This window comes from Esox lucius, chromosome 24, assembly GCF_011004845.1.
Source record: "Esox lucius isolate fEsoLuc1 chromosome 24, fEsoLuc1.pri, whole genome shotgun sequence".
In the NCBI taxonomy this organism is placed as follows: Eukaryota; Metazoa; Chordata; class Actinopteri; order Esociformes; family Esocidae; genus Esox; species Esox lucius.
In genome coordinates this window covers 18201241-18273329 of record NC_047592.1, presented here as the reverse complement: position 1 = coordinate 18273329, position 72089 = coordinate 18201241, and the positions used below count along the sequence as shown (strand labels likewise).

The 72089-nt window shown below is 39.8% G+C and overlaps 2 protein-coding genes across 10 annotated transcripts; one reads left to right on the top strand and one right to left on the bottom strand.

The window, feature by feature from the left end:
* Positions 1-14251: 14251 nt before the first annotated feature.
* LOC105006822 (C-type lectin domain family 6 member A-like) lies at positions 14252-26604 on the bottom strand. Of its 5 annotated transcripts, XM_029117524.1 has the most exons (9): positions 26505-26604; positions 25763-25825; positions 25075-25182; positions 22637-22768; positions 21848-21880; positions 20495-20668; positions 16703-16830; positions 15606-15724; positions 14252-14953 (listed from the first exon to the last, which is right to left on the bottom strand). In XM_029117524.1, exons 1-9 carry the CDS (start codon positions 26581-26583, stop codon positions 14776-14778), a joined length of 1014 nt encoding a protein of 337 aa, XP_028973357.1. In that variant the 5' UTR covers positions 26584-26604; the 3' UTR covers positions 14252-14775. The 5 variants fall into 5 exon arrangements, with proteins under 5 accessions (XP_028973357.1, XP_028973358.1, XP_028973360.1 ...); XM_029117525.1 differs by lacking the exon at positions 25763-25825; XM_029117527.1 differs by lacking the exons at positions 25763-25825; positions 26505-26604 and adding an exon at positions 25536-25703.
* A 17498-nt stretch (positions 26605-44102) lies between these two features.
* LOC105006821 (C-type lectin domain family 4 member E-like) lies at positions 44103-68980 on the top strand. Of its 5 annotated transcripts, none has more exons than XM_020043062.2 (8): positions 44103-44336; positions 48350-48451; positions 62928-63047; positions 63198-63230; positions 66715-66798; positions 67485-67627; positions 67965-68089; positions 68405-68980. In XM_020043062.2, the coding sequence occupies exons 1-8, from the start codon at positions 44264-44266 to the stop codon at positions 68595-68597; spliced, it is 873 nt and encodes a 290-aa protein (XP_019898621.2). In that variant the 5' UTR covers positions 44103-44263; the 3' UTR covers positions 68598-68980.
* Positions 68981-72089: the final 3109 nt, after the last annotated feature.

Below are 72089 nucleotides of genomic sequence, written 5' to 3'. Positions count from 1 at the left end.
AATTCAACACCTTTTGCGGGTTGAATCAATGTTAGAGTTTGATGGGAAAAACCAGAATTAGCATTTTACCTTTGGAAAGGGTTTCTAACATTGCTTTCTACTTCAATCTACTTATCTGGACTCCCCAAAAAGATTAAAATAGCTGCTGCTCATTCAGAATGCTGCTGCTTGAATGTTAACCAGGACCAAGAGAACAGAGCACATCACTGCGGTTATTATCATTGCACTGGCTTCCAGTCAGTTACAGAATAGTTTTTATAGTGGTGCTTTTAGTATATAAATCATTGATAGGTTTAGGCCTTACAGCCTTGTCTGTTAAAATGTGTGGTGTCCCACATACTGTAGCAGGTGCAATAAAACATTTTAAATTTGACATTAGCTTTAGTAATAATTTCTAAAGTATGGATATCTGCATATGTGTTGCCTCTACACAAGGGTGGCAATTACAGTGATCTTGACACCTACAGACCAATTTCTAGTCTTCCCTGTTTATCTAAGATTCTGGAGAAGTTGGTAAATATGCAGCTCCGTTGCTACCTTACTGCGAAACGTATCTTGAATATATATCAGTCTGGGTTCAGACCAGGGCGTAGAACTATTACAGCAACCACATTTGTAGTGAATACTGTCATCAATGCTTTGCCAATTTTAAGATCTGTAAGCAGATGATAATAGTATCTATGCTACTGCTTGGACTATTGATCTAGCAGTGTCAAGGTTGCAGTCTGAATTTATAGCGGTTCAGGCCGCCCTTACAAATCCAGGTCCAAGACGACCACTGCCTTGCTAAAGAAGCTGAGGGTAAAGGTGACTGGCCAAGCATGTCTCCAGATCTAAACCCTATTGAGCATCTGTGGGGCATCCTCAAACGGAAGGTGGAGGAGCGCAATGTCTCTAACATCCACCAGCTCTGTGATGTTGTCAGTGGAGTGGAAGAGGACTCCAGTGGCAACCTGTGAAGCTCTGGTAAACTCCATGCCCAAGAGGGTTAAGGCAGTGCTGGTAAATAATGATGGCCACACAAAATATTGACACTTTGGGCCTAATTTGGACATTTTCACCTAGGGGTGTACTCACTTTTGTTGCCAGCGGTTTAGACATTAATGGCTGTGTGTTGAGTTATTTTGAGGGGACAGCAAATGTACACTGTTATGCAAGCTGTACACTCACTACTTTACATAGTAGCAAAGTGTAATTTCCTCAGTGTTGTCACATGAAAAAGATATAATCAAATATTTGCACAAATGTGTGGGGTGTACTCGCTTCTGTAATAATAACAGAAATCACCGAAATGACCCTGATCAATAGTTTACATACCATTGAATGTTTGGCCTTGTTACAGATATACAAGGCGACAGACAGGTGAAAAGAGCAATTAAAGGTGATTTCCCACACATGTGGCTTTTTAAATTGCAATTAGTGTTTGTGTATAAATAGTTCATGAGTTTGTTAGCTCTCACATGGATGCATTGAGCAGGCTAGATACTGAGCCATGGGGAGCAGAAAAGAACTGTCAAAATACCTGCGCAACAAGGTAATGGAACTTTATGAAGATTGAAAAGGATATAAAAAGTTATCCAAAGCCTTGCAAATGCCAATCAGTACTCAATCACTTATTAAGAAGTGGGAAATTTGGGAACCTCTTGATACCAGGCCAAGGTAGACCAAGAAAGAGTTCTGTCTAAACTGCCAGAAGAATTGTTCGGTCTCCTGACCTTAGTATCATCGAGCCGCTCTTGGGAGATCTCAAACGTGCAGTTCATGCAAGACGACCAAAGACTTTGTATGACCTGGAAGCATTTCAGGTCATGGGCAGCTATACCACCTGCAATAATGTGGGACCTCTTAGACAACTATTACAAAATACTGCACATTGTCATTGATGCTAAAGGAGACAACACACAGTATTAAGAACTATTAAGGTTATGCAGACTTTTGAACAAAGGTCAGTAAAGAAAAGAAAAAAAAAGAAAAGTCTTGGTTGCCATGTTTTGTTTTATGATTGTGTCATTCTGTAAGAACCTAAAGTTGAAGGTGAATCCCATAAGAAATAAAAAACGTTTTGCCTGGTCATACATGTTTTCTTTAAAAATGCTACATACATTACCAAGGTTATGCAAACTTTTGAGCACAACTGTACTTTAACACTAGAACCGCCAAATGCCTATGCCAATTGGCGTTTGAGTTTGTGATTAAAATAAAACTACCATTTTGAAAGCTACACCCTCCCCTTCCATGACTTTTCCTAAATAGGCATATATTACATTGTTCTGTTGTCGGAATTCTAAACTGACGAACAGAAAAGTATTTAGAGAGTATTTACCTGTTTTTCCCCCCGTTTTCTGACTTAATCTGCCAACAGCCCACGGCATTTAGCCTTGGTACCCAAATGGTACCCAGGCGCTAATCACCCCTGGTTGAATACATGATGTCAATGGATGAATGCGTGATACTCCCAGATAAATACTATTCATTTCGGACCTCTTTTTTATTGAATTCTTTTTTAGTGTTTTTTTTTTTGTATGACCTTCAATACAAACACATTCTTGTATATTTTGAAACTCATTAACCATTTAAAACAAACAAATTCTGTATTTCATTAGGCAGTTCTAGTGTTAACATGCCTGCATGGAGTTGTTAGTATACTGTTGGAAAAGGGATGTTTCTCTAAGCCTCAGGCAGTAAGCAGACATTTTTATCCACCCCAAACTTTACACACATGCACTCCCACACAGACAAACACACACGGAAACACACACAAACCTTTTGCTGCTCAGGAAATGTAGGTATGTGTGAAAACCACAGTCAGCTTCGGTTAACTATCTTTAGAGGTTTGGTGGTTGACTTGTTATTAGTCAGAAATGGGTTTCTGAAGAATCCTCACTCCCCTTCTAAATATCAACCTCTTACAACTCATATTATTTCAGATGCAATCAATCAGTTAAACAAATTAACATCCTAATTATGTTAAAAACATTGGTCAGGAAACAATTATAAGAAAACTATGCTATACTCACCAGTAACCTGTATGTGGACTGGTTCACTGTACTGGGTGTAGTAGACAGGGTCTCCTCTTCCAGCTCTACACCTGTACTATCCTCCATCAGAGACACTGACCTGTCTGAGTGTGTAGGAGGATCCAGAGGTTGTAGCTACTGGTTCAGAGTCTTGTCTGTGTCTGTACCAGTAAAACCTCCGTCCAGAAGGTCAGTGTCACACTGTCTCCTGTCAATATGTCCTGTTGGTCTGAACTCATTGTGACCTTGGCTGATTATCTGTTGGAATTAAATAGGTTTGAGTTGAACTTCAGTACCAGTTATTGATGGAATAAAATTAGTGAACCCATCTGTGTCAGTGATGGAGAAGTAATGACCTACCAAGTACAATCCAGATTAGTACTTTAAAGCTCATTTACCTTTGATTGTGGTATAATTTAGTTTTCAGTAATTCAAGGAAAAAAAAATTGTATTATATTTATATGGTGAATTTAAGTTCAGATTCGGTGTTACTCATTCAGGAATGTCAAAATCCACTGGTAAAGGCGCATGTCGAAGGTGTTTGACATTCCTGATCACCAATGTTCACCACTTCAAAAGATTTGTCAGAAGTGTTTCTTTGACAATTTTTTCTACTTTGAGTCAAGTTTGTTGTTTTCAAAGTTTCCCATTTGAAATTGTTCCTTTGCTCAATGTTTTTTGTCTGCATATTCTTTCATCTTGTTTTTGTATTCATCATGGTGCTTTCTGATACACAATTTCTCATTTCCTTCCTTCTCCACGTTTGGTAACTTTGTGCGTATGTCCCTTCCAAAGATAAGGTAGGCTGGCGTTTCACCAGATGTTCTGTGAGGAGTTGTTCTATATGACATGAGAATCTTTTGCAATTCCTCTTTCCAGTTCTTTCAATCACAGTTGGTTGCACGGACAGCCTTCTTCAGGTATCTGTGGAAACACTCAATCTTCCCATTACTTTTGGGGTAGTAAGGTGATGCTCTGATGTGTTTGATTCCACAGGTTTTGAAGAAATCCTCGAAAAGATTGGCCACAAATTGTCTACCATTATCAGACAACCTCTAGGGGGTATCCAAATCTTGCAAAGATTTTCAACAGCTCCCTCATCCCTACTTGTGAGTGTATTTCTGTTATCACTACTGCTTCTGGATAAGAATAATAATAATCAATGACTGTCAGTATGTGTTGATTTCCTATTGGACCAACTAGATTTATTCCGAGCTTTGTCCATGGTCTTGGAGGTAACACCAGTGGTTGTAGTGGTTGATCTTCATGTAGAGTGTAACGACAGTTGTGGAGTGCAGGATAGGAACCAGGCGCAGGCATGTCTCACATTCATGGGTTTATTGAAAAATGAAAGCAAACCGAACAACGAACGGAAAACTATAACTATTAACTGATAGAAATAAAAGTGCGCGACACCGCGTCTTACACATCCAACATTCAACACAGTTAAAATAATGTAACTACTCACCAAAAAAAACTCAGTGACATGAAATAATGATCCACACAACACACACAAAGGGAGCGAACTAAATAGACAGATAACGAGACTAACACAAGACAGCTGGGAGTGAAGCACCGGTGTTAGACATCAACCTAATTAACTATGGTATGGACAAGACAACATCACACCAGGACCACAAGAGGGCAGGACAACATGATAAACAACCTGCCCTACACATTACATAGAGGTTGATTCAGTACACATGCATTGCAATATCTGACCATTCGATGTCCATATTTGGCCAATAAAACGTGTTTCCCAAGAATTGTTTTGTTCTCACTACTCCTTGATGAGTTTCATGTGCTATGTTCATTGCTTGTTTAATTTTACCTTTTTGTAACACCGTCCTGTGCGCTCTCAGGATCAATCCATTGTGTGTAGATAATTCATACGCACATTTTTGTATGGTTGCATTTCCTCTTATATCTGTGTTGGCCATTGTCCTGTTTGAACAATTTGGAAAAGTTGTCACAGCGTGTCTTCCTCTTGAGTCTCTTTTTGGATGGCATCAAGTGTCATGGCTGGTACATCATGTGTGAAAGTACCTTCTCCATGTACGTGTCGACATTTTCGTTGTCTTCTGTTACCGCCAAAGGCAATCTAGAGAGTGAGTCTGCAACATAACACTTTCCTGCAATGTGTTCAGTGGTGTATTCAAAAGGGGGCAGTCTCATTCCCACTCTCTGAATTCGTGGTAGTAGCATCGTTGCCTTTTCTGGATTGAACATATAGTTCAAAGGTTTGTGATCTGTCTGCAATATAAACTTGCCTCCCCAAAGGTATGTTCTGAAGTGTTCTACGGCTCAGACACATCCCAAAACTTCACGTTCAGTTTGAGAATAGCGCCTCTCTGTGGCAGTCAGTGAGCGACTTGCATAAGCAATCGGCTTGTTTTGTCCATTGGACTGTTTATGTAACGGTACAGCTCCTAATCCTATATGACTAGCACCATATAGCACTGCAGTTTGAGCATACATACATACATCTTCTTCCGTTTCATCCGGGGCCGGGTCGCGGGGGCAGCAGTCTAAGCAGAGATGCCCAGACTTCCCTCTCCCCAGACACTTCCTCCAGCTCTTCCGGGGGGAAACCGAGGTGTTCCCAGGCCAGACGGGAGACATAGTCCCTCCAGCGTGTCCTAGGTCTTCCCCGGGGTCTCCTCCCGGTGGGACGGGACCGGAACACCTTCCCAGGAAGGCGTTCCGGAGGCATCCGAAACAGATGCCCAAGCCACCTCAGCTGACCCCTCTCGATGTGGAGGAGCAGCGGCTCTACTCTGAGCTCCTCCCGGGTGACCGAGCTTCTCACCCTATCTCTAAGGGATCGCCCAGCCCCCCTGATGAGAAAGCTCATTTTGGCCGCCTGTATCCGGGATCTTGTCCTTTTGGTCATTACCCAAAGTTCATGACCATAGGTGAGAGTAGGAACATAGATTGACCAGTAAATCGAGAGCTTCGCCTTGCGGCTCAGCTCTTTCTTCACCACGACAGACCAATACATCGACTGCATTACTGCAGAAGCTGCACCGATCCGTCTGTCAATCTCCCGTTCCATCCTTCCCTCAATCGTGAACAAGACCCTAGATACTTAAACTCCTCCACTTGAGGCAGGCACTCTCCACCAACCTGAAGAGGGCAAGCCACCCTTTTCCGACTGAGGACCCCACCGCTTCACACTCGGCTGCAAACTGTCCCAGTGCATGCTGAAGGTCCTGGTTAGAAGGGGCCAACACGACAACATCATCCGCAAAGAGCAGAGACGAAATCGTGTGGTCCCCAAACCTGACACCCTCCGGCCCCTGGCTGCGCCTAGAAATTCTGTCCATAAAAATTATGAACATACAAAGGGCAGCCCTGCCGGAGTCCAACATGCACTGGGAACCAGTCTGACTTACCACAAAACACATGTGGATTGTTTGGGCAAACTCCCATGAACCCTCCAACACCCCGTAGAGGGTATAGAGCTGGTCCAGTGTTCCACGGCCTGGACGAAAACCACACTGTTCCTCCTGAATCCGAGGTTCTACTATAGGCAGTATTCTCCTCTCCAGAACCCTGGCATAGACTTTCCCGGGGAGGCTGAGAAGTGTGATCACCCTATAGTTGGAACACACCCTCCGGTCCCCCTTCTTAAAAAGAGGGACCACAAACCCGGTCTGCCATCCCAGAGGCACTGTCCCCGACCGCCACGCGATGTTGTATAGGCGTGTCAGCCAAGACAGCCCCACAACATCCAGAGACTTGAGGTACTCAGGGCGGATCTCATCCACCCCCGGTGCCTTGCCACCGAGGAGTTTCTTGACTACCTCTGTGACTTCAGCCCGGGTTATGGACGAGTCCACCTCTGAGCCCTCATCCTCTGCTTCCTCAATGGAAGATGTGACGGCGACTTGAGGAGATCCTCGAAGTATTCCTTCTACCGCCTGACGACATCCCCAGTTGAGGTCAACAGCTGCCCACCTCTACTGTAAGCAGCGTTGGTAGGGCACTGTTTCCCTCTCCTGAGGCGCTGGACGGTTTGCCAGAATCTCTTCGAGGCCAGCCGGCCTAGGTTGTCTTGGTGCCACGTGCACTGATGGACACCTTTATGCTTGAACATGGTGTTTGTTATGGACAAACTGTGACTAGCACAGAAATCCAATAACTGAACACCACTCGGGTTCAGATCAGGGGGGGCCGTTCCTCCCAATCACGCCCCTCCAGGGGTCACTGTCGTTCCCCACGTGGGCGTTGAAGTCCCCCAGTAGAACGATAGAGTCCCCAGTCGGAGCAAACAAAAATAAACAATAATCAGAATCAGAAAGGGTTTTATTGCCACGTAAGTTTAACAACAAACAAGAAATTTGTTCTGGCCATTGATTCAATAATCAATACAATACAAAAGGAACAAGGTAAGTAAAAACAAATAAGAACAGTGAACTGAGCATAAAAATAGTCGACTGTGAAAGAAAATTAACAAAGATATATATGTAAGGTGCAACATTTTGACTAGTTGAGAGCTGTTTTTGTATGTGGGGAGGCGATGTAGATTTGTCCTGTTGTGGGTTATTTAAGTATGTGGGGAGGGGTTAAAGATTTGTCCTGTTGTGGGTTATTTATGTATGTGGGGATGGGTTAAAGATTTGTCCTGTTGTGGGTAATTTATGTATGTGGGGAGGGATCTTCCTGGGAAGGTGTTCCGTTCCCGTCCCACCGGGAGGAGACCCCGGGGAAGACCTATGACACGCTGGAGGGACTGTCTCCCGGCTGGCCTGGGAACGCCTCGGTGTCCCCCCGGAAGAGCTGGAGGAAGTGTCTGGGGAGAGGGAAGTCTGGGCATCCCTGCTTAGACTGCTGCCCCCGCGACCCGGCCCCGGATAAGCGGAAGATGATGGTAGGTTTATTTATGTATGTGGGGAGGGGTTATAGATTTGTCCAGTTGAGGGTTGTGCTTGTATGTGGGAGAGGGTTATAGGTTTGTCCTTGTGAAATGGTAATGTGTGGGATGGTAATAATTCAAAATACCAATTATAGGAAGAATATCAGAATTGGACTGCCTTTTTAAACAAAGCTTAAAGGAAATGACCTAGATACATTTTTGAGTGACCTGATGCTCAACTTGAGTTGTTCTTGAAGGCCCATGGAGCCTTTTCACAACAAGCCATTATTCAACCCTGTCACAGCCTGGAATTAGCCTTGATAGCATTGTCCAAATTCCTGAATTAAAACAGTGTCCCAATTAACAAAAGCTGTTCCAGGCTGGGACAGAGTTGAATAATGGATTGTGTGGAAAATGTAACAATTCAAGGCAGTGTGTTTGCCGGAAAGTGATTATTCACATTAGATTAAGAGTAGAAAGCTTGGAATTAAACAATGACACGATTCACCTATTCCTCAAAATGGACACCCCTCCTCACCAAGAACCGCCAAATGTATTATATAATGTATTATACCAGTTACTTTATCAAAAGGTCCCTGATCAATTCCCTGAGATGATATGGTATTACATCTGTGCTCTTGAGCAAGGCACTTTACCCTAAGTGCTCCTTTAAGTCTCTAGGTAAGCGTGTCGGCAAATTGACTGCTTAAAAAAAGGTAAATAAAGGATCCCTCACATAGTTGTCAGGATTTACAAAGTTAAACCCACTTGCCCAACAACAGCTTGCCGGTTTCAAGGAAGGAGTTGACTTTGCCTCCAGTAAATGTGAAATGGTAATAATTTAAAAGACCAATTAGAGGAAACATTTCGTAATTGGGCTGCCTTTGTAAACAAGGCTTTGTTTCCACCCTTTTTTGTGGTCAGAAATGAATACATTCTTGAAATATTCTGTAATTTCATGTAATTTTATTTGTGAAAAATGTCACGCCCTCATACTTTGACTCGTCCAACTAAGCCAAGAAGCCTAAATGCACACCAGACTGTTGGGGCTGTGTGTTCCTATGGTGTCATTTTAGATCCACTATGTTAAGATCCAGCCCTAACTGGACATGCCCCTATTGTCTTTGCATATCAATACAACAGACCACAGGGTCGTGCATATAGGCACTTTGTTTGTGCTCAGATGCTCTAGCAATTAGCACGTCTCTCATACGAGTCCCAATAAGCAGTCATTTTGGGAGGTGGATAATGCCTTACTAAGTCACAAAACTTCTTACTGGCCCCCTAAAATACCATCAAAAATAATACAGAATCTTAATAGAGACAGGTTTTTTCCTAGGATTTAGCTGTAAATTTGACTGGTAAGAGAAGATGACCTTACTCCATTCCTCTACGGTCCAATCCTTATGGTCTTTTGCAAACTTCAGCCTTGCTCTTCTTTGCTTCTCATTGATGAAGGGCTTTTTTATAGCTTTGCACGACTTCAGCCCTGCCCCTATAATAGCCTGTTTCAAACCATCCTCACCGTGCCAATCTTTTTGTAGGTCATCCTATGGTTGTTGAGTGACATGCGAATGAGTTGACGGTCATTTTGCTCAGTGGACAGTCGTTTGCACCCTCTGGCAGTCTGTAGCTTTGTTGTCCCCAATGGCTGTTGCTTGACTTTGTTCTTATGAACCGCCGTCTTTGAAATGTTCAGGTCGGAAGCAACCTGACGCTTAATGTATCCCTCTGCCAGTAAAGCCAGAATTTAACCCTTCTTTTCTTCACTCAAACCTTTTCTTTTCAAATCTTTTGTCATGCTGAATATAAAAAAAAAATTGAATTACCTCTAGGGTACTACTTGCACTCTCTTTGCTATCCAGCTGATCCTATTGCAAGAGGATAGTGATGACTACAGCAGTGGTTTTTATACTTTTCCTTATTAAATTAGATTTGGTTCAGGAAACCTAATCAGTACCTCATTAAGTAAAATGAGGTGTGCCTTTGTTGGAATTTAACAGACACTGGAATGGAATGGCTGCCATACATGTAGAGATGCCGATTCAAGAAAAATTAGGAGTGGTCTCTTAATATTTTCCAGAGCTGTATATATGTATATGTGTGTATGTATAGAACTTCCACTGTTTGTGTTGATGTCCATTGATCTTTTGCATACCTGTTTCACACTTAATCTTACTTAGAAATATTTTTATACTCAGCTATTTTTAATTGATTTTATTTTGGTGCTTTTAGAGCTAGGCTATAATTCAGAATATTATTTTATTGTCTCACTCAAGTGAGGGAAAAACGAAAGGATCAAATCAATGTCCAATGCTTGGGCTTGTATTACCCTTTGAGTGATACCTAATGAAATTCTGACCCTTGAACATCAAACATTCTCGTTCTAAGACAGTGAACATTTTGGTCGAAAACTTGTTCAGGGGTCTCTTGAGAAGGGTTATGCTAGTACTTGGCGATGGACAATGTTTTAAGCGTCAACCATATTGTCTTTGGAGTCCAGCAGTATCAAATTGCTCTTCTGAACACCTTGAGGGACACAATGAAGAGGATCTTCGAAAGACATTCAGACATTATGGAGGAGTTCCAAGAGGAAGAACTGGCAACGCTGAACAATTTTCAGGATGCTTTCTTCATGATGGCCACTACATATATGCGGTCAATCAAGGGTCAATCAAGGGTTATTGCAATCAAAAACAAAGGTTTTTACTACATACCCCAAATTAATTTTTTGTATGATCAACACCAATCCACAGAGCTGCAACAAAGATGGGTTTTGTATGACAATATTGATGGGAGCCTTTTCAAATCCCACCCACTGTTTTCAGTAAAACCTTCTGCTTTGCAGGTGATTTTGTACACTGATGACATAGATATATGCAATCCCCTGGGGTCACATGATTCTGTATATGAATTACTGATGGTTTATTATACTTCAGGAAACATAGATCCAAAGCTTGCCTCTCATAGGTCTCATAGGTCAAAGCTTGCCTCTCTCTGGGCCCTTTGTTGAGGCATATGTGCATGCAGTTTTTTTTAAACAGTGGTAATCTAAATTGTACTTCAAAACTATATGTAAGTCACTTGAGAACCATTATCAGCTTTTTGAATGTGACAGATGTCTGATTTTGGGGACAAAAAGTAATAGACATGATCTTAATTAAAATTGTTATACACTTGAAGTCGAAAGGTTACATACACATCAGCCAAATACAACATTTAAACTCAGTTGTTCACAATTCCTGACATTTAATCCTATTTAAAATCCCTATTTTTGGTCAGTTAGGGTCACCTCTAATTTAATAAAATGAAATGTCAGAATAATAGTATAGAGAATTATTTATTTTAGCATGTATTTCTTTCATCACACTCACAGTGGGGAAGAAGTATACATAAACTTAGTATTTAGTTGTATTGCCTTTAAATTGTTTACCTTGGGTTATATGTTTCAGGCAGCCTTCCACAAGCTTCCCACAGTAAGTTTGGTGAATTATCACCCATTCCTCTTGACAAAACTGGCGTAACTGAGTTAGATTTCTAGGCCTCCTTGCTGACACCTGCTTTTTCAGTTCTGCTCACAAGATTTAACTTCCTGACTGATAACTTGAGATGTTGCTTCAATATATCTGCATACGTTTCCTTCCTCAAGATGCCATCTAGTTTGTGAAGTGCACCATTCCCTCCTGCAGCCAATGACCCCAACAACATTATGCTGCCACCCCCGTGCTTCATGGTTGGGTTGATGTCCTTTGGCTTGCAAGCCTCCCCCTTTTTCATCTAAACACAACAATGGTCATTATGGTCAAACAGTTAAATTTTTGTTTCATCAGACCAGAGGACATTTCTCCAAATCGTACATTCTTTGTCCCAATGTGCATTTGCAAACTGTAGACAGGCTTTTTTTTGGTCGATATAAGACCTGATTTACAGTGGATATCGATACTTTTGTACCTGTTTCCTTCCGTATCTTTTCAATCTTCAGAGGTTCTGGGATTGATTTGTTTTAAAGGCCTTGAAATAAATCTACAGGTACACCTCCAATTGACTCAAATGATGTAAATTAGCCTATCAGAAGCTTCAAATGCCAAGCTGTTTAAAGTCACAGTCAACTTAGTGTGCTTACACTTCTGACCCACTGGAATTGTGATATATTGAATTATAAGTAAAATAATTTGTCTGTGAACAATTGTTAGAAATATTACTTATGTCATGCACAAAGTAGATGTCCTAACCAACTGGCCAAAACTATAGTTTGTTAACATAAAATCTGTGGAGTGGTTGAAAAATTAGTTTTAATGATTTGTACACCCATAAGCATGGTATAAATATCACAACGGCCACGACAGCCATGGCCATGGTCGATGCCCCTCACTCTGGCCGTGATGCCCTAAAAATAACTGTACGTCCTATGGTGACCATTGCCTTTGTGCCCCTGCTACTGTTGAAAACTTGCGGCCATCAGTTGTTTTTTTTGTTCATAAGTTTGGGTGTAAAGTTTGTCTTATACCAATCTTAGAAGTCACATCATATTTCGCACCGACTGACGATCTCCCAATGGACAACCAATCACTATCACGATCTGATGATTTTGATGGCAACTGAGAACAACCACAAGAATGGACTACATGCAGGTATGCAAGCTAGCTAGTTATTGATTGATAGATAGCTGACTTATTTTTTGCTTAACTGAATCAAACCTCTATGTTTTGAAAGGGGCATTCATGAGCAACTAGGAAGAAGAAAACTTTGGAGAAGTAATGTTATGTTTGACATCACTCAACCTGGCAGCGTTTGTGGTGGAAGATTAAAAAACAAAAATTACTTGCTTTACAAAATAACAAATAAGGCACTATATTTGTTTATTTAGGTCGTAATAATTAGCGTAAGTGACTGTGATGTTAAAGGATACTTTGCGGTTTACTTTTTTGTAACAGGTAATGTTAAACATCTGGCTAGCTAGCCTTAACTGTCAATACCATCGCCTGTTTGTTGTCGCCATGTGAACACTCACAAATAAAAATGGGAACTTTCCCAATTCCCAGCTGCCTGAATGCACCAATACCACTTAACCTTCACGTAATTTGACAGCTATTTATGATATTTTGATAGTTAAAAACTGTTTAGCTACACCTGCCTGCCTGCCTGGTTCGTGCTTATTAGTATAACCTAAACTAATTAGACAGTTTTTTATCTGGCATTCTAACACTGTACCTTTGGCCTTTCTACAACAATTCCATGATTAAAGAGTATGCAGGACTTAATTCATAAATGTGATCTAACAAAGGTAAAGGGGAAGAATTTACCATTTATTCTGTTTATATTGCTTGTAATTGGGATGAAATAAACATCTGTTGATAATTTAACATTAAATAGTTTTATTGTGTTTAATTAAAAAAAAGTCCACCAGACCCACGACTCTGGCTGAATAACAAAAATATGAACACCACACAAGACTGACCATACTGACCTGTATACCCAGCATCAGGAGACTGACCAAACTACTGACCTGTATACCCAGCATCAGGAGGCTGACCATACTGACCTGTATACCCAGCATCAGTCCCTGACAGAAACGATCAAAACTATAGTGATAAACATGACCAACGAGAAACGACACATTTCCAAAGACAACTGGAAGGAGGTTGACTGGACAAATGTCCAGTTGTCTGGTGTTTACAGATCCAGATTAATATCTACCACCAGGTTATGGGATACCTAGTCTGGTCTGGCAATTTTTCATGCACCTATGTAAATCCAGAAATTTCACGTGTTGTCATGGGTGATTCACTACGACAACCGTGATACAAGACCAGATACAAGATCCATTATGCCCTTGGTCAGGAGCTGCTCCAAAAGAAAATGAACATGGTGGTGAAAGTCAGAAGGAACAAGACGGAGTTGCCTCCTGCATACCAAGGACAGGAATAATTTGTCCACTAAATTTGCCTTCACCAATATTCAAACACTGTTCTACTTCTACAGATGACAACACTGTGCAGGGATGCCGATTTGAGAATCAGGGAGGACAAGAAGCCCAACGTTTTCCTGGATTACAACAGGAACAAAGGGGAGTTAAAAACCTTCGTACGGTATGTTACTTTTACGTTTAAAGTTTCATGTACGTTTTTTTCTATTACCTGATTGTTTTAGCTGCCCCATAAAAATAAGACATGTTATTTGGTGAAATGCTTATTGAATTTGCGAACAATATGGAGTCAATTGTATTCATTTAAATATGTAAATATGTTTCTGATGTGGTAAATTAAAACAATGCTTTGATGCAATTTTTCACGTTACTATGCAAGACATGAGTTATCACTTGCATGTATTCATTATTTTATTTACTGACTGTTGCACAGGTTAGGAAGTGAAGGAATTAACAGGACAATTCAAATTTTTTATTTAGAAAAATGTATTGAAACATTTTATCCCATTGTTAGTTAGCTATAACAAAACTAGTTAAATTCATTGAAATTAGGTTCATTACATGCTAAACCATCAATAGAAATAATATGACAGAGAAAATTGATTAACTTAATAAATCAAACAATATATAATAAATGTTCTATTATCAAGATCAGATCCCCAATATTATGAAAACGTATCCATCTTTCCATATAAGTACAATATGTAACATCCAGCTGGATATGTTGAGAAAGTACAATATCGAAAATCAAAACACTGGTCAAAACAAGTTTAAATGTACCAATTAACTAATGGATTAACATCCAAATTTGGGCACACATGTCTAGTCCTGGACTAAAAGCACTTAATATAGATTATCTCTACTAACTGTGCTTCTTCCAGGACTAGGTCTTATCTGTGCCTGTGAAAGTGTCACTACATACTACCAAATGCCTTTTGCTGGTTATAATGTAATATACTCTCCATTTAGAATGATTATCTGGCTGCACGACTCTCACAGATTCTCTTAGATGGTTTATCACATGCAATGTCAAACCAACATCTGATTCGATCAGAACAGCCCAGACCCATTTGGGCACAGTCTTCACCTGGAGGCACGTCATTTGGTTCTGGAAATACACTGTAATTCAATGGAATGTTTAGGTCCCAGTACCTGGAACAGAGAGGAGATAAACCATTACTCCATACTGTATGTAACCACAGAAGGAAACATTGGTTATGAAACTATATTCTTTAACTAATTATTCTATTGTTGTGAGAATGTGTTTGTAATTGAGTCAAAGGTTATAACTGCACTTTGATTGACTAAATGTGTTTGTGTGTGTGTGTGTGACTAAACCATGAGAACCTGAAGAAAATTTGCCAGTCAAGGACTATACCTTTATCAGGCTTCGGGGTTATTGGTAAGATGTTAAGTTTCGTGGTTTAGGGTATAATGTCAGGATTTTGTGCAAGGGTTTTAATTAACTTGTTACACCTTGAATACCATCAAACAAACTGATTAATTGTTGATTAATTTATTAGCAGTAAATTGATGATCTAAATTCAACATGTCTGGTATTACAGTATGTAAGCCAGAGAAAAAACTGCTTGACAGCAACCTCTCCCGGGGGAGACAATGACATATCCCGGAGGAGACAGCGACCTCTCCTGGGGGAGACAATGACATATCCCGGAGGAGACAGCGACCTCTCCCGGAGGAGACAGCAACTTCTCCCGGGGGACAAGTGCGATACTATATTTGACTGTGTGTGTGTGTGTATATATATATATATAGTACCAATAATCCTTAAACATGTCCTTACTTGATGTTGTCATTAAGGGTTGTATTGTCCATCCAGACCCAAACTCCCTCCACCTTCATATCTGTCATTCCAATCCAGTAATTACTGCCAGTGTTTCCCACTTTCTTTCTAATGAACTCCTATGGAGGAGAGACAAAGATGATGTAGAGGGAAACACCAGTAGGACGACTTTAACATTTTAGAACCATGTAACTAAATCTACAGGTGGATATTTAACTCAAACATATGTAGGATGCATGTACATTATCTTACTGTTCATTACTGCATACCAGATGGTACACTACCTTACTGATCATTATTCTTTACCTCATGGTACATTATCATACTGATCATTATTTCATACCTCATGGTGTATTTTCTTACTACTTGTTACTCCATACCTCATGGTCAGCGCTTGACATTAACCTTTTTGCTCACCAGCCACTGTGGCTAGTGGTTTTCCAAAGTTATTAGCCACTCAACATTTTCACTAGCCACCATTTTGTTGTTGGGGAATGACATTTTATTTTATTACTTTAAAAATACATCAGTAATTTTAGGCTACTAGAAGTCACATGAAAAATAAAAAAATGGTTTTGCGGATTAGATGTAGTTTGAGGTAATTAAGTTAAAATATAATATTTTGACTTGATTGGGTGTAAAAGAAAACTAGGATCTACTTGCTTTCCCGACATTACTCATCCCCCGTAATCTGGACCCGTGTGGTCCTGCATGCAAGGTTGCCTGTTTTACCATGCCAACACTCAGAGGTGGTGCGAGATTTTGGGATGGCTGTTGCCTATACACAGGAAAAACCCTGTGAATAGATATACAGAATGCCACCCGCCAAAGTGGCTAGTAAGTGTGACTGCGCTACACGCCACAGCCAAATTCTACCCGCATTTGGCGTGTGGGTGCCAATGTCAAGCCCTGCTTATGGTACATTATCTTATTGATCATTATTCTATACCTCATGGTCCATTATCTTACTGATCATTATTCCATACCTCATGGTGTATTATCTTACTTTTCATTCCTAGTTACCCATTGGTAAATAATTTTACTGTTCATTACTTCATACATTATGATACATTATCTTACTGTTCACTACTCCTTACCTGCTCTTGCTGACTCTCTATGATGACCAGGTGTCCTCCTTCACGGATGCAGGCATATTGACTCTGTTCCCAGGTCAGTTTGTCTTCAGGGAAATAGTACGATGATCCATTGAAGAACTCCAAATGAGCTAGAAGAAAGAGAGGGAAGAAATTGAATTCAATGTTTTAAATTATTTAGTAGATTATAATCCATGGACATGTCTTCTAGGTTTTGATTCAGCTTTCATTATGGGAAATAATGTCTGACATTTTGGAGTGGACATTTTTCCACTGACCTTGAAGTGGAAAGTACAAACTATTGAACATTTACATTTAATTATATAACAAAAGGAGGATATAATTCTGTCACATCTGTATATCTCCTGGTGTTTATTTGGTCAGGGAGGGATTTGGGTTGAATGCTGGGAACCAGGTTACTGAGGATGACCAGGATATCCCTCCCAAACCCACTCCCTTATCCTGGAATAGATGATGCCATAAAATAAATATTTCTATAAACAGCATTTCAACAAAAGGAATTTGTGGTGTATAAATGCTCAATACAAATGATCAATAATCACTTCTCAGTAGTATGTGTGTGTGTGTGTATTAAGCTTATTTTACTTATACAAATGTGCAAATATTGTTTATATTGAAACCATAGGCCAACATGTAACCTTGAAACCGTCCATATTTTAAATTTATTTTTGACCACATTTTGTTTGTATGGCAAAGCTTTACAAACTCAAAATATAATGGGCAGGGTGTTTAGCAAGTTGGCTAATCTGTAATGTCTACAATCTTCATATAATGAAGAATGTGCAGAGAGGACTCCAGCAGTAAAAAAACTAAAACTACACTGAGAGCCAGTATCTGTGCAAACTGCAAGTAAACTACATAAGGTCAATGTAAAATAAAAGATGGCCATACTCATCATACTCAGCAGCTACAAATAATATTGTAGTGGAACCAAAAGATCATGAGCCAAATGATGGTGTACTGTGCATCTGGCAGAAGCCAGGCTTTGAGTGATGATCTGTCACACTTCATGATGTCAACATCACCGGTTACAACTTAATGTACACCCTGCAGGAGAGAGATGAGATCTCCAGCAACACGATGTTCCCACAGAATCTGAGGACTGTCATGCAGTATTGGATGTCTGATAAATGTTGCATCAGAGTAATTCATTGCTTTTAATGTATTTAGGGGGCCAAGCAACACAGTTGCTGGAACCCTCTTATGTTTGTACGTTTTATTATTACTATTATAATTATTATTATTCTCCAGGGCCATTTTCAGAGGTCCATACCTCGGTCCCCTCTGGCTCAAAACGCTCCAAACTTTGCCTGATCGGACCTTGGCCATCATGGTACCCATACTCCTCATGGTGGCACTGTAGCACTCAGTTGAAAATGGAAAAAGTGAAGCTCAGATCTCATGAACCGAATGTCGTAGAGACATGCAACCAAGTTCCAGATATACCCCTTCTCATGCTGACCAAAAAAGTCTCGGGGTCTTTTAAATTTGCCCCTTGGATTTTCCTTCATTTTGAATTTGGTGAAAAACACGTTAACGACATCTCCTCCGAAACCGCTGAACAGATTTGCACGCCGTTTGGTGTGAAGGACCTTTGAACCATTCTCTTTAAAAGTTATATAAGGAAAGTTGATATCTCAAATAGTACATCCGAAATCAGCTAATCAAATTGAGCTGGGCGGGTCTATGACCTTGGACGTCCATTAATCCCAAATGGATTATATAAACAGCTATGAAACGAAACATAATAGTACATGTGTCTCTCAAGAATGGACAGAAAAAGTCTCATACCTCTTGGGGGCGCTATAAACATCACCGATGTTTCTCACGATTTTGCTGTTAATAAAAACACACTTAAACAACATCTCCTCCAAAACCACTGAACACATTTGGTTGACAATTGGTATAAAGGACCACTGGACCATTGTTTTTAAAAGTTATATAAAAAAAAGTTGATATCTCAAACAATATGGCCTCCATTTTGACTTCTGTGAAAAACTCGTTAACAACATCTCCTCCGGGACAGCTGAACGGATTTGCATGCCGTTTGGTGTGAAGGACCTTTAAACCATTATCTTTAAATGTTATATAAGGAAAGTTGATTTCTCAAACAATATGGCCCGAAATCAGCGAATGAAATTGAGCTGGGCGGGTCTATGACTTTAGACGTCCATTAAACCCAAATGGAACATCAAACAGCTACAAAACGAATCATACTCGTAAATATGTCTGCTAGGAATGGACAGGAAAACCGATACAGAAATACCGCTTGGGGGCGCTATAAACATAGCCGATGTTTCTCACGATTTTGCTGTTGATCAAAACACACTTAAACGACATTTCCTCCAGCTGAATGGATTTGGATGACAATTGGTGTAAAGGACGACTGGACCATTGTCTTGTTGTCTTAATAAATTATATTATTGTAAATTTTTCTGGTGGATTTTCAAAATATGCATCGGTGTGTGCTATTTCGGTTATTATAGATCACAACCCGGTGAGACTATTCAGTCTGTCAGGCAGCCCTGTGGTGTAGTGGGAGCATCCCGGTCCTTTAATGTTGTGACACCAGTTCGATTCCCTTCTCAGTCGTTCAAAATTCTGTATCTCATAAATGCTTTTCCACTAGGTGCTTTTCAGCCTTCACACAACAATACATATGTGAAATACCATGATTTTCATTTATTTGCAAGAATAATTGTATTACGTGACACTTTTATGCTGTTATTGTTTTCCAAAGAATGGAACCAGCCATGGAGTGATTGGAGTCAATGATTTTGTTATAAGTAGGATGTATAGCTAGCCATCTATAATAATCTTTGTATTACAGTACACTTTAGTTCCGTTACAAATGTTTTGTTGCCAACTTTATCGCAGCAAAATTGTAACTTATTGTAAAATTTACATTTGGAGAGGATAGAGAGCTGTAGGGGCCACCTGTAGCCCCTGTGGTGTAGTGGGGAAATCCCTGTTCTGCAATATTCTGACCATGGTTCATTTCCCCTCTGAGATGTTCCAAATATTGTATTTCAGATATGTATATCCACTCTGTACATTTCACCCTTCACACAACAATATATATCCCCTATGTAATACCATGATTCTCATTTGTTTAGGAGAAGAATCGTTTTACGTGACCCTTAAATACTGTTATTGTTTTCCAAAGACACAAATCAGCCATGAAGTGATTGGAGTCACTGTTTTCGTTATAAGTAGGATGTATAGCTATTAGCTATATAGTCTTTGTGCAAGACTACTCTTTAGTTCCGTTAATAAATGTTATTTTGTCCACGCTATTTCAACAAAAATGTAATGGCTGAGGTAAAAGTAGCATTCTGCTGTTTAAATAGTGTAATGATTAAAGACGGTCTGCAACATAGAAAACCAGGAATTGAAACCTGCCAGCCACTACAATATTCATCCCTCCTAATCGCCTGAACTAGGACTGCCTGGTTCCTTTTCTGGTTTCAAGGTCTTTTTGTTTTGTTTTGATTTCCTCTCCTTTGATTTGACATCCTGACTACTAGCGGCATTGGGCATTTTTAAATTGCTAAACATTTCTCTAGTGAGAGCATGCAGTGAGATGCTTCCTGTGCCCCGCTTGGCCCCCTGAAACGCTGCTCGCAGCTTTAATTTATAACTGTGTTTGGACAATAAACTATTGAATATATTAATGCAATTTATAATAATTGTGAGTGGTTCTTATTACTGACTATGGTTTATTGTTTTCATTCCTTTCACTGGTTTTCATTCCTTTACCACAGAGTTACTCACCAATGTTTTGACAGAAGACCCATTCACCATCTGCGTCGAAGCTACTGGTTGTGGCACACCACAGTTTACCATCGCCCCGTCCATCACTGGTGCACGAGTCATACGTGTCCCCGTTGAATACGAAGGGGAACTTGCATGTCTCTCCTATAGATTTTTCACCGGTCACAGCCATATCTGTCACAACAACACAGGCACCACAACACAGGCTTTCAGAGGCAACATAACCAATGGCTCATCTCCATTTTCTTTGGGTCATTTTGCAGAGCATTTTATCTAGTGAGACAGTTATATTGCATTCTTAAGATGGAATAACCAAGGGAAATTATTTCTCACTCCAATATGAGGTTTTGTTCTCTTCAGAGAACCAAAAGTAGGTTAATTTCAAGCAAAGCTCCTTACATCATAGCTGTTTTTAATTGCTTATTGAATTAACCTTTTTGCATTGAGGATTGCTTGTTTGTACATTTTGATAAATTGTACGGTAATAGACTATCATAGATTTCATTTCTTATAAATGGATTCACATACTTTTACCACAGATATTGTCTTGGAATAATTCTTAATGTAGTTGTGGTAGGCTTAGTTCAACACACAGAACATCAATACCTAATAACTGCTGAATCCCAAAATATGCAGTCCTTCAATTTAAGCAAATTACCCCATAACGTAATGTGTGCCCACTTGTGAAAAAATAAAAACGTTAATATCTCCCTTACATCCTTTGCCATGACACTCCAAATTCATTTCTAAGGCTTCCTGTGTTCTTTGATTAGTTGAGTCAGCTGTAGCAAATTCATGAATGTTTCTCACTAGGAAGTACCAGGAGACAGGTCCCGATTGCATTAAGGATGAACAGAACAAAATACACAAGGTCCTTAAGAAAACCTTATCCAGACCTCACATGACCTCAGACTGGGATGAAGATTCATCTTTCTGCACGACAGCAACCCACAGCAAATTCAATGCTGGAGAGGCTTCGGAATAAGTCTGTCGAATGTCATTGAATGGCCCAACCAAACCCAGACTGTGAACAACTTTGAGGAGATCTGAAGACTGCAGTTCACCGATTGTTTTCAAACTAAGCTAACTGAGATAGGGAGGATCTACAATAAAGAATGGGCAAAACTTCCCAAATCCATGTGCCCTCTTTCCTGCAGGAAGAAACATACCATACAGAGATTGCTGACACAACATCCTAATCATGTTTTGGAAAAATAAAAAATCTAACTGAAAACAATTCTACTATTTTCTTTACCTACTATTTTCTTTACCTATTACTTTATAAACAACTGTACAGTAGAGACCAGCATTTTTTGAAAGGTGCAATGATCTCTGGATAATGGATATTCTTACCGCATATATTGTTCTTCATCCTGTTGGAAGCATCTAAAGTAAATAATTTAGAAGAATAGAAGAGAGTTATTTTTTCCTTGTGTTTCACAATGTGGAAAAGTCCTTAAACATACTGTACTGTCTTTGATGTTTAACAGCTATATCCTTAATATACACTGAACAAAATTATAAATGCAAAATTTTAGTTTTTGCCCCATTTATCATGAGCTGAACTCAAAGTTCTAAGACTTTCTCTATGTACACACAGTTCTAATAATATTTCTCTCAAATATTGTTCACAAATCTGTCTAAATCTGTGTTAGTGAGCACTTCTTCTTTGCCGAGATAATCCATCCACCTCACAGGTGTGGCATATCAAGATGCTGATTAGACAGCATGATTATTGCACCAGTGTGCCTTAGGCTGGCCACAATAAAAGACCACTCTAGCTTGTAAACTATTTTTTGATATTTTAAACATTAGTGAAGATGATGGAAGAGAGGAAAGAGCTTTTCCAATTTGCTAATACAAAATTATGCACTTTCTTCAGGCCAACAGAAATTCTGCTTTATAAAATGTGCTTTTTATACAAAACACTGTTGTGAAACCCTGTCATTCAACTATTACTACATATCTATTATGGCCATTTTCTGATATTGCAAGGCAAAATATATTTGTGTAGCCCCTTTAATTTTCAGCAGTGTTCCAGGGACTATGACACAGTAGATACAGTAAGTAGTCAGGCCAGCACAGCACATATCAACACTGTATTAATGTGAACTCAGAACAGTAATGTGATTCTATACTCACAGAACACTACCCAAGCAATTCCCAGGCCCATCAGTACAGCCCAGAGACATGCTAGGGTTAACACAGTAACTCTCCAACACCTCAACTGAGGAGCGGCAACATTTGACGCCACTCTGGGAAAGGTATCACTTTCTGAAAAACAAAAAGCCAGATAGAGGTTGAATGAAGGGGAAATAATGTTACATCTAGTTGCCTTGATTAAAAACAGCATATACCAGTGAAACTGTGGGTTTTCTTGGTGACCTGCTTTCACTGTTTTCAAAATTGCTGTCTAACCTTCAAATGTAGACAATGTATTTATTGTATAATTTATTTACAACATTTAGTGTATTTTCAAACATTTTAAAACGTGGAAGATATGGTAATATGTGTATATTTGTGACCAGCTTTGCTGGGGACTGTAACATCCTGCTAGGATATGTGTATTATGTTCCTTAATAATAATAAGTTTGCAAACATTTCTAAAAACGTGTTTTGCTTAATGTTGATGGAGTTATTAATATCAGAACAAGGCTGTGACAGCTAAATATTTTAAAAAATGAAGGGTTCTGAAAACATCACGAATGCAGAGAATTAGCAATGTCAATAAATCTGCGAGGTTGCAGCTGGGAGGTAGTGAATTTTTTTAGGACATCTCCCCAACAGTTATGCTTAAAAATACAATTTATGAAGGTAAAACAGCGACATAAGTTTTAGTTGTAAAAATGGTTGCACAATTGTAAGAAAATATTTGTAAACTTGGAATTACTTTTGTAGTTGGAAAAAGTTTTGCAGTCTTGTAAAAAACATTTGCAAACTTATAATTACTTTTGTAATTGTATACAAATTTGCATAATTGTAGCTAACTTGATATTTGGAATCATGCAAATCATTAATAACACTTGCCAATGTAAAATACGGACGCTCAGAGTTTTGTAACAAAAGTGTAGCTAGAACTGTGACAAAATGATTTTTATTTGTACATCACAATCTGCAGTAGTATGTTTCACAGCATTAGTAAGTGGATATACCCATGAGAACTGTGATTGGCAGGCCATATCACAAAAAAAATAATAATACCTTATTTCTAACTATAAAAAACGTATGTCACTGTTTTACCTCTATACGTTTTGATCCTAATAAAATAGCAAAATGACCTGGTAAAGGGAGCTCATACCTTACCAGTGACCAGAATAGATACTTTTTTATTCTTCCTTTATATGTAATTGATCTTGGAAGCAAATTTTCGCCAAATTTAGAGGTGACAGCCAACCATATACCATTAGAATGAGATACCCCAAGCAAGCTATCCTAACAGCTGGAAAATAATTATACATTTGAATGCTGACATTATGAATAAATCAATAAATGAATCAATCACAAATATTATGACATCTGTTCTACCTGCTATTGCACACCCAAAAACCAGAAGGAAATGACTTGCACATTCCGTGTAAGAATTGTTTCCTGAACAATAAAAAGGACATTACAAAACAGACTTCAGTCAGCAGTGGTTAAGTAACTGGAGGTTTTCTGAGTGATGTTTCTTGGGGGCTGTAGCTGGATGACTCTTTGGTTTCCTCTCCTTTAGGCTGGCAACTTCCTCTCCATTAGGCTGACTAGAGACACATGTCTAACAGCCACATCAGTTTTGCTTAGAAAATGTATTGACAAAGAGTGAAATTAAAAACTAGTATACATAATGTCAACCCTTGGTGAAAACTAGCTTTGCATCTAAAGTTTGCATACAATCACACTTGAAATGAATACAAATGTAATAAAATAAAATGTGCCCAAAGCATTATAAGTGGCAAAGTGTGAAGTTTGTTTGTAATTCAAGCCTTCACATTGGAGTGGTGCTGCATTCTTTGTATGTGTGCTCCTTAAACGCTAAAGAGCAATCTCCCCTCCAGTATTTATGATAGATCCAGCAGTGCTTTTTTGTTCTGTGTCTCAAAACTCTTTCAGCCTGTTTTCTTTTTTGGGTCTCACTCTTATAATTTCTTTTAGACATTTGCACATTTTGAACAGGCTAGGATACTGCAGTTAGACTGATCACACCCGCAAGTAATGTAAATTGCGCATGCCCATGCTACTAGCTAGGGTAGACACCAAACATTGCACCAGGCTGACAATCAATTACTTGATTACAATCCCAAATGGACAGTTGCCCGCCAGTAAGCAACAGCAAACCCCCAAATTCTATTAAAAAAAAGAAGATATCACCAAGGCCCCTAATTGGATGGAAGAAACAAAAGAATGTGAAGCCTAGAGTCAGCTGAACAATATTGGGCCGGGGCATCAGACGTTTGTGATCACTATACATTAACTTAACCTAAATGCCTGGTTCCCCATGCCAGCTTGGGCACCCGCTACAGCCCCGATAAGTCTGTGTTTTATTGTACAATGAAGCTTGAAAAAGAAAATATATAAAACAATAATGAGAAAGATAGACTCACTTTTGGCTCGATCATCTTGGTTTTGGTGCCAAGTTACTACACTTTCATTGCAGTAGACACTTTCATCAGACATCATCATTTCTTCAAGTGCTCTCTTGTAATGCAGACCTAAAGAGGAAGGAGTCTTCAGCATCACAGTTTTCACACATGTCCTTTCCTTAATAATAATAATAACTTTATATGTATAGCGCTTTTCTAGTTCAATTACAGTCCTTTACACACAATAACAATATAAATACATTATAATAATAATACATAAATATATAAAAAACATATTATAAAAAAAAAGGAAGTAAAAAGAATATGGAGAATATGGAGCAAGTGGGGATACCCATGAGAACTGTGATTACCTTTTTTTTCATACCTTATTTCTAACTATAAAAAAAGTATGTCGCTGTTTTATCTTTATACGTTTTGATCCTAATAAAATAGCAAAATGACCTGGTAAAGGGAGCTCATACCTTACCAGTGACCAGAATAGATAATTTTTCATTCTTCCTTTTTATGTAATTGATCTTGGAAGCAAATTTTTACCAAATTTAGAGGTGACAGCCAACCATATACCATTTGAATGAGATACCCCAAGCAAGCTATCCTAACAGCTGGAAAATAATTATACATTTGAATGCTGACATTATGAATAAATCAATAAATGAATCAATCACAAATATTATGACATCTGTTCTACCTGCTATTGCACACCCAAAAACCAGAAGGAAATGACTTGCACATTCCGTGTAAGAATTGTTTCCTGAACAATAAAAAGGACATTACAAAACAGACTTCAGTCAGCAGTGGTTAAGTAACTGGAGGTTTTCTGAGTGATGTTTCTTGGGGGCTGTAGCTGGATGACTCTTTGGTTTCCTCTCCTTTAGGCTGGCAACTTCCTCTCCATTAGGCTGACTAGAGACACATGTCTAACAGCCACATCAGTTTTGCTTAGAAAAAGTATTGACAAAGAGTGAAATTAAAAACTAGTATACATAATGTCAACCCTTGGTGAAAACTAGCTTTGCATCTAAAGTTTGCATACAATCACACTTGAAAGGAATACAAATGTAATAAAATAAAATGTGCCTAAAGCATTATAAGTGGCAAAGTGTGAAGTTTGTTTGTAATTCAAGCCTTCACATTGGAGTGATGCTGCATTCTTTGTATGCAAACCCCCAAATTCTATTAAAAAAAAGAAGATATCACCAGGGCCCCTAATTGGATGAAAGAAACAAAAGAATGTGAAGCCTAGAGTCAGCTGAACAATATTGGGCCGGGGCATCAGACGTTTGAGATCACTATACATTAACTTAACCTAAATGCCTGGTTCCCCATGCCAGCTTGGGCACCCGCTACAGCCCCGATAAGTCTGTGTTTTATTGTACAATGATGCTTGAAAAAGAAAATATATAAAACAATAATGAGAAAGATAGACTCACTTTTGGCTCGATCATCTTGGTTTTGGTGCCAAGTTACTACATTTTCCTTGTAGTAGACACTTTCATCAGACATCATCATTGCTTCAAGTGCTCTCTTGTAATGCAGACCAAAAGAGGAAGGTGTCTTCAGCATCACAGTTTTCACACATGTCCTTTCCTTAATAATAATAATAACTTTATATGTATAGCGCTTTTCTAGTTCAATTACAGTCCTTTACACACAATAACAATATAAATACATTATAATAATAATACATAAATATATAAAAAACATATTATAAAAAATAAATAAAGGAAGTCAAAAGAATAAGCAAAATATAAACTCACAATGATAAAATATTATTGAAAGCCATCTTATGAAATCAGTTTTTAGGTAAGATTTAAAAGAATGCACAGATGTAGCATCTCAGACATTCTGTGATAGGCTGTTCCAGAGTCTAGGGGCCCTTATAGAAAAGACCCAATCGCCTTTAGATTTCAGTCTAGACTCTGGAACAGCCAGAGGTGCTTTTTCAGCTGATCTGAGAGGCCCTAACAGTGCAGTATGTGTTTAGCATGTCACTATTGTAATCCGGTGCCAGACCATGTAGTGTCTTAAAAGTGACAAGCGGAATTTTCACATCTACTCATAAATTCAACCAATGCAGAGCTGCCAACACTGGGGTTATATGAGACCTTGATTTAGTCCTTGTAAGAAGTCTGGGTAGCTGATTTCAATACAACTACAATGTGTTTGAGCAAAATGAGGAGGTGGCTGAAGAACTTGATTTCCTTAGGCTTGCTAAAGTACCAGTGGTCAACATAGCAAATGGTTTAAGGGGAAGGCTCAATGATATCTTTTTCTCTCTGTTAATGGTTTGTGTTAACCATATTCCAAACTCATGTCAGGTTTTGTAACATTTTCCTTTTTAATGGTAGTGAAGAAGAATCCAGTGTGAGTTCATATAGCCGAACTTTAAGGAGTTGTTGAGAAAAAAATCTATACAACTAAAGCAGAATTGATATATGATAAAGGATGATACAGGATTGTGTTAGAACACATAATGTAGGATTATGTTAGGTACTTAATACCAACTGCCAAAAACAAAAGCAAAATGGGGTCCATACAGCTGTGGTTTGTTCATTTAGTACATTTTAGGTGTGTAGTGGGAAGTACATCAGTAGTGGAAAGCACTATAAATCCACCCTATCCTCAAAAACGGCAAAAGAACGCTGGCTTAGCTGGAACGCTGGCTGAGCTGGAACGCTGGCTGAGCTGGAACGCTGGCTGAGCTGGAACGCTTGCGCGTCATAGCAAGTGAACTGAAACAAACCTTCGTTCAGCCTCTTCTAACCTGAATGAAGCTTAAAATTCCATAGCCTCAAAAAAGCACCAAAACAGGTCTCCTCTATTTTACTACTGTAACCTCATTTCACAACAAAACTGAAAAATAACTGGCATAGGAAGTAAACATTTGGTCCTATATGGTATTAATTGCACTTAAACCTGCGTTACGTGGAACTATATAAAAAATCGCCTTTTCTGACTATTTCTAGTCTAGCGTTTGAAGTCATTGAATGGCGCAAGCAATATTTTATTAAAAAGAGAACATTCTCCTGATTAATATGATGCCGCACTTGTACCTTGAAACTTAAATGAGTCACGTACATTATATTTCTTTTTATCCGTACAACAGCATCACTCATCTTATTGTGAGTTTAGGTGTTTACTAATGTGGATGAGTATTAGTAAGTAAACCGCAAACTGCAATGCAGACTTCTAGACAAAAGCGGAAGTTCCTCACTATGCTGGTGCACAGAGTCTATAGAACACCATGAAACAGAGCTGCCTTCTTTTATTCAAAAGTGTAATGTAAGAAAGGTGCTTGCTCCCCCTAGAGGACTTTTTATGCTAGACCAATGCAATAAATCATGCATGTCTTAGCTTATAAATCAATTACTACTCCATAAGTACTCAAGTCACTCATTTTAACTGACAGTTTGAACCGTACAATTGTTGTAGATTATAACATATTACAGACCAAGACGGCAGTGCTTGTACTTCTCGAGGCCCAGCCTCTACCCAGTTTTTGCAAATTTGCAGTAATTTACTTAATAGTTATTAGCTTATTTACTCAGTACAGCCTGGCATACACTATACACTCCTGGACATTGGAGCACAATGCACAGAATGTTTTTGACATCTTCCAACATCGCAAAGACGGCCTTGGGAGATGCTATTCACATTGTCGACTGGAAGAGCCTGGAGGCGGCATTGAGATCATAAACAAAGGCGTGGGAAGTGTGGAGTCCTCCGTGCTAGGCTAAAGCTAGCTCCACATCGACCTTCACTATCTAGCCTTTTCCTCGCTAACATACCGTCACTGGCGAACAAAATGGACGAAATATAACTGAGAATCATCTCACAAAAAAGGATTGCATCATCTTAGAAACATGGCTTGACAACAACAACAACGCAATTGAAAGTACCTAAAATGGGCACACGAACGCCGGAGCTGGACCTTGGAACAGCGGAAGCTCGCTTGATCTGATGTGTCACGTTTTCTTTTACATCATGTGGACGGCTTTAAGAGTGTGCCGTTTATCTGAGGAAGTGATGGCACCAGAATGCACTGTGGGAAGACAACAAGCCAGTGGAGGCAATGTGATCCTCTGGACATTGTTCTGATGGGAAAACCATGTTCATGTGGACGTCAATTCAACACGTTCTACCTATCTAAACCTCATTGCCAACCAGGTACACCCCTTCATGGCAATGGTAATCCCTGATGGCAGCAGCCTTTTCCAGCAGGATAATGCACCCTGCCACACATGGCTTGAGGAACATGATAAAGAGTTCAAGGTGTTCTTCTGACTTCTAAATTCTCTAGATCTCAATCAGATTGTTCATCTGTGGGATGTGCTGGACCAAAATGTCTGATGCAAGGTGACTCCACCTCTCAATTTACATGTGTTGAAGGATCTGCTGCTAATGTCTTGGTGCCAGATACCACAGGACACCTTCAGGGGTCTTAAACTGTGGAGTCCATGCTTCAGCAGGTCTGAGCTGTTTTGGTGGCATGCGGAAGACCAACAGCATATTGGGCAGGTGGACATAATGTTTTGGCGCATCAGTGTATACTGTATGTGGCTAGATAATTGTTGTTTCTTACCAGCCTCTACAGCTTCCATTTAAAATAATCCTGTGAATGAGTAATATGACTAATGACTAATACATCTACTGAAGGAGTGAGTGGACAGCAGAGTCACCATACTCCTACTCTGGATACTGTAGTAGTATTTGGCCAGTGGGAGACATCAACATCTTTGATAGAGAGACATTTTGACAGTGATAAGGCAAGCTGTTAATGGAGGAAGGTCACCTGGCCGTGTGCCACTATGTACTAAAGGTCACTGACTGTTTATTCTTTGTGTTGCCACTCCAAGCACTTTTGGCGTGTGTCTGTGTCATTACTATTATATTATATTTGGTTGTTCATTAGGAATTTAGTTGTCAAGGTTTTGATACATCACTTAATATCTTTTATTGGTTTCTTATTGCATGATGACAGGCCTGTAAAACACTTTGCTGAGCTTCACAGATTATGAAATAAGAAGTGCTTGTCCATCCATTAAAAATCAAATTTGGATCAAAGTCAAACAAGTATTTTTATTAATCAAATGCACCGAATAACACAGATTCATTCTGAACAATTAAGTTCTTATGACAGGGCACACAACATATACGCAGTATTAAGAAATATTTAAAAAATATAACAAAAATATTATACATAATGTAACAATGGATGAAGTATGAACTCTACAAACCAGGAAGCACAGTGGAAACCCAAAAACGGACTAGATTATCCCTGTATGTAGCCTCGTTATGGTAACTTATTTTGAACCTATTGTCTTACTATTTTTAAGATTATTGTTTCCTTTGTAATGTTGATAAAATATACACCTGGTTCGGTATTTACCAAATAATAAATATAGTTATTTTTCTGAATGAACAGGACAATATATGTTTACATTATTCTTCAATTAATGTCCAATTCCATCTATTATTATTGTACAATTGTTTAAAAAATATATCTTTTCATATAGGTACAATCTGTCACATCCAGCTGGCTAGATAGAGAAAATACAATATCCAAAATACCAGAAACACTGGTCTTGTTGACTCTCATTTAAATGTATCAATTAACTAATGGATTAAAATCCAGATTAGACAACATAGGACACAGATGAATCAAGATAGGACACAGGCTATTCCTGGACTAAAATAACTTTAAATAGAGAATCTCCACCTACTATGCTTCATCGAAGACTAGGTCTTACTGTGTCTGGGAAAGTGACGCTATATGTCCGATGATGAATGGATTTTGGCTGGTTAATATACTCTCCATTTAGAATGATTATTGGGCTACACGACTCTCACAGATTCTCTTAGACAAGATGTTACATGCAGTGTCAAATCAACAACTGATTTGATCAGAACATCGCTGACCTATTTGGGCACAGTCTTCACCTGACTCCCAGTCATTTGGTTCTGGAAAGGCACTGACTTTCGTTCCATTGTTTAGGTCCCAGTACCTTGAACAGGAAGGATATAAACCATTACTCCATACTGTATTTTGCTACAGAAGGAAACACAGGGGTTATAACCTATATACTGTGACCTCAACTAGTTTTGGCACACTTGGTAAATATGTGCAAAATGGGCAGAGAAAAAAATGAAACACTGAAAAACAGCCCCAGAACATGAATGGTCGACCACCATACTTCACAGTGGCGATGACATAGATTTCTGCATGGCTATCTTATGTCTACGCCAAACCAACCACTGAAGTTTGCTTCCACAAAACTATATTGTGGTCTCATCTGACCATTTAACCCTGCCCCATTAAAATTTCCAGTAACGTTTGACAAACTGTAGGCGCTTGAGTTTGTTGTTTGATGACAACCCTCCCAAACATCTTGTGGTTATGTAGGAGGTGCCTGATTGTAGTTTGGTAGAATATCTGTCCCCAAAACCCAGCTAATGTGCAACTTTATTCTAACTAACATAACTGCAGTTAGACAGCTGTGATCCTTTGGAGATTCATTGGCCACTCAAACTATCCTCATCACTGTGTGTGGATTCAATATAGGCACATAAAATATGAATGGGAATATACTTTAATTAGGTTTTTCTCAACAATTTCTAGGGGTACCAATAATGTTGCCAACATGTTTTAGAAAAATAATAATAATAATTAAATGTGCATGTCTTTTTTTCTTAATTTTACTTTAACTAAAGATCAGACTTTTGTGAATATTTTGAATGAACGACCAAAAGAATAAAGAGCAGGCTATTTTCACAGTTTTACAAATATTTTCCAAGGGTGGCACTGTAGGTAATAATTATATAGTTGTGAGAATGTTTGTTTGTTATTGAGTCAATGGTTATAACTGCCTTTTGACTGACAAACTGAATTTGTGTATTTGTGCGTGCGTGTGAATACAATTTGAGAACCAGAAGTACAATGGCTTGGGTGTTAGGTTAAGGGTAAAATGTTAGGTTTAGGGGCTTTAGGTTTAATGTCAGGACATAGTGCAGAATTTTCACACACCTGCTACACCAGGCAAATTGAACAGCAAGACAACAAACAAATGAATTGTTTGTCAGTTCACTGAGAGTTTAGAACTAGAAAAAACATGACATTTGTTTTCTTATCATTTAAAACAGTTTAATCAGTAAAAGAGACCGCTGTAGTATCTCAAAATCAAACTCCAACTGCTGTTGGAGCAATAGAGTACATCACTGTGTCATCTGCATATAAATGGAAATCACAATGTGTGACATCACCAATGTTGTTTATATAAAGTGAGAACAATGCTGGGTATCTTAGTGATGCTGTGTGTGATTGCAATTCCATCGAATACAACTCTTTAGGAAGTAGGTACACAGACAATTCTCTTGGCACAATTAGCAGTTTATTTCTTGTAAGGATAGAGGTTTCAAAGCTTACACAGCAAACTGTGAGACATCTCTAGGGTCAGTAAACATTCACTACTTATACAAGAACGGGTGGGGGTAAGAATCTGCATATTCATCATGTAAAGTAAATTATGTTCCTTAATCTCTTCCTGCCCCCAGTTGTGTCTCTTCCTCTATCCTCTCCTAAGTGTTTACCCAAATGGGCAAATTGCCCCTACTTCCCCCAAGGGGCTAGAGGAACATGGTAAATGACTCTTTCAGGCCACATTTTTGAAGAACAAAGAACAGATACACTTATTGGTCAAGACAGATTAACAAATGGTCAGAGGACCCAAAGGTCTACTGATATCATACAGACATGTCACAAAGAAATGAGGACCAGATCTCATGTCGCATTCCTCTATACATGTAGGTAGAATCAAAAAAATCAGTTCAAGACATTTCTATAACATATGGCTGGTCTGTACAGCAGCCTTCTCCAGTTCCTGTTGGTGTCAAGACTTTTTTGCCATAATTCCAGCCAGTCAAGATTATTCCACATTTTGGCCCTGAGAATCCCAATGGTTGCTGAAGCAGCACATATGAGGTCACTGTCCGGTTCAGAGTTTCCGCTAGAAAAAAATGGTGCCGGTCAAAGTTTAATTTTTCGGACATTTTGATGATATGCCGGTCAAATATTGCCTCTTATTTAGTGAAGTTGAGGAAAACTGCATGGCAGGCTATGTAACTTTAAAAAATGACATAATCAGGCCGTATTGAATGCAACATGTTTATTAGCCTAATTTTTAAATGGACGGAAAAAAAGAAAACATGAACGTGGGATTGGCGTCAATCAACGCCAATTGATTTTACTGGTTTCACATTCATATTTTAACAAACCAATCCCCCTTCCCCACATAAAATATCTGAATAGTAGCCTATTGATTTTAATCAAGCAGACAAATATACACTCTCAGCAGCCTGTCTCATTTAGCTGGTAACATTTTAATTTGCCACCGTGAAATGACTCCTTGTCAAATTAACTGGAACAAACAAATGACTAGCCCTATAACATTGTCTCGCGTCATGTTAGGATACTTTTTACGCTGTTTTGCAGTGCTGAATTGTGCTGCCGACTTAAAATCAAAACTTTCCAGTGTCTCTCCACAACTTGCAATGCGCATAAGCCGCGTAACCTTGTTTTCCGCAAGGCGACTTCGCTGCTTCGTCTTGATCCGATTCTGCAGCGAGAACCCCCTCTCTGCAGGAACACCCGAGACAGGGATTACACAGGCTATCGCGGCGAGCTTGGTCCACTCTGGGTACATTTCGTTGAAATCACATATGAGAACTTCGCAGGCTGTGGAGAAATGCAATCCTCCATAGCCACGGAGCGCTGTCATGACAGCGAGGGCATCACGTCGCAGGCTTACGGCATCGATAAGAGGAGCAATGTCCGCAGACTCAATGCTTGTAAAATGGAAAATAATCCTTCTGATCGCTGGTTCTGCATATTCTTGAAGAGCTATAAGATAATATAATAAGTGAGAACGATATTAGAATTATAGGCCTACAAAAGAATGATGCGCTTATTATAAATAGGCCTGTATGGGTCATTCTATGGAAATGTCAATTTTTCTGTCCCTAAAATAAAACAATATGTAATTTGAAAAATTACACCTTCTTGAGCTATCAATGTGGCAATATTTGATTTTTATTAATTCTATAGAATTCTAAGCACCACAGAAGTGCTCCTCCCGTCATAGGGAAAGTGCTTATTTTAAAATACAATAATGTATACATAACTATCAAATATATTTGATATTATATTTAAAGTATAAAATATATAAAACATATTCTGTCATATTAAATACAATGTCACATGTGACAATCATTTTACATCCATTTAATTCTGCTACACTCAAAATGTTAGATTTAAAGGATTTCATTACTTAATTTTAACCGGTTTTCAAATATTTTCATTGTTATAGCAAATACACAAACGAACTAACCTCATTCAAAGCACACTTACCAAATCTGATTAAAACAAATAAAACATAATCTCCTTATTTTTTGTATTATTATTATTTTTCGGTAACTCTGACTACATATGCTGAAAAAATAAATAGAAATAATATTTTATAAAAACCTTCGAAATTGCCAACGAAGTAAGGTAACACCAGTGACAAAAAAATAAATAAAAAAGTAGGCCCACGTGCCGTCTTTAAATAAATGCACAAAAAATATAAATTTTTATTTATATATAAAAAAAAAATGTAATCTAATAATGTGGTGTATGTTTAAATGTCAGAAAAATATATACATTTTAAGACTTTTTGCCAAACCAAAAGTGGACGTTTCTGTAGAATGACCCGTAGGCCTATAATAAATCAACAGCTACTTACCACTATGTGTCTGCGGATATCTAGAAGGGTTCAGAAGGGCATCGAGGCATTGAAGCAGATCCATGCAATCCTCGGGGAACCGATCTTGCAAGACATCTATCAGATGTTGAACATAGCGTTCCCTGGCTTTTTTGAAAGCTTGAATGGGTCACTTTGACATCCTTGTATGTGCCGTCTTTATAGCCCGCCTGGAATGTCTCCTCTTCTGGACCTGGGACATCTCATAACTGTGTAAATGCCGCGACAGGTGCTTGCACTATTGGTCGGATGCTGGAAAGATTGACGTTGTCTTTCTGAAAAACTAAATTCAGTTTTGTCATCACTGGTAGTAGATCGGTCAGTGCGTGAGTCAGGGCTATGAAGCTGTAGGTCTGGATTTGACCAAGCAGTCCTTGTGCTTGAGTATTTCCTCCCAGGGCCTGAAGTTCCATGGCCACAGCTGCCCAGTTGTGCTTCATGGCCTCCACAGCCTGCGCACGGCTGCTTGAGGCTGACCATGTCCTCATCACTCAGTGAAGCTGTTAATTGGCGGAGCCGGGTTGTTCTGGTGGCAGAGTGTCTGTAGAAGGAGTACACTGAGGAGATCGTGTTTTTGTAAGCTCTGATGTTTTCCACAGCTTTCGCTGCGTCAAGCGCAGAAAGTGCAGCCCTGTGGGCAACGCAGTGCACCTGGATAGCAAAGGGATTCGCTTGCTTAAACAAAGCACCAACCCCACCATGCCTTCCCATCATTACACTTGCACCATCTGAACCCAGGCCAATGACACGCGACAGTGCTATATGCATTTCGCGAAGCACCGCAACAACGCGATCATAAATGCATCTTGCGGTCCCGGAGTCCACATCATAATTTCCAAGAAAGCTTGTCTCCACCTTTCCTTTTATTTCCAGCTTTAGATATACGGTTAACTTTTTGTTCACAGTGATATTTACAGTTTCGTCAATTATTATTCCAATGAAGTCACTGTTTTTCACTTTTTCACGGATCTGTTCCATTACGACGTGTTCTAATGCCCTCTCCATATCATCCTCAGAGTCGCTGTGGCAATAAATGCCATCGGTGGTGACAAAATCTGGAGCATCGAGAGCTTGCAGTAGCTCAGTCTGTGCTACAAAATGGTTAGATGGGAGATCATGTTTTGCCATGTGGAATACAATTTTGAGCTGAGAGCATAGTTTTTTCTTAGAAGTTTCCATGGCCTTGTCACAGTGGCCTTTTATTGCAACCTGCTGTGGCATTAAATTGAGCGCAGAAACATGGTCATTGCTCTGGTCATTGCTCTGTCCAATGAGAGCAGACATTCTCAAATTATTCGACCCTTTTGTGAATCCGTTGCGTCGTCCTGCCTTTTCTTTTCGCAGTGCGAACAGAACATCTTTTCGTTACCATCAACTATCTTACATCTCAGCCATGGGAACTTGTCACTCCATTCCGACCGATACGCCCTCGTCTTTTCTCCGGTGGTGGTGGTAGAGCTGTCTGGACATCTGAGGCTTCAGGCGTTCCTGATTCCCCATCGTCCGTAGCGTCTGGCCTCTGAAAAAAGCTTTTATGGCTAGTCTGCCTGTGCCTGGACATATTTGTAAGTAACGTCTCACTAATTCGTTCGTTGTTTATGTCTATATTACAGCCGTTTTAGGCGTGGCTTCGTTTGAAATGCAGCATGCGATGTTGTTTACTAACTTTCAAACGGTAGAGCCTACATGCCCTGTTACTTTATAACATAGCCAAAGTGCGGTGTATTTCTGCTTTATACATTTTAGGCTTATTCTCAATTTCAGATTGTGTCAGGGAAGCAGGAATATTAGACAATTTTAATCGGACAATTTGACCGGAGATATTTAATTCTGTCGGACATTTCTTTTTTTTCGGACAATGTCCGGTAATTACCGGAAAACGGAAACCCTGGTCCAGTTGTATCATGTTTCTCTATACTTCAGAATTCATGCTACTGCTGCTTTCATGAATGAAATGAACCAGTACCCATGGCAGCCATACTGATGCCACTATTTTATTTATTTTATATATTGTTGGATAATCTAATATCGGTTACCTGCAAACCAACAGATTAGTCACTTATAGTCATGGTTATCTGCTAGCTCACACAATGGCTTGAGATAAAATCTAGTTAAGATGGGCCTGTTCACCAGCCATACTCTATGGAAGTAGTACAAATATCATAATTTGAACATATGACTTCCTGGTATTAAAATAGGCTATTTTCTTGCTTGCATCTTTTCTTTTTATTCTTGAAGATTTGGATAGGACGAATGAACCCGAGGCTCCGAAGCACCGTTCAGCTTTCCGAGATCTATTGTTTCGATGCAGTATACCTGAAGTTAATTTCAAAGTACAACAACATGACCAATGACGTTCGACCAATGACGTCACAAAATCTAAATCAAGTTTCCTACCTGCAAGCAAATAAGCAAGTTTATTTATATAGCACAATTCATACATAGAATCAATTCAATGTGCTTTACAGAGAAAACAGTATAAAAATACAATAGCATAAAAACAAATACTCAACAAGTCTTCAAACATATCAGAAATGTATTCGGGTCCTAAACCATTTAGAGATTTATAAACTAAAAGCATCATTTTAAAATCTATTCTGTGACTGACTGGAAGCGAATGCAAAGATTTAAGAACCGGAGTGATGTGCTCTGTTCTCTTGGTCCTGGTTAACATTCTAGCAGCAGCATTCTGAATGAGCTACAGCTGTTTTACAGTCTTTTTGTCGAGCCCAGTTAAGTAGCCATTACAATAGTCAACCCTACTAGAGATAAAAGCAAGGATGAGCTTCTCTTGGTCTTTTTGGGACACCACGCCTTTGATTCTGGCTATATTCTTATGATGATAGAATGCTGTTTTGGTGACCACTTTTATATGACTGTTAAATGTGAGGTCGGAGTCTATCAAAACACCAAGATTACGCACTTGATCACTGGTATTAAGAGCCCAATAATCCAGCTCTTTACTAATACTTGTTCTTTTATTTTTGTTGCCAAACACAATAATCTCAATGTTGGTTCATCCAGGTATTTATGTGCTCTATACAGTGACACAGAGAGAGCTGTTGTCATATGGTTCGAGAGCCATATATATTTGAGTATCATCGGCATAGCTGTGGTAGTTCATGTTGTTGTTCTGTAGAACAGCCGTTGTTTTTGGAATGGCTGTTTTGAAACTGTGTGCATAAAAGGTTAATGACATTCGGTCACTTCGAGGGTTGTCAGTAGACGTTTGCGACACACATTTGAATGGAAATTGGAGAGAAGGATTTGAAAGAGAATTATACAAGAGAATCATACAAAAGAATACATTTGTGAATAAATTAGAGAATGAATTAGTGTTGGTAAGATATTATTAAGAGTCATACAAAAGAGTAGGTATTTTGAGAAGTAGACAAGATAATTATTAAGAGTGTTGCTCAGCTAGGTTCCTGGAAAGAGTAATAGGATTGTGTATTAGAAAGCAATGGAGAATAGTATGTATGACAATGTTTATTTAGTCAACAAAAATAGTGACAGAAATATTCAATAAATTCCTTTTTTTCAGTGGCAGTTGACGAGATAACTGACTGAAAATAAAAAATAAAATAAAAAGACTTCTCATTTTGGTTGACAAAAACGAAACTAAATTAAATTATCTTTGTAACAATAGTCTTATTTAACTACCATAGTTGGAAAGGAGGATTTTGGAAAAAGAGGTTCTCTTTGGCTTTTTCTTTTTCTTTCAGATCAAAAGATATCTGAAAGCTCCTCATCCCAATATATATGCACAGACAAAGACTGTGGTGTGGTGCCTGGAGATGGGAATACCCTAATTTGTAAACTATCAAAAAGTATTATTCTATTCTTCCCTCATTCTTTCATTTCTTACAAACTGATATTTACATCCATGTGAATTTAACTGCTTGAACAATAATGCATTTGCAAATACGCATTATCCACTGGCTAATTACATCTAGGAAGTCTGGGCATCCCTGCTTAGACTGCTGCCCCCGCGACCCGGCCCCGGATGAAGCGGAAGAAGATGATGATGATGATGATGATGATTACATCTTGGACATTTCGGATTTCACACTTCCATAATGTGCACAACGCTGCGCTTACAATTTTTATTAATAGGCCTAATTGTAGGCAATATCAACATTGTACGTGAAACATTATGATGTGCCCCATTAGCCTTGTTTGATATGGTGATATGTTTAAACTATTATAGGTTAATGAGTCAATAACTGTGATTGGACTAAAATGCGACTAAAACATAAGGGCATTTTGTTGACTTAAATGGCTAAATAATTATTCAAATTACATGAATGTGACTAAACCTTAAAGATATTTTAGCATAATATCACGTAATCGATGACGTTTGAAGATTCGTTTGACCAAGTTCTTTTGAAATTGGAACGCAACAACCCACAGTGCACAAATTACCAAAGACCAATGACCAAAGGCCAAATAGTGTCCTCTGTATGAACCCAGAACCATTGCATTGCAAGCTCTGTGATCTAAAGTCTGACCCACACATTAAACCACAGTTCTGCTTAGAAAGCCGCAAAGCTGACAAAATGTACAAAAAAACACAAACCCAGCAGCTATGAAACAGATATTTAAAAGATAGTGACTCCGAATACACACCTCTTTCATCATCTCACCATCAAGCTGAGAAACAGGGTGTTTTCAAACAGGAACTATGTTACTTCCTTTTAACATGCATACACAGATATGGTTGCAGAACTGCAGTCCTAATCAGAGGGGTTACTGATCTTTCTTGTATACTTTATCTTCTCTATATGAAGCAATGTAGTCCACCAATTCTACACCTTTTGATTTATGTACCACCTGCTTCTATACCATGAAGTGCCCCTTATTTGCATTGAATGTACCAGTAAACCAATGGCTTCCGGAGTCTTCTCAAGTTTCCCCTCAGGCAAAGTTATAGTGGGTGGTTAATGCAAGTAAATTCTGTTTACCCACTATTTTAGTTTGCTTGACAGTTTATCCACCTACAGTTGAGCTCAGTTTGCATACCCTGGCGGAAATTGTGAAATATTGGCATTGATTTTGAAAATATGACTCATCATGCAAAATAACTGTTTTATTTTTAAGGATAGTGATCATATGAAGCCATTTATTATCACATAGTTGCTTGGCTCCTTTTTAAATCATAATGATAAGAGAAATCACCCAAATGGCCCAGATCAAAAGTTTACATACCCTTGAATATTTGGCCTTGTTACAGACACACAAGGTTACATTTGCCACAAGTCCTGCATGTCTGGCTGCGTGCAGGGCAGTTTTGAGCCTGTGAGCTGTGCGCCAAAGATCCCCAATTCCCACAGAGCTGCTGTGAGCGATAACGTTGTGTGGAAGCTAGCAGCACTGCCTCTCCACTCTCACTCACTTGAAGGCGGAGCATCTGCTCGCCTAGTGTCTGAGAGGGCGGGTCTGTGTCAGGGAACAGTGGCTGGATAGAGGTAGCTAGTTTTGCACATAGACATAATAAAGAGTAGACGCCGCATTGGCTGCTGGGGCGCGAGAAATACGGCCGCCATGTTTGACCGGTCATACTCCTATTTAAGTAGCAGCAGAAGCAACGATGCCAGAGCACTGTGGAGCATACTCCTGCTCATATCGGCGGACCATCGAAAGCAGGGCTCGGGGGATTACTTTTCACAAGTAAGATTTAACATTACCGTATTATTGGTTGTATTTTGTGACTAGAATATTACCAGAGAGTTGAGAAGGAGCAAGGATCTTTGATATTACTGTACTGAAATCGTATCCAGCTAGCTAGGCTATGTTTACAGCACCAGCCGGTGTTCACCCAGCGAACTGAGACTTGATAAGTCATATTCTATAACACTGACTTAGATTACAACTGACTCAAGAATGCTATTGTAGAAATAAAGCAAATATTACTGGTATAACATTGGCCAGCTAATTATATATTCATATAAATAAAAGACGGTATTATCATTGTTGTGCAGTACTAGCTTAGCTAGTAACTTAGTATTTTGGCGGTAGCTTCACTATTTTCAGAATCAAGTAACTTTTTTCAGTAGTAGTAACTCCTTTATTTACCAAGTAGCTTGGCCACACAAGCTACTTTTCTTTTCATGTGAAATTAGCACAACTTAAAGTAGCTTCCTATGTAATGAACTAGCCTACTGCTGTGTTTGTGTAACTTTTTTTATATATATTTTTTTTGTGTTTTGTGTTACTTAGCTTGCTACATTTGACTGGGTGGTAGCTTTTGTGTAGTGAAGCTTTATTCATGACAGAGTAACTAATAGCTTAGCTCACTGCAATTTCCAAGTAACTTGCCCAACACTGTATTATTCACGTGTAATTCACCCTAACAAAAGTAAGTTACCTCTCATGTCTCATACCCACCACACTTAAAATAAAGGCAACAGAACATCTGATAGTAGAATGGTTTTCAAACAAGCTTATTATTTAGTTCAGCGGTATGTGCTCACCTACAGGTTCAGCCAAGATCACTTGGAGCTCCTATTTAATTAAATCAGAGCGTCAGGTAGGGTTGGTGTTCTTTTAATTACAATTTTGAAAATATACCTAATGAATATCTTTATGTCTTGTGAGTAATGTATGTATTGTGTGCCTGTTTTCCATATAAGGAGGCTGGAATAACAATCCATCGGCACTTCCAGGCCATCTTCCGCCGCCTGATGGTTCGGTGTGGTGTCTCACCTGTGTAAAGCACTATATAAATTATAATGTATTTTTTTTTATTATTATTTTAATAAGGTGCTGAGTGCTGCAGACAGGGTGATCCGCCAAGCTTCACCAATGCCAGCTCCTAAGGTGTCGACAGTCACAGACATCGTCCGGGAGGAGATTGGAACGGAGGATGTTTTTCTGCTTGGGGAACACATTGAGGAGACTCAGTCTGGCATCGACAACCATCATTCTGACTTGTTGTCATTGGTTGTGTCTGTGTTTCTCAAAATAAGGCTGCACCACATTACCAAACTCACCTCTCTTGAACTGCAGAAAGGGAGCACGAGGAAGAACTGTCCTCTTTCAGGGGTTTTAGAGCGTGTGCATGTGTGTAGTTCCACGACAATTCAAGACTTTAATCCTAAATTCCAGCATCCCAAAACTAATTCTAAGCTTTATCTGTACTTTAACCTAACTCATCACACATAGTATCTTTATGTCATATCTGTCGTCATTCTGACAAGATTAACACTGAATCTGAAAGCAATGGCTTAAAACTGCCTGAAAACAGTGGTCTGTCACATTTTATGTGAATACTGCTGTAAGTGTTGTTGGGTCTGTAAATACCTCTGTTTGTTTGTGTTTCATGAACTCTAGCCTCATGGTGTGTGTCTCCAGGAATCCAAATGTTGGTCTCCTTTGCCTTACACTAAGTTTGTGAGCTTGTGTATAATGAAGTTTATCTTTACATTATGTCCTTGTTATTGTCTTAGCCCTGATCCCTTTCCCTCTGGGTTCTGAAAAGCACTTGTAACTGTGTTTTGAAAATTGCTACATTAATTAAGTTTGCAGACTTTTCAAGGGAGTTTAAACAAAGTAAATGTGTAGTTTAAATAAAAACAGTCACTTTTCATTTCATCCTGCTATTTTAGACTGGGACCCATGTGAGTATGTTGGGATGGGGGCTGTGAAATGAGAGAGAGAGAGAAATATATATTTCTGACTTTACTGCCACTATTTACACATTAGGTGTTTCAATCAGAATGATAGTCAAACTGGAAATGTTCCTGTTTTTCTCCCTTTTTGGGGATTATGTTCACAGTTTTGATGAATATAAAACTATGAATATTAAAATATGCCGAACCATGTGTCCTGTATCATAGCTACATGTATGACCTTTGCAGCAAAAAAATCTGCCTGAAAATCAGTAAGGTATTCACTGAGGTATGATTAATTAAATGCGCTGACAGGTCGTTTCACCTGCCAAAACAGATTACATTGAGTGGAGCAGCTGACCGGTCCAAGATGGCGGTCCCACGGCTCGTCAGCGCCAGTAGGCAGTAGCGGTCGATGCGGCGTCTATTCTTTATTATGTCTATGGTTTTGCAGCACAGTCTGCCGCGGACTCCATTTGAAAAGCCAATTGGAGCGCTTTAGCGAGAGATAGGTCATCGGGTTCGAGCAACAATCTTTCACATACTTTTTCATTGTTTGTGTGCTCGATCAGTTGATCGCGTATCATTTCATCCTGCAGTGCCCAAATTTGCATAGACTAGCCAAACCCTGTATATTTGCATCATACTGGTGTGCCGACTCACCGGGAAGTTGGTGGCATTGTCTGGACAAGAACTAACGGAGAAGGGCACTTTACGGTGAAAAGAAATGAGTCTCCAAGAGAGCTACCGCGTCCGAGTACATGTCGGCAGGGCCAAGTGTTCCAAACACTCGCAGTCCCTCTGCCCCCAGACAGTGTAGCAGCAACGCTTTTAGCCTAGCATCGCTGGCATCGCTGACATCTTGCAAGCCCATTGTGATAATATAGTTATTAAAGGATCGGATCCATCGATTCCATGGAACCGGAGGCTCACCAGGCAGGGTGAGGAAGGGAGTGGGTGGTGGGAGCGAAAATGTGTCCATCTTCGTCACCAAAATGTTAGGTTACTGGGATGATACGGACACAGAAGATAAGAGCAAACTGTACTCTTTAATAACACCATGCGACAACCCTTAGTCAACTAACATCTCACGTGATTGCATACATACTGTGCATACATAACAGCTAAGTTTGAAGAGGGGTCAACAATGCCTATAGTGAACAGAATACCATCCCCACTGTGAAGCATGGTGGGGGCTCACTGATGTTTTGGGGGTGTGTGAGCTTTAAACGCACAGGGAATCTTGTGAAAATTGATGGCAAGATGAATGCAACATATTATCAGAAAATACTGGCAGACAATTTGCATTCTTCTGCGCGAAAACTGTGCAGAAAGCTAAGAACTAAGGGTATGCAGACTTTTGAACAAGTGTTAGTTAATTTTTTTCTTTGTTGCCATGTTTTGTTTATGATTGTGCTATTCTGTTATGACCTAAGATCACATTCAGAAAAATATAAAATGTGTCCCCCTCAACATCAAACTCACTCCTACACACTTGGATGTAGTGTTTATTCTTTAGAGTTGGTCTTATGACATCACACAGGTTTCTTCCTCATTAGCTGAATACAGGAAGCTCTGAAATGGAATTAGAGTTTCTCATTTTTCACAATCCATGAACAGATGGATACAGATATGAGAGTTGTGTAATGATAGTGAGCCTAGCTGTCCAGCCTGTCCAACCCCCTCACTTCACAAACACATGAAGGAACAGGCAAATGTGTAAACTGCGATGTTGAGGAACGTTTTCTTTTTCTGGTGTTGATTCTGAGAGAACTTGAAGCAGTGATGATGTCTCAAGAAATTGTCTACTCCAACGAAACAATCACTCTGCACCAGAACCAAGACAAAGAGGAAGGAAGTGAGTCTCTCTTTGTTTTCCTTCCACAATACTCATTGTAAAAAAACAAGCAAAAATGACCAGAAGGCTTGCAGTTGAAGTTTCAAGTGTTAGATTCTGTCCAGTTTTGATCTATGAACAAAATAATTGCAACCGAAAGTCAGTGGAGAGACATTTTTATTCAGGATGAGGCTACGATGTAAACCTTCCATTCTTTCAATTTCTCTCCAATAATTACAAGCTAACACAATCTTTTATGCCAAAACACATAGTAGGCGGTCAGTGATTGTAGACAACCATAACACAGTCTATTATCCTCCAATAAGAAAGGTTTATCCTACATGGTACACTTGTATGGTAGGTCCAACCTCCCCTATGGTCCATGGGTCTATCCATAGAATCTATGACAGTCATATGGACAGTTCCTAGCAGGAGGTGTGGACAGGGTGTGTGGGGCCTATCAGTAATTGTTCAGCATTAGTCAGCACATATGCGTTGAGTTAAGTTCCTCATGCCCATTTCTTATCTCCACGGTAATGTTAAAAATAATATTTTTCTACAGAATGAATCTGAGTGGCTGGCATACAGGTGCTAAACACAATTATACACTAAACACTTTAGTTTTTGCCCCCATTTATCATGAGCTGAACTCAAAGATCTAAGACTTCCTCTACAGGTGCTGGTCATAAAATTAGAATATCATCAAAAAGTTGGTTAATTTCAGTAATTCCATTCAAAAAGTGAAACTTGTATATTATATTCATTCATTATACACAGAATGATATATTTCAAATGTTTATTTCTTTTGTGATGATTATAACTGACAAGTAATGAAAATCCCAAAGTCAGTATCTCCGAAAATTTGAATATTACTTAAAACCAATACAAAAAAAGGATTTTTAGAAATGTTGGCCAACTGAAAAGTATGAACATGAAAAGTATGAGCATGTACAGCACTCAATACTTAGTTGGGGCTCCTTTTGTCTGTATTACTGCAGCAATGCGGCGTGGCATGGAGTCGATCAGTCTGTGGCACTGCTCAGGTGTTATGAGAGCCCAGGTTGCTCTGATAGTGGCCTTCAGCTCTTCTGCATTATTGGGTCTAGCGTATCGCATCTTCCTCTTCACAATACCCCATAGATTTTCTATAGGGTTAAGGTCAGGCGAGTTTTCTGGCCAATTAAGAACAGGGATACTATGGTCTTTAAACCAGGTACTCATAGCTTTGGCACTGTGTGCAGGTGCCAAGTCCTGTCCGAAAATGAAATCTGCATCTCCATAAAGTTGGTCAGCAGCAGAAAGCATGAAGTGCTCTAAAACGTCCTGGTAGACGGCTGCGTTGACGTTGGACCTCAGAAAACACAGTGGACCAACACCAGCAGATGACATGGCACCCCAAACCATCACTGATTGTGGAAACTTTACACTGGACTTCAAGCAACATGGATTCTGTGCCTCTCCTCTCTTCCTCCAGACTAGGGACCTTGATTTCCAAAGGAAATGCAAAAGGTACTTTAATCAGAGACCATAACTCAGCAGTCCAGTCCTTTTTGTCTTTAGCCCAGGCGCTGTGTCTTGTTCAAGAGTGGCTTGACACAAGGAATGCGACAGCTGAAACCCATGTCTTGCATATGTCTGTGCGTGGTAGTTCTTGAAGCACTGACTCCAGCTGCAGTCCACTCTTTGTGAATCTCCCCCACTTTTTTGAATGGGTTTTGTTTCAAAATCCTCTCCAGGGTGCGGTTATCCCTATTGCTTGTACACTTTTTTTACCACATCTTTTCCTTCCCTTCGCCTCTCTATTAAAGTGCTTGGACACAGAACTCTGTGAACAGCCAGCCTCTTTAGCAATGAACTTTTGTGTCTTGCCCTCATTGTGCAAGGTGTCAATGGTCGTCTTTTGGACAGCTGTCAAGTCAGTAGTCTTCCCCATGATTGTGTAGCCCACAGAACTAGACAGATACCATTTAAAGGCCTTTGCAGGTGTTTTGGGTTAATTAGCTGATTAGAGTCTGGCACCAGGTGTCTTCAATATTGGAACTATTCACAATATTCACATTTTCTGAGATACTGAATTTGGGGTTTTCATTAGTTGTCAGTTATAATCATCAAAATTAAAAGAAACAAACACTTGAAATATATCAGTCTGTGTGGAATGAATGTATACATTATACAAGTTTCACTTTTTGAATGGAATTACTGAAATTTTTTGACTTTTTGACAATATTCAAATTGTATGACCAGCACCTGTATTCCCCATTTAAACGTTCTTGTCAGTCCAACTATCAGTTTGCATTGACTGGTAATCTCCAGAGTAATGCTTTACACACTAGCAGTACAATCTTTCCCACGCTAAACCACCCTGGACCAGCTAATACTATACTGGTCTTGTTCAGTGAGGGAAGACAAGGAGGTTGTGTTATAGTTTGGAGGCAGGATTCTACACAGTGCCAATTTAAGGTTAGGATAACATTAGGGTTTAGTTTAGGGTAAGGGTTAAGGTTAGGGATAGGCTAAAGGTTATTAGCCCTAACTACAATTAAATCAACAAAGTAATGGTAGGGCCTATACGCAGTGTATGACACCAACTTGTTTTCAGTACTTGGTGTTTTGTGTACATCTTAAAACAACACTAATCCTACATATAAAAGTAGTTTAGTGGAGCTATAAGCCATATAAATTACTATGGTTGATGGAACATTTCAGAATGTTTGTCCTACATTTTCTATCAAGGATTACTTAGTCCCATTTGTAGCAGCTGTATGCACCGTGACCGACCATTCCAATGTGTTCATACCATCGGGTGTATGGAAGAAATATCAGCTGGACATGTTGGTCTATGAAAGAAAAAGTGGTTTTAATTATTGCTAGTTAGTAGTATGACTAGGATTAATGCCTTTGTCTGCTAGTCCACTGGATATTATGAACACCTTTAAAATAAGAGAGAAAGTGTATAACTGACTACATCTTTGAACAGTTTTTTTGGGTAGATAATTACTTGGCTACATTGTAAAGTAAAATGTGTATTTATTAGATAAGAATGCCTGCCTAACAGAACTATTTAATGATAATTTTGAAGAATGTATTTGGTTTGACAAACTGTTTCATGGCAAAAAGAATGCGAGAGAGGATATTTGTCATTATGCTCATAAATCCTACACATTTTTGCTTTCATTCTACCAAACCCATCCAAAATGTCCAGGGAGAAAACCTCCACAATGGATACCCCAGGATCTATTTAGGGTTAATTGCAGCTGTGATGGTGTGATTGCATTAATGTGAGGCAAAAAAGAAAGGAAAACAAACGAGGAATAATGATCAATAGCCTCTTTACTGGTATGTTCTTATCTGGCTAATAACGGCACCTCGCTGAGTCAAATAGTCTGTGAGGTGCAGTGGTAACACAAACACATATATAGGCAACTAATTAGTTGTACTAACCACGTCCACCTCACCGGTGTACTAACCACGTCCACCTCACCGGTGTACTAACCACGTCCACCTCACCGGTGTACTAACCACGTCCACCTCACCGGTGTACTAACCACGTCCAACTCACCGGTGTACTAACCACGTCCAACTCACCGGTGTACTAACCACGTCCACCTCACCGGTGTACTAACCACGTCCACCTCACCGGTGTACTAACCACGTCCAACTCACCGGTGTACTAACCACGTCCAACTCACCGGTGTACTAACCACGTCCAACTCACCGGTGTACTAACTACCATTAGGAGAGTGATGAGAGCAGCGCATCCTGAGGACACACCTGTTTCCAATCACTGTTTAGTTTATATTCTGTTATTTACTCACCGCACCTCACAGATTATTGTTTGTCTATCATGACTGTGTTGGTGCACTCAAAAAACCTTAACAGAACGTTTAAAAGAACAATATAAAGTAAATATCTGAACCGTCCGTTTCTTTCTTTTTCCTTTTTGCCTTTCTTTTACGCACTCATTATACTCACACCATCACATGTTTTACAAATTTGTTCAAATTGTGTGACTTTCATGCAAGTCTGTCTATCAGTTGTCTACAGGGTCCTACAGTCACAAGACATGCTGGGGTTGTCTACAGGGTCCCAAAGTCACCAGACAGTCCAAATGTTTATACGGCAAAATACCAACAAAGGTATCAAGTGAAGAAATCAAGAATAAAAGATCTGAGCAAGCATTGTATAAACAATTGAGTGTCTATGCCTGTTATAAATTCTGGACCATTAAAAGTGTAAATATATCAAAATCATACAACCCTGTTTCAAAAGAAATTGTGACAATGCGTATAATGCTAAGTAAAACAGAATGCAAGGATGTGCAAATCATTTATCCCTTTATTTAATTGAAAATAGTACAAAGACAACATATCAAATTTTGAAAATGAGAAATGTTATAGGAAAAATACATGCCCATTTTTTATTTGATGGCAGCAGCATGTTTCAAAAAAGTACAAGACAACATATTGTTCAAAAGATTTTGAACCTGAGAAATGTTATTGTTTTTGGAAAATACATGCCCATTTTGAATTTGATGCCAGCAACACATTTAAAAAAATGTATGACACTATTTTACATGGATTTATGTCACCTGATTTCATATAATATGTTACATTAGGTTAGGTTACATTATAATGTGCTACCAAAACGTATAATTATGAATTGTGTAATGCTCTTCTTGTGGTGTAGTGTTGGGCAAGGAACCATCAAGCAGCCACAGCAGCGCCACATACATCATCTCTAGCAGAAGCATCCGCTCTCGGTTTTCCGTGCATTTTTTAGTAGCTACCGTTTGAATTCTCCGACCACGGAATTTTTTTAAATTAAATTAAATTAATCAATCAATCAATCAATCAAATTTATTTATAAAGCCCTTTTTACAACAGCAGTTGTCACAAAGTGCTTTACAGAGTCACCCGGCCTTAAACCCCAAGGAGCAAACAACAGTAGTGTTGAATTTCAGTGGCTAGGAAAAACTCCCTAAGGTCGAATTTTAGGAAGAAACCTAGAGAGGACCCAGGCTCAGAGGGGTGACCAGTCCTCTTCTGGCTGTGCCGGGTGAGATATTAAGAGTCCAATTGGAATAATAAATACATTTCTCTGGGCTAAATCCAGAGTCTATTTGAATTTAGACTAGGTCAGAAGTATGACCAGGTGGACAGGGACAGCAACGGGCCCCCCAAACCAGGTAATCCGCAGGTGTGGACCAGGACCTCATCTCCTTCTAAAATGTAAAACTGGAGGAAACTGAGAAAAGTTAGTAGTACATCCCTCATATCCCCCAGCACAATAATATAGCAGCGTAACACCTTGGAACTGAGACGGGGGGTCCGGTGACACTGTGGCCCTACCCGGGGGAGGCCCCGGACAGGGCCCAACAGGCAGGAAATCAATCCAACCACATTGCCAGGCATCAACCAAAGGGACACCCACCAACCGAAACCCCCCTGAATGAGGGCCGAGTATTGCTAGCGGCGTACAGCCCAATTGCACAAGTGCGCAATAGAGATTCAACAACAAGCCAGTGACTCTTCCCCCGAAAGGCATTGGAGGGAGGGCATCCCAGTGGCGACGAGAGCCCACCTGGCAAGACAGCAAGGGTGGACAGTATCAAGCCTACTGGTCACCTTCACGCCCCCGGGCCAGGCTACACCTAATTATAAACCGTGCTGTAGAGATTAGTCTTCAGTAGACACTTGAAAGTTTGCACTGAGTTTGCATTTCTAACCTTAATTGGCAGATCATTCCACAGGAGTGGAGCTCTGTGAGAAAAGGCCCTCTCGCCAACTGTTTGTTTAGAAATTCTAGGTACAATTAAAAGGCCTGCATCTTGCGATCTAAGGTTACGTGTAGGTATGTATGGCTGGATCATTTCAGCCAGGTAAGTAGGAGCAAGTCCATGTATTGATTTATAGGTTAAGAGTAAAACCTTAAAATCAGCCCTCACCCTAACAGGCAGCCAATGTAAGGACGCCAGGACAGGAGTAATGTGTTCAAATTCTTTTGTTCTAGTTAGGATTCTAGCAGCCGTGTGCAGCACTAATTGAAGTTTATTTATTAATTTGTCTGAATAACCAGAGAGAAGAGCATTGCAGTAATCTAATTTAGAAGTAACGAAAGCATGGATTAATTTTTCTGCATCAGTTTTTGATAGAAAGTTTCTAATTTTTGCGATGTTTCGAAGATGAAAATAAGCAACTCTTGAGACATATTTGATATGTTCTTCAAAGGAGAGGTCAGGGTCAAGGGTAACGCCAAGGTTTTTTACAGTTTTTTGGGATACGACCATGCAGCTGTCGAGGTTCACAGTGAGATCTGCTAGCAACGCTCTTTGTTTTTTGGGTCCTAAAAGGAGCATTTCTGTTTTATTTGAGTTTAAGAGCAAGAAATTCTCTGTCATCCACTTCCTAATATCTGAAACGCATGCTTCCAAAATAGCTAATTTAGGGGCTTCTCCATGCTTCATTGAAATATATAACTGCGTGTCATCAGCATAACAGTGAAAGTTAATATTGTGATTTCAGATTACATCGCCCAGAGGGAGCATGTATCGTGAGAACAATAATGGGCCCAGAACCGAGCCTTGAGGAACTCCAAAGCATACCTTTGACTTGTCAGAGGATATGCCATCCACACTAACGAACTGATATCTTTCAGATAAATAAGATTTAAACCAGGCTAGAACATGTCCACGTTGCCCAATATTGGTTTCCAGTCTCTCTAAGAGAAGGGAGTGATCATACCATACCATACCATCTTCTTCCGCTTATCCGGGGCCGGGTCGCGGGGGCAGCAGTCTAAGCAGGGATGCCCAGACTTCCCTCTCCCCAGACACTTCCTCCAGCTCTTCCGGGGGGACACTGAGGCGTTCCCAGGCCAGCCGGGAGACATAGTCCCTCCAGCGTGTCCTAGGTCTTCCCCGGGGTCTCCTCCCGGTGGGACGGGACCGGAACACCTTCCCAGGAAGGCGTTCCGGAGGCATCCGAAACAGATGCCCAAGCCACCTCAGCTGACCCCTCTCGATGTGGAGGAGCAGCGGCTCTACTCTGAGCTCCTCCCGGGTGACCGAGCTTCTCACCCTATCTCAAAGGGATCGCCCAGCCACCCTGCGGAGAAAGCTCATTTCGGCCGCCTGTATCCGGGATCTTGTCCTTTCGGTCATGACCCAAAGCTCATGACCATAGGTGAGAGTAGGAACGTAGATTGACCGGTAAATCGAGAGCTTCGCCTTGCGGCTCAGCTCTTTCTTCACCACGACAGACCGATACATCAACCGCATTACTGCAGAAGCTGCACCGATCCGTCTGTCAATCTCCCGTTTCTTTCTTCCCTCACTCGTGAACAGGACCCCTAGATACTTAAACTCCTCCACTTGAGGCAGGCACCAACCTGAAGTGGGCAAGCCACCCTTTTCCGACTGAGGACCATGGCCTCGGATTTGGAGGTACTGATTTTCTTCCCCACCGCTTCACACTCGGCTGCAAACCGTCCAAGTGCATGCTGAAGGTCCTGGCTTGAAGGGGCCAACACGACAACATCATCCGAAAAGAGCAGAGACGAAATCGTGTGGTCCCCAAACCTGACACCCTCCGGCCCCTGGCTGCGCCTAGAAATTCTGTCCATAAAAATTACGAACAGAACCGGTGACAAAGGGCAGCCCTGCCGGAGTCCAACATGCACAGGGAACAAGTCTGACTTACTGCCGGCAATGCGGACCAAGCTCCTGCTTCGGTCGTACAGGGACCTGACAGCCCTTAGCAAGGGACCCAGGACCCCATATTCCCGAAGCACCCTCCACAGAATGCCGCGAGGGACACAGTCGAATGCCTTCTCCAAATCCACAAAACACATGTGGATTGGTTGGGCAAACTCCCATGAACCCTCCATCACCCTGTAGAGGGTATAGAGCTGGTCCAGTGTTCCACGGCCTGGACGAAAACCACACTGTTCCTCCTGAATCCGAGGTTCTACTATCGGCCGTATTCTCCTCTCCAGAACCCTGGCATCCCTACCAATGCTGTTTACAGTAGAGGTGGGCAGTTGACCTCAACTGGGGATGTCGTCGGGCGGTGGAAGGAGTACTTCGAGGATCTCCTCAATCCCGCCGTCACGTCTTCCATTGAGGAAGCAGAGGATGAGGGCTCAGAGGTGGACTCGTCCATCACCCGGGCTGAAGTCACCGAGGTGGTTAAGAAACTCCTCGGTGGCAAGGCACCGGGGTTGGATGAGATCCGCCCTGAGTACCTCAAGTCTCTGGATGTTGTGGGGCTGTCTTGGCTGACACGCCTGTGCAACATCGCGTGGCAGTCGGGGACAGTGCCTCTGGGATGGCAGACCGGGGTGGTGGTCCCTCTTTTTAAGAAGGGGGACCGGAGGGTGTGTTCCAACTATAGGGGGATCACACTTCTCAGCCTCCCCGGGAAAGTCTATGCCAGGGAGTGATCAATAGTGTCAAAAGCAGCACTAAGATCAAGAAGCAACAGGACGGATGCGGAACCTTTGTCTGAGGCCATTAGAAGGTCATTTGTTACCTTCACGAGTGCAGTCTCAGTACTATGATGGGATCTAAAACCGGACTGGAATATTTCATAAATGTTTTTTGTCTTTAGGAAGGCATTCAGTTGTTGGGAAACACATTTTTCTAAGATTTTTGAGAGGAACTGGAGGTTCGATATTGGCCTATAATTGTTTAATATGTCGCTATTTTTAGTGAGTTTGGTATGCATCCGGAGGAAAGGGAGCAATTTATTATGTTCAGCATTGGCTGACCTAGCACGGGAAATGGCTCCTTAAGTAATTTTGTTGGAATCGGGTCTAGCTGAGAGTTTGTGGGTTTAGAACTCATTACAAATTTTGTAAATGTGTCGAGCGATACGGTATCAAAAAATTCAAGTGTCCCCATTGACACCTGGTCAGGGAGGTTCAGGACAATTTTTGGACAACTGAGATTTTGAGGACCATAACTATTTAAGGAGTCAATTATTTGTTTTCTAATGGTGACGATCTTTTCATCAAAGTAGTTCATGTATTCATTACAACTAAAGTGAAGACCCACTTCACTTGCTAAGCTTTGCTTTTTTGTTAACTTTGCAACTGTATCAAAGAGAAATTTTGGATTGTTTTTGTTCGCCTCAATCAGGTTGGAGAAATAAGCTGATCGAGCAGACGTGAGTGATTTTCGGTATTGTAGTGTACTGTCTATCCAGGCTAGTCTAAATACTTCCAACTTGGTGGAGCGCCACTTTTGCTCCAATTTTCTGGAGGCTTGCTTAAGTGCTCTAGTATTGTCTGTGTACCAGGGAGCAAGTTTCTTGTTGCGTATTTCTTTTGTTTTTAGTGGTGCAACTGTGTCTAATGTATTTCGCAGTATTGAGTTTAGACCCAAACATTCACTTTTCTTCCAATAATTTGCTTCATAAGATCTGTAACATTTCTCAAAAGAAAATATCAGGGTGTCCTCTCAAATAACATACATAAACAGTTGTCCATTATATCAAGTAAATACTAAAATAGTTATATCAGTTAAGCCTCAAGAGTTTCAGGAAACAGGTTTTAGACATAGTCTATCAGAAACAGATTTCCTTTATCTTTGGGTCTGTTCTGACAAAAAGTCACAACTTCATGTACCAGAGCTTGTCAGTCTTTCTTGTTGCCCAGCAGCAACTCTGAGGTCTTATTTAGGGTCTTCATAATGGAGTTTGATCCTTTCAACTCATTTAGAAGAACCTCTGAAATTACACAAATCCAAGGGAGTTCAAATTGAAATTCCAAGGATTTCAGGGCTCTGGCCAATGCAGATATGAGTCAATCAGACCACAGTCACTTGACCAGCTCTTCGTAATTACAGTTAAATTAATATTTGGGACAATCATAGTGACACTGATGCTGTCGCTGACTTCCATGGCCTGTAAGACAACCGTTGCAGTTTTCTTTTGTGTCACAATCCCTAAAAGTGGTACAATGGAGGATTTTATGGTATTTAGAAAAACCACCATCAAAAACGTCCAGACAGCAGGTCAAGTGGGTGGGTGGGGGGGTGGATTAATAGGCGAGTAGGTCGTAGGACTGCTTGGGGAACCGCTCACTCATGAGGGACTTGCATCCCAATCCTTATCCCGGTCATCTTTGATGATGTTATGATACGATGGCCTCACTGTTGCCTTTGGAATGCGCATATTAGGCAAATAGGAGAGAGGTCTTATCCGAGGCTGCGATTTGATGACTGGAATAGGTTCACCTTTGGAATCCTCAGATGCAATGGAAGTCATGATACTTGCCTGAAATGGTGTCTGGACTACTTTTATTGCTAAATCACTCCTTTGGCAGAGGGGTGTGGTTATCAACTTTAACATCAATAACTTGACCTTCCTTGTTCATCATACAACCTCTCTTCATGGGACCTTTTAGTTGGAGGTTCTTCAGGATCAACATTGTCTAATATATTATTCCTTAGTTTAACAACGCTCTGCCATTGTTGACTCTGTACAAAGAGCTCATCAATTCTCCAAGACATTGTTTTCCAGATCACACCAAACGTTAACAGGTATTCACAAGAGAAAACCTTATTTGAAAAGGCATATTCAATTTAAATCAAACTAAAGGGTAATGAACCCCAAAACAGATCTCCATCCAAGTCACTAGACACCAGACAAAGCATGTAGAAGTCTAATTTTTATCATAGGTACTCTTCAACTGTGAGTGACGGAATCAAAAACAAAAATCCAGAAAATCACATTGTATGATTTTTAAGTAATTAATTTGGATTGTATTGCATGACATAAGTATTTGATACATCAGAAAAGCAGAACTTAATATTTGGTACAGAAACAGTTGTTTGCAATTACAGAGATCATCAGGTTGGCACACACTGCAGCAGGGACTTTGGCCCACTCCTCCATACAGACCTTCTCCAGATCCTTTAGGTTTCAGGACTGTCGCTGGGCAATACGGACTTTCAGCTCCCTCCAAAGATTTTCTATTGGGTTCAGGTCTGGAGACTGGCTAGGCCACTCCAGGACCTTGAGATGCTTCTTACTGAGCCACTCCTTAGTTGCCCTGGCTGTGTGTTTTGGGTCGTTGGTCATCTTCAATGCTCTTACTGAGGGAAGGAGGTTGTTGGCCAAGATCTTGCGATACATGACCCCATCCATCCTCAATACGGTGCACTCGTCCTGTCCCCTTTGCAGAAAAGCATCTCCAAAGAATGATGTTTCCACCTCCATGCTTCACAGGTGGGATGGTGTTCTTGGGATTGTACCCATCCTTTTTCTTCCTCCAAACATGGCAAGTTTAGACCAAAAAGCTCTATTTTTGTCCCATCAGACCACATTACCTTCTCCCATTCCTCCTCTGGATCATCCAGATGGTCATTGGCAAACTTCAGACGGGCCTGGAAATGCGCTGGCTTGAGCAGGGGGGACCTTGCGTGCGCTGCAGGATTTTAATCCATGACGGCGTAGTGTGTTACTACTGGTTTTATTTGAGACTGTGGTCCAAGCTCTCTTCAGGTCATTGACCAGGTCCTGCCATGTAGTTCTGGGCTGATCCCTCACCTTCCTCATGCCCCACGAGGTGAGATCTTGCATGGAGCCCCAGACCGAGGGAGATTGACCGTCATCTTGAACTTCTTCCATTTTCTAATAATTGCGCCAACAGTTGTTAGCTTCTCACAAAGCTGCTTGCCTATTGTCCTGCAGCTCATCCCAGCCTTGTGCAGGTCTACAATTTTATCCCTGATGTTCTTACACAGCTCTCTGGTCTTGGCCATTGTGGAGAGGTTGGAGTCTGTTTGATTGAGTGTGTGGACAGGTGTCTTTTATACAGGTAACAAGTTCAAACACGTGCAGTTAATACAGGTAATGAGTGGAAAACAGGAGGGCTTCTTAAATACATTTTTAATTGTGAGAGCCAGAATTCTTACTGGTTGGTAGGTGATCAAATACTTATGTCATGCAATAAAATGCAAATAAATTATTAAAAATCATACAATGTGATTTTCTGGATTTAGATTCTGTCTCTCATAGTTGAAGTGTACCTATGATAAAAATTACAGACCTCTACATGCTTTGTAAGTAGGCAAACCTGCAAAATCGGCAGTGTATCAAATACTTGTTCTCCCCACTGTATATGCACAACCCTGTAGTCTTTTGTATTGATATGCGTTCATAGTTTTAACTGAAGGGTTAAAATTAAGAGACAACTGCAAGTTGAACACTTCTGTTCCTCATTCAAAACTTTCTTTTCCAACTTTTTTGGAATGGAAAGAAAAAGGTGCAGTTGTCTCTTATTTTTTTCCAGAGCTGTATGTACAGCACTGTACATGTAAGTCTTTGCATTGAGTTCTGTTCCTTAAGGGTAACTCATTGCCATCACATGATCGTGTACACAATCCTACCACAATAACATACCTTTGTTATTATTCATGCAATTCCCAAAGCAATGAGCAAGGTACACAGGATCCATCCCCCAACACTGCAAAACCACAGCCAGATACTGATACCCTGTCAAAACCACAGCCAGATACTGATACCCTGTCGAAACCACAGACAGATACTGATACCCTGTCAAAACCACAGACAGATACTGATACCCTGTCGAAACCACAGACAGATACTGATACCCTGTCAAAACCACAACCAGATACTGATACCCTGTCAAAACCACAGCCAGATACTGATACCCTGTCAAAACCACAGCCAGATACTGATACCCTGTCAAAACCACAGCCAGATACTGATACCCTGTCAAAACCACAGCAAGATACTGATACCCTGTCAAAACCACAGCCAGATACTGATACCCTGTCAAAACCACAACCAGATACTGATACCCTGTCAAAACCACAGCCAGATACTGATACCCTGTCAAAACCACAGCCAGATACTGATACCCTGTCAAAACCACAACCAGATACTGATACCATGTCGAACCCAATGCCGCCTGACACTCCGACATACGTTGTATTGAGCAAATATTCTCACATGAAACCCTGCAGGGATCCTCACAGGAGCAAGATGGACCAGCCATCTTGTAAGGCAAGAATAAACCAGAAATCATCCAATGCAACAGAGCGAGTGTGATGGGCAACCTCTTGTCCAGGCCCAAAGGCCACTCCTTACGCAACCTGTGGAAAAGGAGTCTGACAGATGAGTTACCCAGCGGACGAGTCCTGGAAGGATCGAGACATTGCAGATGAAATTAAGTACCTGCAATGGAAGTTTTAAAGGATCTGCTGCTAACATCTTGGTGCCAGATACCACAGCACACCTTCAGAGATCTAACAGAGTCCATGCCTCGATGGGTCAGGGCTGTTTTGCAGCAAAAGGGAGACCTACACAATATTAGACAAATAGTCATAATGTTATGGCTGATCTCTGTATTTTAAAAAGTTAGGAGCCTGCTCCTATTTATCCTTTTTTTGCCTGTTGATGTGTCTCGTGTGTGCTTTCATTGTGCATTGTTTTGAGTTAACGTTAGGGATAGCAGATAGTTATGTTTAACCTGTAACTAGCTAATACACCAAACCTGGTGTGATAATGGTATGAACATAATGGACAGGAATGATCAAATACACATCATTATTATGTGATTATTATTATTTCTGCACAATTAATATGTAGTTACAAATGCTGATCATTATTCATTACCTTCTAGATGTGTAATTTCGGCTAGATCAGACTGGTCTCATTCCATTCAAGCAGTTGTATCTCTTTTTGAAGATAAGAGACTGCTACTGGGAGGACACCATGGACATCGCCTGCTCCAACACCTTTGTCCTTCCACTACAATGATTGATGAAATCGTGTTGATAGCGTCATGTTATGATGTGACCGTAAACACACATCTCTGCTCACTCCACTGGCTTTCAGTTGAAGCAAAAATGCTAAACCATGTTGCTCAACAATAGAACAGCAAGAGCTTATGCTGATATCTATTTAATTAACATGTGTTTACTACTGACTGTACCTACCACTGAATCATGTGGCTGTTCCCCCCTGTTTTTCTAAAATTAATGCACTAAATGCAGAAAACATGCTGTCATTCTCTAAAAACATGGCGTTAACTCGCCCCTGCAGGTTCATTAATTCAGGTTTATGCGGAACCTTATGTATTCTGTTGTTCCTGTTTTTTTAATTACTGTATTGCCTTGTTCATTGTTTTGTATGTATAAGCTATGACCTCATTTCTGGTATTTCTTCTTGTTCTATTTGAATTATAATGAGGAACAAACCAGACTGAGTTAATCTACCCAGCACTAAAAGGTTGTCTGAAAAGAAACACTATCAACAGCTATTCACTATCAACTGAGTATTATTCCCTATCTTCTTTGTACATTTAGCTCTTTTTGATAGTGTTACACTCAGGAGGAATGATCTAGTCAGACTTTCATCATATAAGAAGTAGGGCCGCTGGTAAGAAGAACTGTTGCTCAGAGAGATTTATCCGTCACCAAGACAGAATGGATCATACCTGTCCAATGTTCAACATTAGCGATGGCCTGCTGGCTCGGGGCCATTAAGATCTAACCTCAGGCCAGTAGACAAAGACAGTTGCTGGGCCGGATGGGCCAGTGCTTAATTTCCCCATTTAAATTCTTAGTATCGTATTGAAATGTTTGCTTGTCATCTTTGTCACTCTTCTAGCTTTGATATTACCTTGTTCTCGCATTAGCATGTGTCTGTGGCGCTTCTTCGGTACAGTACCGGTGTGGTCTTTTTGACCGATTCGATTGCTCGTCTGTTTTGACCAATCATAGTTCATAGTGCATTCAAGAGCAGAACCCAAATATGGTATCATACGAGGCTATCTACACCACAAGGCCGCACAACTATAAATGCTGAGCATGTCTCTGTACACCGGCACATAACATTAACAACACAGACCCACAGAAGCATAAATCAGCCTTAAGAAGAGAGCTAGCTGTCACAATGGATTAGCGTCATGCAGATAACGTTATAGATTCCGCAGCAAAAATAAGACCTCCGGTTTTCATATTTTTCCTTCAATATAAAAGTCTACAGTGAAATGTTCTATAGATGAGAGCAGCCCATTTGGGTTCTTTGTCTTCACGTCCTGCTCCCGCCCCTTTTTGGGGGTAAGCAGCCCATTTAATTTGACTGGCAGTGAACACAAAATTCGACGTCTTGGCCAATGTTGCAAAAAAAATTAAAATGTTTAGCTTTGGACCCAGCCTGTCTCTGTGTTCTACTCCTTGAGTACTGACTTATGAATTTGTATGTTTGTTATGGGCGCGAATTGCAATCTATTAGTAGTAATATTACAACTTCATTACTGCAGTGCACATTGCCATGTCAAGGAGTATTGTTAAATATATTACTTCATTTGAAAATATATCTAATTATTTTAATGTACCTACTGTATCATGTCTTGTTGAATGTTTTGTGTGGATCCCAGCAAAAGTGGTTGCTGCTTTAGGCAGTTTCTAATCTCTTAAATTCCTAAATCCCATTGATATGATAAGTGTGATACATCTCGACTCATAGACCAACATACAGTTAAAGTATCAGGTAGCAGGTAAACTGGTACCCCCAATAATAAGACCAGTTTGAGAAACATATTAATGTGTCCCCCTCAAACTCACTCTTACAACCCTGGTTAGAGTGTTCATTTAATAAACCATTTCTCCTTTAAAGTTGTCTACATGATGAGACACTGTGTCTTCCTCATTAGGGCAATACCGGCCTATGTAATAAAAATTAGATTTGTGTTTATTGTTTTTTACCAATAATTTACTGATGGACATAGGTATGTGTAATCCCTCCCATCAAACCGTTTATTATGTTGGGTATTGGCAGCGAGCCTAGCTTTTCAGGTGTCGACTCAGAGCAGTGATGACATCTGATGATATTATCTACGCCAATGAAACAATAATTCGGAACCTGAACAAAAATGCTGCGGCTGAAAGTGAGTCTCTCTTTGTTTCCTTTCTTTTACATGTATTTTTTTTTTTTGCAAATATCATTGTACAATAAGTGGTTCATATGCACTGATTAATTAATGCAGGACATGATTAGTGCAGGGGCATATTGGGGCTTTGGCCTGTCTGTGGCCCATGGGCATTTTAAGTGAAAAAAAGATTTAGAGATGGCAAAAAAATTATAGTGAGCACAAATCCTGTAATTATTTTGTCATACAAATGTATCGAATTCGCTTTGTATATTGTGATGGTAATTCCATCGATCGAAACTCTTAAAGGAGTAAGAAACAGAGAAAAAATTCTCTAGGCACCATTTTAATATCATTTATTAATATTTGCAAATATGCGAGACGCGTCAAACGCTTACATACATAATCATCCGAGGAGTCTCAAACTCCATACATGAACAATCCATATTTATTTCAAATGTTAGAAGGGGTGTGTTAAGTTGTTGCCCATCTGTCTTGTGTAACATTTACCCAAAGGGCGGGCTGTCCCCCCACCTTATCCTTCTCAACTCCTGAGGAGACACAATGTCTGGATAATCAACAGGGACACTAAAAATTATACAGATTTACGAGTAACCCTCTAATCCACCGGTGCTGGTCAAGGATGTCTCCTATTCAAACACCAGATCCCTCTCGGCATCTTTAACTAGTAACATGTATGAGTTAACTAGTAACTCATACATGTATAGGACGACCAAGAATACATCAGTTCAAGATTTCCATAACAATATAGAAAATATTTACTCATGTAAAATGGTTAGGAATTCTTTTATACTATGTAGAGGTCAAAGCTACTTGAGTAGCCTACAGATGCAGTCTTCAGCTGGACTGGAAAGACCAGCAAAACGCAAACACAGTAAAGTAGTTCGACGTGCAGCAGTTATTTTTTATGCTCAAATATCTTCTCAAATCTTGAGACTAATTCACACAAACAATATAAAGCCAATACCCAAATCATTGAATTTATTTTCATGTTAGTTTCACGGGTACTATACTTTTAATGAGGACTGTAGAAATTTGTTAACTCATTTAACTTGAAACCACTATTTAAGAACATGAATAAATATAATGGTGATGTTATGAATAGCATATTAAAGTTAAACTTGTTAAGGTAACATTTATGACAAGTTGTATAGTACGCTACGGTTATGCCGTTGGATATGCAAGCAGTGAATTCCGATGTAACAATGTTGGCAAAGGTTTTGTAAAGAAACACGTTTTGTGTACAAACTATCAGTTGGGTGCGTAGGCCTGTGAAAGATACAACTGAAAGATTTAACAACTTTCATTGGTTATGCCTTTGGCTGATAGTCCATTGGTTATTTTTGAAATCTATTAGAGTAGGAGTACAAGTGTATAACTGTACATCCCTCAATATTTTATGGTCAGATTATAGCTTGGCTACATTGTAAAGTAAAGTAAGTTATTACCTGCCAGCCAGAACAATGAAATTATTATTTCAAACCATTCTGTGGCTTTTGGTTTGACCAGCTCCATAAATTTTTTCTGTTAATGTTATCATCTCCAATGTATACTAAATCCATTTAAATTACTGTATTATTGTCATAATCTTTCTTGTCATGATTCACATTGTTTGAATGCTGTACTCTTTTCTACATTGTCCTTTACAGTATTTCGATAAACATTTATATGAAAATGTGTACTCTAACCAGAGGGGACATAGAGTATCTCACAAAAGTGAGTACAACCCTCACATTTTTGTAAATATTTGATTATATCTTTTCATGTGACAACACTGCTGTTCTGTCAATATTTTTGGCCACACAAAATATTGACACTTTAGGCCCAAATTGGACATTTTCACTTAGGGGTGTACTCACTTTTGTTGTTTAGACATGAATGGCTGGCTGTGTGTTGAGTTATTTTGAGGGGACAGCCAATTTACTCTGTTATACAAGCTGTACACTCAATAATTTACATTGTAGCAAAGTGTCATTTCCTTAGTGTTGTCACATGAAAAGATATAATCAAATATTTACAAAATGTGAGGGGTGTACTAACCTTTGTGAGAAACTGTATGCAAGATAATTACCGAAATTCCTCTTACCTTGTGTGTGAATGTCCATGGTGTCATATTCCACAATAACCCAGTGTTTACTTCTTCTTCAGCTTGTTTGGTGGAATGGATACACCCTGTGTCTAGGTTGTTACATGACTGAACAAGGTGTAGAAACTGGACATAAAATGGGTAAAATGTGTGTCCAGCAAGACAAAATAGATGATATATACTATAGTATTAGTTTTACATTTTTGTGTGAATCTTGTGCATCTTCACAAGACAAAGGGGTGACTGGTTAGTTACAGTGAAGCAAGATAGTCACCAAAACGACACAGACAGAGCGGGCCCTATCTTTCAACCCACACTTCCCCATCACTCACCAGTTAATGTAGCTGTGTGGCACTTGGGTTCAGCACTGACTTCCTACTGTTAAACAAAACAGCCCTGAGCATCTACCCTGCTAATATTATTATTTTTATGTTAATATCATTGCAACTAATTCTGGTTGGAAAGGCCAATCCTAATCCTTGTCACCAATGGTCCATTCCAAGTCATGAAAATCCGAACTTGAATTAAACTTAAGATCTAGAGCATGTGCTAGTGGTAACATTATATCCCCCTTTAACCTATGACCTTTGTTCCTTTGCCAGAAAGTGACCTTGGGCCTCCCCAAGTGGGGTCTAAAGGAGGGTCTCAGAGAGTTACCATGGTGACACTGGCATGTCTCTGGATTCTACTGTTTTGCCTGGCTACTGCTTGGGTAGTGCTCTGTGAGTATAGAACCAGTTAACTGACCATTTATAACACCTGAGCACTGTGTTGGCATTGCTTCTCATCTATCCTAGTTCCTGGAACCATGTGGCAAATGAAAAATGAAAATAAATAAAAAATCTGAATTTGGCTTCTTGTCTTTGTTTCAGTTGTTTCCAATGAGGTGAAAGATAATATATCAGGTAAGCATTTTCCATATATGGAAGTCTATCATTAATCTCTAACTTAAACAAACACCAACACATGTGTAACGAAGTGTTGCTAGGAACAGGTCCGAAAACAAGTGCTGATGAACTGAAACATGCTTTAATAACAAACCTTAAATACAAACAAATGAACCAACAAAGGAAAAGGCATGAGGGCCAACTGAGAACAAAATGTAGATGATAACAGTTGATTCACACATAGACTGGACTTGACTAACGCTCCATGAACCCCAAATGAAAGGCAGTGGTATAAGCAGGGTAAGTGATAGTGAACAGGTGTGTGTGGTTGCCTGGTGATCACGGGAAGGGCGTTGGATAGCGAGTGTCTGGGGAGCTGATGAAGGAATGGGGCATTTGGTAGGATGTGATGGAGTGGCTGGTGGATGTTGATCTCCTGAGTGGAGGAGTCACCGTGGGCGACCCAGACGTGACAGCAGAACAGGTTTTCAAATACTGTTGTTTTGATGTAACACATGAAGAAACTGTTTTTTCTTTTCAGTTTAATATTTTGATTCTCCAAATTGTAGTTTGAATATTGTTAAGGTCATCACTGCAAGATAGGTCCAGGCTTTTCCCCCAGCTGTAACATGGGAAATTTAGTAACCAGAACAGTTAACTGAATATCAGGTCATTTGATTTTCAGCAGGGTTGTGGCCGGGTTTGTAGATATGTGAGGATTCAGATGAACTTCCCTTAGCTTTTGACAGTGTGTGAATGTTTTGCGTTGTGCACAAACCCACATGTTCATCAGCCTGGGTGGTCTCAGAGCATATTTCTCCAATGTTGCAAAACAAATCGTGATGTATATTTTGTAGAAATGATCCACTAAAATCAGGCTACTCTTGTGTTTATGGAGTTCCCCTTCCAAATGCTCTGAGATAAATAACAGCATTGTCAAGCATATTCCTCGCAAAAGTGCTCTTTTGAAACATAGCAACTTCCAGATAAATCTCCTTGTTATTTTATCTCATGTCTACCAATATTTCAGGATAACAACATTAGACGATTTAATGTTAAGATGTTAGACATGACCGCTAAGCCAATCAGAAAATAGAAGATGAAACCGCTGATAAAGTCAACAAGATGTTTAATGATGAGGGAGGGGGACTTTGTATACTTGTATGTGACGAAATGTCCCTTCTACATAGCGTTCACGAAACAATGGAAGGCCAACAGGTTAAAACCGTCTCTGAGTAGACATGGAGCTATTACACTGTACAAAACAAATGAATGCATGAGCTTCATTTACAACGTATTTGCCTGTTATACCACCAAGCCAGCACTGAAACATGCATACCTTCACAGAAATCATTGTGCACATTAACCTTTTCATTAGATTTTTACATGCGTAACGTGTGCCCCGAAATACGCTTAGAATGACTGTAATTGACCCACAAAACACAGGTTTATTTACAAAAAAATGATGGTCACAATCACAGGCGTGTGTTGTACATCTCAACTCATGATATTTCCTTCAAGTATGCTAATTGTTGTCAATTGGTATTAAAATCCTGGTTCCAAAAAATTTGGGTCGCTGCGTAAAATGCCAATAAAAATAGATGCAATGATGTGCCTATATTTATCCCTATATTTAATTGAAAATAGAACAAAGACAACAAATCAAAGATTGAAACTGAGAAATGTAATTGTTGAAAAATGTCATGACCATTTTGATTTTGATCTATGCAACACATTTCAAAAACTTGGGAAAGGGGCATTTTTACCACTGTTTTGCATCACCTCCTCTTTTAACAATACTTAGTATGCATTTGGAAACTGAGAAGACCTATTGCTGTAGTTTTGAAAGTGAAATGTATATGATATAGGATTTCAACGGCTCAACAGGTTAGGGTCTCTTTTGTCATATATTTAGTTTCATAAATGTGCCACATGTATTGAATGGGTGACAGGTCTGGACTGCAGGACTGCCAGTTTAGCCTATTATGTAGGCATGCTGTTGTAATACATGCAGAATGTGGTTTGGCATTGTCCTGAAATTTGCAAGGCCTTCCCTTCTTACCCATGCCATGTACACTAATGCACACCCACACATCACATCACAGATGCTGGCTTTTGAATTGCACGCTGATAACACGACGGATGGTCCTTCCCCTCTTTAGTCCAGAGGACGTGGCATCCATGATTCCCAAATTTTGATTCATCAGACAACAGGACAGTTCTAATTGTTTTAAGTAAAAATAGAATGTTACGTGCAATGTTACGTGCCAGTTAAGTAACATAGCTTTCGGGAAGCGCACTGATAAAATAACGAGGCACTTACGTGCATCTTACCATCATCTCAGTGCTTTGGGAAACCTGACCCTAATAAGTCGTAATAAGTTTTTTTGTTGCCTCTGTCACAACTTTTTTTTAAATGTGTTGCTGAAATCAAGTTTAAAGTGGACATATATTTTTCAAGACATAATAACATTTCTCAATTTCAACATTTGATGTGTTGTCTTTGAACTATTTTCTATTGAATATAGGGTTTAAATGATTCCCACATCATTGCACATTGAGCAGTTTTATTAATACTTGCTTGGAGAGAGAGAACAATAACGAGGTAAGGTAGCTCAGAGATTCATACGTACTTACACAGCAAAGGGGTGTGGTGAGCACAGCTGTCTTATGTCAACAATACATGTTTCCTGCCTAAGTGTTTACTTAGGGGGTTAAGGAACATTGCAAATGAAACTTTCAAGACACCACATACCTACAGAACAAGAACTGATGATTATCTGTTTTAACTGATGACTGCTTTTCTGGGCTTGTCTGAGAGACGTGCTAATTGCTCTAGCATCTAAGCACAAAGTCACCATTATGCACGACCCTGTAGAGTTTTGATATGCACAAATGATATGGGCATGTCCAGTTAGGGCTGAATTTCAACCTAGTGGAACTAAAATCACACAACAGGAACACACAGACCCAGCAGCCTGGTGTGGACTTAGAATCTCCTTGGCTCAGTTGGACAAGTCAAAGTATGAAGGTGTGAGATTTTTTACAAACAAAAGTTACATAAAATTATAGAACATTTTAAGAATGTTTTTATTTCTGACCCCCAAAAACTGTATGTACTGTAGTGGTCTGTGTTATTGCCAGAACAGATCTACTCTAGTAGTCTATGTTATTTCCAGCCATTCCCAGTGGTTTGCCGGCGCCTTGAGAGTGCTCTGTAGGCAACCGAGGACAGACAGTCTGGCTGAGATGCAGCCGGGGAACCGACGACCGGGCAGAGGAGACGTGGCACTCTGCCCGGTCAGACAAAAGTTACATTACATTATAGAACATTTTAAGAATGTTCTAATTTCTGACCCCCAAAAAAGGTCTCAACTTAAGCTTGGTTCACATAGAAAGCCCAATTCCAACATTTTCCTCTAATTGGTATTTTGAATTATTACCATTTCACACATTATTGTTTTCACTGTCTACAAACTGTGTACATCTTGTCTGTTTGTAGACCAAAGAGAGGTGTTATCCTCAGAACTCCAATTCTGTGAGAAGAACCTTACTGTAGTCAACAACCACCTGACAACTCTCCGAGGTAATCTTTTTTTAATATTTAATACATTGTGGTGGCTTACAGAGATATGAAAATTGTAGAGCAGTGGCACTCTTGTCCTCCAAACAAATGCTAGGGTTGATGGTCTTCCACTCCTGGATTTACCTCCACGGGGGACAGAAAGCAAACACCTCCAAAAAAACAACAAATAAATGGTTAAGTGGGTGCTATCCAACAATTAATTGCCCTCTCTTCTGAGTCCTCTGTTCGCCCACTGGGTCCTTAGTTGTTGACGGTCACTCTGTAATGTTGCAGACAGGAGGCAGGACACAGGACCAGGGAGAATGGAGGACTTCAATAAAATAACTAAGAGCAGGAAATTCCTTAAAACAAAACAACAGGACAATGGTTTGAAAATCAAATAATGACTGACAGCAAACACTAGAAAAGGAGGGACTTAAACAGGACCGTGATCAGGAACACAGGTGAGGATAATAATTACAAACAGGTGTCTGTGATCCACATGATGAAGGGCGTTGGATTCCACTGGAACAGCAAGCCTGCCGTGTCAGGACGGGACAGACATCAAGTCCCCAAAATGTGTGTCTTTAACTATTGTACTGTTACAGCAGTATTATGTTCCTGTTGTTGCAACAGTCTCAATTGAGATCCTATGTCTGATGTACTTTAGGTCATCAAGATCTGATTGTGTCTTCCCTCTCTCCTAGCGAAACGATGTGCCTCTGGCTGGGAGTTCTACAATGGATCATGCTACCACTTCTCTGAAGACAAACTGACCTGGGAACAGAGTCAATATGCCTGTATCCGTGATGGAGGACACCTGGTCATCATAGAGAGTCAGCAGGAGCAGGTATGGAGTAATAAACAGTAAGATAATGTACCATCAGGTATGGAGTAATGTATAGTAAGATAATGTACCATCAGGTATGGAGTAATGAATAGTAAGATAATGTACCATCAGGTATGGAGTAATGAACAGTAAGATAATGTACCATCTGGTATGGAGTAATGAACAGTAAGGTAATGTACCATCAGGCATGGAGTAAAGATAATGCATTATCACCTAAAATGCACCAAGGTCCTAGAGATTAAATATATTAGTTAAATAATCAACTGTAGATTTAATTAGATATTAATATTTGTAATACAAACTGCTGTTTTTTCTCTGCACGGTCTCTCCTCCATAGGACTTTATTAGAATGAAGGTGGGAAACACTGAAGTTACAAACAGCTACTGGATTGGAATGACAGACATTAAGGTGGAGGGAGTTTGGGTCTGGATGGACAATACACCCCTTAATAACAGCATCAAGTAAGGACATGTTTACATTATGTTAATCAGAATCAATACAGGACACACTCAGACACAGAATTGGCTCTTGCCCGTTCAGGGCCCAAGCTAAATATTGTAGTTGCCCCACAGTGATGGCAAATACAGACACTCATTTACATTACTGCAATCCAATATGTTGCCCGCATGCCCACAACGTGTATATGACAGTCAATTATGACTTTCAAGGCAAATAACCATTTACAGAATAAATACTTATATAGTTTAATATCCCATGTGTTTCATTCTGTGGTTACATACAATATGGAGTCATGGTTTATCTCCTCCCTGTTCAAGGTACTGGGACCAAAACAATGGAACAGGTGTCAGTGACTTTCCAGAACCAAATGACTGGGAGTCAAATGAAGACTGTGCCCAAATGGGTCAGCGCTGTTCTGGTCAAATCAGTTGTTGGATTGACACTCCATGTAATGTTCCATCTAAGAGAATCTGTGAGAGTCATTCAAATGGAGAATATTTTACATTATAACCAGCAAAAGGCAATTAATCATTGGGCAATATATAGCCTAGCGCCAGTGTTTCTGCTTTTGGATATTGTACTTTCTCACCATAACCAGATGGTTGTTGTATTGTACTGAAATTGAAGGACTTTTTATATTTACAAAATATTTCTAAATATGTTTTATGTTCCTTTTTAGTGTTTTCTGATCTTGATTATAGAACATTAATTATGCTTTTTGATATATTGAGTTGATTGATTTCCTCTGCCTAATTATTGCATTTGATTGTTTCCTTTGTTGCCAATTAATCATTGGGCAATATATAGCATAAGACCAGTGTTTACAATTTACAATAAAAAATGTTATTACTATTGACTGCAGTGTATTGAAAAAGATAAAGATTTTATATATTGCAAAAATAATTGCATGATGCCTTTTTCTTGTGATATCTTGTTGACAGAACATATTTTCACAGGAATTACAGAATAATAGGAATGTTGCAGCAGAAACCACTTCAGATTCACTGTCATGGTACGGCATGTGTCATTCATCCATGCACTCATTCCCGGACTCATTATTGTTTCAGGCCTTCATCATTATCCACACAGGGTTTCTTTTACTCTGATCACTGTTTGTATTTATGTTACAGTTGTTTCTAGTGTCCTTGCGGATTATTGTTTTAATGTACGTGCTATGCATTGTCATCTTTTGGCTGAGATTATCAGCACTTTCATTTGTATTGTATCTACGTATTTATTTTGGTGATCGTTGATCGAAAACACAAAACCTGGGTCTGGGTCCTCCTCTCCACCACCATCTACCATCTACCACCATCGTAAGAATCAACCTCCGACTCCTCATCTAGCAGACTCATTGTGCTTTTAGTCATTTCTTACCAGTTTCTTACCAGCACCTTTCATCCTCATTAGAACATGGATATAAAAAAAGATTTTTACATCTGAATAGAAAGAAATTGCACATATCGACAAGCATGGGAGGTGAGTATTATGTCATGAGTTCAGGCAGAAAACACCACGTATGAGTTTAAACATTTACTAGAAAACCTTTGTACAGTCCTGTATATGCAAGTCTTGGCATTAGGTTCTGCTCTTTTAGGGTAACTCATTGCCATCACATGATCGTGTATACGATACTACCACAATAACATACCTTTGTTATTATTTATGCTATTCCCATAGCAATGAGCAAGATACACAGTACTGTTAGATTCTGTCCATTTTTGATCCATGAACAAAATTAATGCAACCGGAAGTCAGGGGAGAGTCATCTTTATTTAGCATGAGGCTACGATGTTACTCTTCCATTGTTCTTTCATTTCTCCACTGATTACAAAGTTAACACAGTCTTTTATGCCAGGACACATAGGAGGTGGTCAGTGTTCATAGCCAACCATTACACAGACTATTATAAGAAATAGTTTATCCTACAAAATACCCATGTATGGTGTATTCCAACCTATGACCCAAGGGTCTATTCAGAGAGTCCTATTACAGTCACATACACAGTTCCTATCAGGTGGTATGGACAGGGTGTTTGGGACCCATCAGTAATGGGGCATCACATTTCCTACCTTGTGTCCTTCGTATAGAGAAAGTTAGAACTCTCATACATTGTGTCAAGCTTAATTCAATTACTTTTCATGCTCAATATCTCTCAGTACCTCCGCCCCCCAAAAGGAACACAAACTTTAATAGGTGAAGGCAGGGGTGGTGGGTGGATATTGGATAAAATTGTAATATAGTATGCTTTTATCAATATTACTAGAGAATTGTGCTTACATGACTAACCTTTGATTAACATCTGTGAGGTCCTTAATGTCATCCATACATAAGGCTTGTGCAAGAACTGACATGCTGATGTTGTGTCCTAATGTTCGCTGGCTTTAAGCAAAACCGTTACTAAGAGTAAAAAATGACCAGACAAACTGTTTGATGAACTCTCTGATGAACTTTCTAGAATAATAGATCTGTGGTTAAGGGTGATAAAAATGACATATACTTGTTCTTTTTTCATTCACACGTGTTTCCTGTTTTCCATGTTTGTTGTCGAGTAGAAAAAGGTCAGAGACAGGGCAACCCCAGGAGTCACATTAAAACAGTCTTAACACACAATACGAAGGGAGAGAAATAGGACAGGTTGGGACAAGGAAGTATTCCGATTTGTCTACTAACAAGTAAAAAATGTATGTGTTTTTCCAATTGAATCAGAATACGCTTAAGACCAGTTCGCTGCTTTTAGTGTTTCATTGGGTTCAGTTTGTTTCATAAATAATTTTATATATTTAGTGAATCCGAGCCTTACAACCTCTGATTAGAGTTCTTGAACCTGACAGTTGATGTGCACCCACATACTAGCACGAGCCCAACAACCGACTGAGTAACCTGATGGTTATATAGGCAGGTTTACAATCTGACATGTGATTGGAGCGATCCTGCATCAGCTGATGCGTTGCTGACCAATTACCACTCAGGTTTCCTGGCTGAACTGGCTACGCTAATTTCATATAAGAATTAAGAGACCACTTCACCTTTTTCTTTCCTTTCCAAAAAAGTCGAAAAAGAAGGTTTTGAATGAGGAACTAAAGGGTTTAAAATTAAGAGACCACTGCAAATTGAATGCTTGTGTTCCTCACTCAAAACTTTCAGAATGAGAGCATATATTCAAATTTCGATGTACAAGCTAGCGGCCTAAAGTGAAAGCGGCTATACATAAAAGATCCAGGGCTATAGCCCCGGCCGCCCAGGCCTAACGACGCCACTGGTCGCGGTAAAGGCTCTTATTACAAATCTGAAAATAAAATTTGCTTTGTGTTCGAGTTGAATGTATACAAATGTTTGGCTAAAGAATTTAAAACTTCATTGTACGAGCTTGTCAATTATTGATTGCAAGCACAAACTAAATGTACAAATTTGTGAAGATAGGCTTGCAAGCAGGTACCTAAATGTACAAGCTAGCAAAACATAATTACAGATTTGAGCATCAGACTTGCGACCACGGTCCTCAGTTTTCGACCACAAATTTTGTGACACAAGTGCTCGGAGTATTGACATGTTTAATATTCCAATATTCTCAGAGTTCTATCACTCCAGCCAACACTTGGCATTGCGCATGCTTACGTTAGGTCTGCGTACAGCTGCTATGCCATGGAAACCCATTTCAAGAAGCTCCCGACGCGCAGTTCTAGTGCTGATGTCGCTTCCGGAGGCAGTTTGGAACTCTGTGGTGAGTGATGCAACAGATGATTTTTATGCGCTTCAGCACTCGGCGGCCCCACTCTGTGAGTCAGCGTGGTGTACTGCTTCGTGGCTGGGCTGTTGTTGCTCCTAAACGCTACCACTTCACGATTATAGCACATACAGTTGACCGGTGGCCTACTTAATACAATAAAACACATTTTGATAATTTCAAAAATTATTACATTCGTGTGGCATGCAGCGAATATGATGCCTCGCACACACCCACACTCTCTCTTTCACTCACTCACACTCGTGCCCACAAAC

Excerpts from the sequence above, each read along its gene's own strand:
- LOC105006822 (XM_029117524.1), bottom strand. The coding sequence starts at position 26,583 with ATGATGATGTCTGATGAAAGTGTCTACTACAAGGAAAATGTAGTAACT. Across the intron at positions 22,769-25,074 it reads CCAAGATGATCGAGCCAAAA|AAAGTGATACCTTTCCCAGA; the intron begins GTGAGTCTATCT and ends TTTGTTTTTCAG. Across the intron at positions 15,725-16,702 it reads TAGAGAGTCAGCAAGAGCAG|GAGTTCATTAGAAAGAAAGT; the intron begins GTAAGGAGTAGT and ends TCTCCTCCATAG.
- LOC105006821 (XM_020043062.2), top strand. The coding sequence starts at position 44,264 with ATGATGTCTCAAGAAATTGTCTACTCCAACGAAACAATCACTCTGCAC. Across the intron at positions 66,799-67,484 it reads CCACCTGACAACTCTCCGAG|CGAAACGATGTGCCTCTGGC; the intron begins GTAATCTTTTTT and ends CCTCTCTCCTAG. Across the intron at positions 68,090-68,404 it reads CCCCTTAATAACAGCATCAA|GTACTGGGACCAAAACAATG; the intron begins GTAAGGACATGT and ends TCCCTGTTCAAG.